Below are 60,948 nucleotides of genomic sequence, written 5' to 3' on the forward strand. Positions count from 1 at the left end.
TCGGCATCGACGTGTCTTCAACTCATCGACGCCTCTTTCTCGGCGTTTCCCATAGTCCGTTTTCCATTCTGTCCGCGTTTCAACCCCCGACCACATTTTCTGTGCAACGTGAACACACATCCAAATATGGGTTGACTGCGACACGGGAAAACTCAGCGTTAGAAACGAACGAAGAAACGCCTAACCATCGTGAAAGCGATGTGAACGCGGAAATCGGACGAGGCGAAGTTAATTTCGACTATCAGCCAGCTTTGGGCAATGAATCTCGACGATTTCCGCGAACATATTGGACTTATCTGCTCCAGCACGCCTTACAATCACGATAACACCTTCTGTTGCACGCACGTGAACACGCAACCCCCTCGTTACCCTCGAAACGAGCGGTCAGAGATCCGTGAACAAGATTGAAATTCGTTACGGTTACGGAAGCCGTTTACGAGCCTATGGATTACGAGGGTCGTTTCGAAGAATGTAGTGAGCGATCCCATGGAGCGTAATTCTTAGCCCATTAACGGGCAACGTTGCGTTAGCGAATTTCATCTGTCACCTTTTCCCCAATGAATTTGCGTTATCGAATTCTATTTGTTAACATTATCACCACGACAAGCAATTCCAAGGATGAGCTTTGCGTTTACCTTGTCTCTACTTTTTCTATCTGGATTCTACAATTTCATGAGTTTCAAAGGATGCGGATAAAACGGCATTATGAGAAACTGTTGGTTGATTCTTCATGGGTTAACGTAGTTTTGAAGAAATTCTTCCAGGAACCGGGAAGAATATTAAACATTGCAATCGGATACAGTACCAATTCTGAGAACTTTGAAAATGACACGGTACCACAATGTCGCTATAGAGACCAATATAATGTTACTCTAGAGGCTTTCACTGCTCGAATTGTCACAATCATTTTTTATACTTCCGATCCTTGATCATGCCAAAGCGTTATTTTTAAAAAATAAAATATATAATAGAAGTGTGTATAGAACTGTTGAAAGGGTCCGTGTAACAGACTTTCGGCGATGATCTATACAACTAAAATTCTTAATATTAAATTCAATTCGTAGAATATTCAAATCTATCTATAGTTTGATCGAATCATCGATTATAAATCGACGTAAAATTTTTGGATACTACAAGCGTAGCCATCGTTCAGTATCTCGTAAACGTCTGATGAAGAGGTACATGTTACAAGGCTTATATGTCAAATCTATAGAACACCTGAATATAACTGACTTCCCAATATTTCAATATTCCTGGTCCCATAGCTATATCGGATGTCGATTAATACGAAACATGAGAAGTCAATCAATCGATATGTTCAATGGCACGTAATCTTGATAAAAGCTGTACAAACTTGCAGTCCTTTCCTTGTTTATAACGGGAAATTGAATACTTTGTAATTAAATTGTAGAAACAGAAGCAATAAAATGTTGCGTGGCCTGTCGCAATAACGTAACGAATCGATATAATGGTTGCCACAGATTAATTAATTAATATCAATCCCGCGATCCTCCATCGCAGCTGTCTTTATTTCCGCGTAGTTTGTATCGAATTCGTCGCGTTTCATCGTGAGAAATCTTTAGCCGTTCCAAAAGTTTCGTAAAGATTAATCCTTCATAATTGAAGAGCGGAAGTAGATAAAGTTGCCAGTATCGAAACTAAAGTTTTCTGGGAAACGACTGTTTATGAGAAATTGTTTGTTTAAGGGAATGTTATTTATTAGAAAAATATAACGATACTTATTTATTACGCATATTATAATACTTTATATAATTTTACGATATCTCTATTCTATCGTTTCAAAGATCTGTTAATTAACGATAAAAAAAATATCTTCTTTATATCTTAAGAGAAGATATGTAAGTCCATTATGTAGTTTGCTTAAGAAGGTCAGTAGAGATTTTCTTATCTGATGGGATAATTGAGGCAGATTTATCTACGCACATGTTCAAGTACGATGGAGGGAGTTTGCTGGCACATGGTGCACACAGTCTAATTTAGGGAACTAATCGTACAACATACATCATACACAACCTATATCACGTATGAAACGTTAAAAACTGTACGAATTATTATGATTACACTTCCCTTCATATTTAGTGATATTAACCTTCATACAAACAACCTCTTCAAGGAAAAACAAAATTCTTTTTCGAAAATGGCACTTCCAATTCTTCTTATTCTCACTATTTAATTGCTAGCCGTATCAAGTAACAACGAAAAAAATAATAATATCTAAACGTTAAGCAGGTCCATATTTTTGGGGATACAATTAAAAAAGTAAATCGTCGGTGGAATATTGTTTCACCTATCAAGAATTTTGGAAGATATAATTAGAAAGGTACAACCTGGGTAGAAAATTGTACTCCTTATCGAGCATTTTTGAAAATATAATTGAGAAAGTGGAATCTGGATAGAAAATTGTTTTACCTACGAAGCATTATAAAAAGTAAGTTTAATAAAACTATACCTTGGATATTTCATATATTTTTTCATATTATACGCATTCGTTAAAATTTTACACTCCCAAACATCCTGCTATACTTGCACAAAAAAGCGCAGTCTAGTAATATCCCCCTCACTGCTCCTCGCATTTTCTTTCTAATCATCTCTCGTTCGCTTTTCCTGATATTATTCTCAGCGTAAGTTCAGAGTGGCGGTTTTTAAACTCAGGAACGCGCGGCTGTTCGTTAAATGAAATATCAAACGTAAGAATTGCCGCAGTCTTAACGCGAGATAATTCATTTCGTGGCACAGAGCGCACGTCGTTGAATATTAATTCATATCTCATATAAGTTGCGAATAAAAAAAGCAGATAAAAGAGGACAAAAATCCGATAATTACCGCGAATCTTTACGCAATTTCAAGAAATACAAAAGAAATTTGTTTGTAAGCATGCTACTAAGTATTATTAGAAGTACTGTACTTTCGATATTTTACATATTCTTGCATATTTTCTACATTTTTCTGTATTTTTGTATCCTTAAACTTTCCGTAAACGCGTAAACGTCTGCGCTCTGACAATGACAAGGAAGATTCTACTGATAAAAATAAAGCATCGAATTTCACCGAACTCTCAGAAATGTAATTCTCAGATCACATAAATTAAAAAGAAAGAACAAAAGAAAATACAAATATATATATATATACATACGTAGCCACAAATCAATTTGGATCACGACAGATAAAATAGGTAGCAATAATGTCTCCACGAACATTATCATAATTTATTGGAATTTACATAAAAGCCAAAGAATGCTATTGTTTCAATGACACGGCGTTTTGTCGAGTTAGATAAATATGAATTGTGTGTTTGAACAAGTGTTCGGTCGTGTTTCACGCGACGAAAAAGGAAATCACAAGACAAGGTGTCGCCTCGTTGGAAGCAACAAATCGCAATACGAGGGTGGAAATTGGGTGACACCGGGAGGATTACGAGGGATGAGAAATCTGTCGAGAGCGTGAAAGGCTCGCGGTCACCGGGTTTCTCCAGTTCTGTCGCTTTTAACGCCGAGTTCTTCCGCTTCGAGGATAGAAGCTGCGAAATATCGAGGCCATTGTCCAAAGATTTTCAAGAATATCCGATGCAACGTCTTGAAATTTACGAGAGCAAGTCTGATAAATTCTTATCTCTGGTCCATTCGTGGCCAATTTTTTAATACCCTCGTAACTTGTAACGACAAATAAAAATATTGGTACAGGCCAATTTTTTTTTTGGATAAAATCTTGTGTGAATTTACAAAAAATACAATTCTTCGTTTAATTTTTTTCCCTTATTGTCTTTACATATTTGGAGATTAAACGCGTTATAAGTACGTTTTTTTTAACATGATTACGTAGAATTCTTATTCTGAATAAATTATTTGTTTCCGCTTCATAACTGTTTCTAAATTACAGTGCATTTAATCTTGAAATGCACAGTAACATTTTATACTTTTTACGTTCTAAGGAATTTTCAGGATCGGTTAAAAATTAAATTACAGTAATGGTAATACTCAATATTAATGTCAGACGTGGATACTTCACTGTTTTGTATAATAATTTGTTATCTTGGCATCGATCAAGGTATTTAATATACAAAGCGTACAGATTAATAAGAATTTTAATTAATCCTTCTTCTATAGTATTCACCGTTCTTTTCGAGCTCGTACCATTTCAAATAGACTTTCGAATAGATTTCAAAGATTTGTCTGTTCAAATAAAACGCGATCCTTTTTATTTCCCTATCAGTCGTCCCGTTACTGTTCCGTTGTTTCCAACAGATTGCAGATTCGTTTAAAAAACATTTGTAGCGAAAAACAAACCCACTCGCAGAAATGTTATTCAATATCGCATTTATAACTTTCATAGACATCCTCCTCTCGTTGCTATCATTGTAAACAGATTGAAACTTCGTTTGCAAACACTCGCGATTAAAAAAAAAAAAAAAGAAGAATTAATCTTAAACAATTTTATCTTGTGTTCCATTTATAATTTTCATAATTGTCTTCCCGACGTTGTATCATTTTAAATGGCTTTTTTCTATCCATCTATGTTGCAGCGAGATCAACGGTCCTAATTACTAAATTGCACGATGTGTTCATACAAATCACTTTTTATGAACGCGATGAAACGAAATGAAACCTAAGTAGAGATTTGTTTTCTCATCAAGTATAACGAGTTTTATACTTTGGATAGATTGCCTCGTTGTGAGAAGGTCTTAATCGTTTATAATTGCGATTAAGTAATTGCAATAAGTCATATTTTTAAGAAACGTTCTCACATGCTGTCACATACTCTAATTAGAAAAGGATCATGAAACATTCGGTTTATGATATTATTTGTTTGTAAATCTTCCTGCTTCCGGAAACTTTTTTAAATATGAAAATATTTATATACAAAATTAAATATTTTTTTCAATATCAACACTTCTTGCGTTTATGTTGTCCTAGTCAGAATTATATTATTTCGTGTATCCTGTTGCTTTTTATATGATAGTCCTCCCGTTGGCCGCGAATTCGTTATCAAGCCTGAGGCCCTCGTCACTAGTGTCACTGTCGACAATAAAGGTACCCCACCCGCGACCGGACGATGGAGAACTCCAACACGGAATCGCAATCTCCCGCGAGCCCTGCCCGGGAGGGCGCCTCGAGCTCGGACTCGGAATGTGACTCGAGCTCGGATTCGGATTCAGACTCGACATCAGAAGTGGCATCCGAACACACGTTGTCGGCACGGGATCGTAAGAGTATCGTGCGCGCACTAAAGCGGTCGCTAGGGAAGAAGAAGAGGAAGAAGAAGAAGAAGAAGAAAGGACACCGGGCAACCTGGGTATCGCTACCGCGCTTCAACCCCGAAGCCGCGGACGCAGATCCAGCCGCCTGGTGCACAGCCGTCGGCCTGCTCATGAGGGACCACCGCCTGAAAAACAGCGCACTGTATTCTGCCCTAAACCGTGCCCTAGAGGGTCCGGCAGCGTATTGGCTTACGCAGATAATGAACGACGACGAGCTCACCTGGCCAGATTTTAAGGAACAATTCGCCGCGCACTTCGGTGGCCAAGAAGTAGCAGCCGCGTCGCTAATCAAGGTAGCCGAGGAACTACCGCGGGACGGCGAAACACCAGGAGCGTACGGAAATCGTATCATCACCCTCCTGGGGTCGAAGTGGCGAAATTCAACCAGGGAAGAGGTACTCGCCGCCACCGCCCTCCATCTGCTGGGCTCGCGCGATGAACGTTTTAAACGACTAGCGCTCACGAATGACATCACGTCGGTGAAACAATTCCAAAGAGAAATGAAGCCCTTCCTATACACGGAGTGGCCAACGCCCCCGTCGTGGAGGTCATTAGCGAGCTCCGGAAACAAACGAGGCAGGTCACCCGCCCCCTGGACCAGGTGTGGCCACTGCGGTATTTACGGACATCCGACATTCGAATGCCGCAAGAGGGCGAAGTGGGAACCGAAGAAGGACCCCCGACGGCCGGAGGAAAGCCGACCGGCTGCACCACCAAAAGCGTTGTGCTTTCACTGCCACATGCCGGGACACATCGCGTCTCGCTGTCCATCGCGGCGAGAAGAAAAACATTGCCCCGAGGACGAGCGCCGGGTCGATGCCTGCGTGGTGGAAGCCCCGACGGGTAGACTAAGCCAGCAGGCCACACACGAGGACGTGTAAGTGTCAGGATGGCCGAGTCGGAGACGAAAGGACGCCGGGGCCCCTCTGGAACTTCAGGAAAACACCCTAACCTTGCAACCTAGACCCTAATATAGCCATAACGAAACAATCGCAAGTCCAAACCGATAGCAATCGTACGTCGATCGGAGGATCGTGTGTACTGAGACACTCGACCGGAGTCTTGTTTCGGTGGCGTCGTTGGGATGACGAGCAGTCTTGCTAGAGAGCTGATCGGTGAAGGAAGTCGAGTGCCTTACGAGCAGGGAGTGGTGCACGTGTGAGTTAGAGCAAGGGAACCTGTCCTCCCGTTGGTCACGGATTCGTTATCAAGCCTGAGGCCCTCGTCACTCGTGTAACTATCGACAATAAAGGTACCCCACGCGCGACCGGACGATGGAGAACTTCAACGCAGAACCGCTACCTCCCGCGAGCCCTCCCCGGGAGGGCGCCTCGAACTCGGACTCAGAGATTCAGACTCGACATTTATATTATTATATATATTATATATACTATTATATCTATATAATATATGTATTTATATCTATAAATATACGTATAAATATGTCTATTTAAAAAAATAAAGTTGACCTTCATATATCGCCAATAATATCGCGTGCGTAAAAAGAAACTAATTACATTTAATTCTTTTTTTACATTTATTTATTTTTTATTATTATTTTTTTCACAACTAATTACATTTAATTATTACATTTACATACATTTAACTATTATTACATACATTTACATACATTTAATTATTATTTTTTTCATAATTATATCTCGTTTGAAATATTTTTCCACATAATTAATTGTTTCAAAAACACATATTCCAGCCTTCTAAATGATTTATTTTGCGTATTATACGAATTATTCCATCTATAAATAAATTGTTCTCTCTACACACAAACACGCACACAGTCTGTTAATTACACGAGTTAATTGTAACATTTTTCTCGATAAGTTGACAGAGCAAGGAAAATGAGCGACGAACCTACCTACAAACTAATCTACTTCAATGCCCGTGGTAGTGCCGAACATATACGGTACATATTTGCATATATTGGCATCGAGTATACCGACGAGAGGATCCCCCTACAACTCTGGCCTGAATACAAGGATTGTAAGCGTGAAGAATCGATTTTTACTTTCATCGTTCAACTCTCAGATATCTACCATTTACTCAAACTTTTCTGTATATAAAACTTTCGTTTCACGTGCAGGCTAAACTTACTTAAAGTAAAATTTCATACGGAATAAAGTCGAACTTTTCATTAAGTTTTGCTTCCGTAATATCGTGTTTATCGAATACCAACTTAATTCACTTACGATTCTCGAATTTTTGTGTTGCTATCTTTATTGTTTTCAATGAATCGAAGCATTTCGAATATTTTGAGAAAACCGTAAATAGGTGACTTAAAATAGGAATACAAAAATACTTCTACGTTTCTCGTTAAATTAAAAACTTTTTAGGACTTGTCGGAAAAAAAGGATAAAAAATTGAAATCAGTTCGGAAATGAACAAGAACATAGCTAAAAAGTCGAAAGAACAAAGCAGACATAAAATTCGATCTTCTGTTGCGACATTTCTATCGTAAATGGTATAATAAAAGTTTTACGCAGCATAGTCTTCGATATAATCTTATATGTCGCTTGCAAATGGAGAAACAAAAAATCAACGTAAGTCTGTAAATCAATCCTGTCGGTGTAAAACACAAAATTACGTTCGCAAGAGACATTCGATTTATATTCCTTGCATTTCAATTTTCATTACAAGAACCGTGTACATTTTCTAATATTTTTTCCGTGTTTGGTATTATCTTTTATCCTTGATTTTAAAAACTTTAGGTTCTTCCCAACAGTCAAAAACACGCGATACCCTGTCCATCGTAATCGTAAGAAAAGAAAAAAAGGAGAAAGAAGACATTTCTGTATTTCTTTACTAGGCCATGTTGATTAAAACCGAAATGATTTCGATTCATCTATTCACAAGAACGCAACGGCCTCGGAAGCTGTGTTGTGATTTCCTATCGATCGTTTCCCTCTACACAGTGTTCATATGAGCCATGTTTGTTCTTAGCAATGCCTTATAAAAAGCTGCCTGTGCTGGAGGTAGACGGGAAACCGGTAGCGCAGGCTGACGCTGTGGCGCGATACTTGGCGAGGAAGTACGATCTAATGGGAAGGAACGAAAGGGATGCGTTGATATGCGACGTGCTCGTCGATACTCTTGAAGATTTGGAGCAAGGTGAGTAACTGATGAGATGACTTTGCATTTGTCTCACCACAGAGACAGACGTTCAAGAATTCATTGTGAAAAGACGGGTACAAACAAGATACGTATGTCTTTCCGTTAAGCGAATGTTACAGTTTGTTTGCAAAAATCAGTTTTTAGATTATAGAATCGTAGATAGAATTTAGAGGATAGAAACTTTTAGTAGTCACTTTTAGTTTAGTAAAGTCTTATCGACAATAAGCAGACTACGTTATGATACAACGATTCCAAATGAAGATTTCTATCGACATCACGAATTCGATGGCTTCCAAATTTTCTTCTCTGCAATCTCAGACGCTCAACTGGAAAGAATCTTTTAGATCCCCCGACAAACACTCGACTCAGGTTATCTATTATCGTAATCTTCCTACGGGATTTTTTTTAACTGCGTTGCGTTAACGAATAACGGGATAACATCACGTTTCTCTCAACGCCTTTCAACGTTCTACAACTTTTATTCTTTGCAAATCCCTGTCTCTATATGATAAACGCTGGTTATCCGCGGGAGGAGCGAGGACAACGAAGTGTTACTCAATGATCAAAGACAGGAAGATCCTGGTACGCGATAACGTTACTAATTTCCAATTACGATATGTGTGATTACGTAACATCTGCTATCTGCATAATGCGTTAACGATCCGCGCGTTGATCGCATAAATATAAATCGAAGGGAATGGAATCGCTCGAAACTCATGCAACTATCCGCAGCTGTTTAAAATCGTGTTTTTACACCGCCAACGTAACGTCACGCCAGTCGAATCGAAAAATTATTACTAGACAGAGAAGGTGAACAAAAAACGAGGTAAATAGGCTACCGATTGAATAATATCATAACGATCGTATCTCTGGTTTTTGCTCGTCTTTTATATTTGTTTCAAATGTATAAAATATAATCGTATCGATATCGTCCACGATTAAAGCTATCCATCCGCCATCGACGAGGAACGAACGATTATATTTTATCATTTATGCGAATCCTTCTCTTCTCTTCTTTTTCTATTTACGCCCCTCGCCTTGCTTCGTACCGCCGATGATTCACAATTCGATGCACCTGAACAGCTGGAACGTCGCAGATTTTTCCGTACGATAACAAACGTGTTTTTGATGGCCTGCTTTAAACCGTGACGATCGCCATGACGTGCATCAATTGTCGAATGATGTAGTGCGACGATACTCCTACGCAACTTTTTTTTACGCTGTTTTTTCCTCTATTTTTTCTTCCTGTGTGTTATCACATGATCATGAGATACCTGTATAGAAGATGCAAAGAGTCTGTGAAGAATTTACAGATATTTAAGATTATCATAATGATTAAGCAAAAGCTAAGACGCAAAGTATTGCTCAAGATGTAATTATGTAATATTTACTCAATTTCTAGAAGACTGTTTATATCTTGTTGTTATTCTTGATATGGAGATAAATATAGTATACTTTATTAAGACCTAGATAAAAGACTTTTTTCTCGTTTCTCTTCTCTTACTTAATCACTAAGAGTTATATAACGTTTATTCGATAATTCTGCTTCTCCTGACCTTTCCACAAATGGTTGTTTATATCTCGACATTCTTGGTACTTTTAATCAAATTTTAATAACAGTACTTTACTCGTCAGAAGTAAATAAAAAAGCTCTAAGTAGAAGCAAGGATTTACTTACCTTTCCTTTCTCGAATCTCAGTTAGCAATGTTGTTCCTCTTGAAAGATTTTCCAAGTTTCCAAGACAATTTCCACGCTGGTAACATTGTATATATTTCAAGTATCGTGAACCACAGGAACTTGTTGAGGCAATATTGAAGAAAGCAAAGAGAATAAAGAAATTGTAGGAACTATGAGAGGCTACTCCTTCTTTCACAACTTATTTTCTCTTCGTTTGGGGGGAAAAACACAAATGAACGTAACGGTTGGTTTCATATACGTTTCAGCTATCTGCTACTGTCGCATGGAGGAGGATCCTGAAAGGAAGGAAGCGAGGATGAATCAACTTTTGAACGAAACAATACCATTGTACCTGACTAAATTCGACCAGATTATTGGCAAATATGAAGGATATATCATTCCTTCTACCGTAAGATTTTTTATCCAAATTTAATGTTAAAATTTTTAGTCTTTGTGCAAACTGGGCCATGTTGTCCATAAAAAATTATTGAAACTTTGTTGCGACAAGACAGCTTTAATTGTTGAGAGCAGAGTGTATCTTTAAAATTCACTCCTGTTAGTTTATGTACAAATGAATTTGCCAAGATCTTCAGCTTTTAGATAATTATTCATGTATCTTCCTCATCAAGTTTGATAGAAATTATTACTATCGTAATCAAAGCAAAGATTAAGATATGTAAAATCATTTCTCTGGATATGACACTCTTGTTTAATGATTGATAAATGATACCATTCGAAATATCATATTTATATAATATATAATGATACTTATAAGTGTAATCACTTAAGTACAGATATCTGAATTTTTCTCACTGTCACTGACATAGATACGTATTATCGTTCCTTAGATTACTTGACCAGTTTATTTCTTTCATCACTGTGTTATTATATAATAATAATAAATAGTCACATTAAATTAATTTAGTATGATTATGTTGTTTAATAATACGTGTTTCATTGCAAAATATTTAGCGATTGAAGAGCTCATAGGAAACATGAAAGTGAAAGAATACTAGAATCTAGAGTTTACGATTTCAATTTCTTTAACGAGATATTTATCATATCACACAATTCCTGTAAATGTATTTGTAATTATATCGCCGAAGAATTGTATTTAATTAAGCTATGAAGTTGTGGAATCGTGAGAAGGCTTATTTTTATAGAACTGTCTAATTTCCATTCGACATTGATTCAGGATACACATTACTCTTTTTTATATAATACCAGTTTTGTCATTTTTAATTAACAAATACCTCCAAAGGTTGAAGTTTCTAAAATTATCCATTAAATTCTGACAATAAAATAAAAATCCAAATTCTTCCTAAAAAGCTAGTGATCTTTAGTTAAGAGTTCGATTTTTCACATTTTTCAAGGTAAATTAAAAAAATTGTTTAACAGAGGAGGTACAAAATAAATGTATACAAACCTTTTTTCAGACGACATGGGCGGACTTCGTATTTGCAGAGACCCTTGAAAATTTCGAATATATGTTTGGGGCACCAGTTTTGGATAAATATCCAGCTCTTCAAGCATTGAAGAAAAGGATTCATACAATACCGGCCATTTCTGATTGGCTGATTAGGCGCCCATTCACAATCAGCTAAAAAGCTAAAAACGTGTGGAAAAAAGATGACCAGTACACCAGTATATATATATGTACGCTGGCATTGCTATGTTGGTAAATGTTCGATGTTATACGTGTCGTAAAATGTAACAGTTCTATTTAAAAAAAAATTTTCGTGTCTATGAGTACGTTAAAAGTTTAACTATAAAAAGTCTCATCTGAGCTGTGTTCCTTTATGTGAAGGTATTATTGTGTGTAATATTGTGAATTACGACTTTTCCTCTCCGATATTCGTGAATTGAATCACGGTCAACTCAGCTTGAACTAAAATCCTAACTAAAATCGTCACCAACAAATCCGATGGTCCCGTGCGCTAGACACACCCATCCTTAGCTTTCCTCCGAGACAGCATCGTCTCCCAAGACAGTTCTGATTTTACATCCTTCGAACGGTCAATATCCTTCCACCCGGTAGGACACACCCACAGATCAGTCACTTATTCATCTCGTACATACGCATCAGCGTAACTGCCTTCGTTATAAGTTGTTGGAATAAACGGTGAAGTATAACTTACTATACTGTGTCATATTCATTTAACCACCTCTTATCTTAACCGAAACAGGGGAACGATTACTTCGCGGCGTCGATTCACCGAATCGTAACGAGAATTTACGCCTCTCGCTACTGCGACTGCGTCTCTCCGCGAACGGTCGTAACACATTGATCGACAGAAGTACTAAACTCTAATAACATAAATTTATATATTTTCTATTTCCCAGCCACCAGTTTTATAGATTTTTCTATCTTCTGTACTACTTTTATCCCTTTTATTTTTTCTTACATGAGATTATTGTAAATTTAATATCATTTGTTCGCAATATTTGTTATTTATCTTTCCTTGAATTTGAAATTTCGCGCTTCAATGTTGTGTGTTGTTCGACGTTTTATCGAACGATGTTTATCGAACTAGTTTATGAATACATACATAATCATTAAAGAATCTATAAACCTTACTAGTTTGTTTTTACTAAGTTTTGTTACAGAAAACATGTTCTCATAAGTTTTAAACTTTAATTTATGAAAATTTATTAACCTTAAACTATAAAATCATTCAATGAGTCTTTCCGGATGTTTTTATGTAGTCATAATTTCACATATCAGCACAGCTCCACCAATAGGATAAGAGTTACATGGAAGCAACAGAGGGGAAGAAGAACATATAGAGATCTAAAGGTTATTTTTGTCTCATTCAAGTTTCTGTTAACCGGCTTGGAAATTTCCTGTGCTTGTTTCGACTTTGAAGTCTTAAAAAAAAAATTGTAAGTAAATAGTATATATATAGTATATATATCCTGAGTCAAAGTTTCTCTTTATAAATAATAAACCGTTTAAAAACTATATTTTGTATGTTTTTTCCTTATTCATAATTAAATAATAAATATGAAATACTTCTACAGAAAGCCGACATCCTTCAATTAACCGAACAGCAGATGATTTAAAAATTAGTAGTTGAAAGAAATAAATGTTATTACATGTTCATAATTGATCGATAAATTTAAATATACAATTAGAAAATGTTTCTTAAGTTTGGAAGAATATATAATCATGCTGAATGTTTTGTAGTTACGAAAGTTGTATACAAACATACATTGTACATACGACTAGTAATGGTACTAAATTACTGTTAGAGGGTCTTGGGTGTATAGAATCATATGGTTAAATTAATACTAGAGATAACGAATCGTGCGAATGTAATTAATATTTTGAAATGCGTTGTTTGCATTAATTGATAGTTTTCTTATAAACTTTTTTATAAACAATTTCATTGCTATAGAAAAAAGATAAATGCCGGTAATATGTCTATCCTACTTAAATAGAAAGTGCAATATTTTGTTATAATATTTGGCGCAAGTTTATACATTATTACATCCAAAAATAATATTCTTTTTATATCTAAGCTATATTAAAATATAAAGATACAAATAGCTATGCGAGTAGTTAGTAGTTGATACTTTTTACTTAAATTGTCTTATACTTCATAATTTGTAATAATATAATTCTTATCATCAATGATTCTTTGTTTTTACTTTGTATATATTATACTTCCAGGAAGATGCCGCTCTATAAATTGACTTACTTCCCAGTTACGGCATTGGCAGAACCAATCCGTTCTTCTTCAGCTATGCTAGTATTCCATTTGAAGATGAACGTATCAAAAAGGACGTCTGGCCAGAAATAAAGCCCTGTAAGCTTAAAATTTAAAGAAATTCTGTTTCTTAAATCTCATCTTTCCTAATTTAACTAAAGTAGCTAAATAAAGTAGAACACAATTATGCAGAGTATAACAGAGATTATTGTTTACTCTCCATTGCTCTATAAGATATATGGGAGAACAATAGGTATTGTTAAGGAGACAATGCCCTTATTGATGCCACTGTTGATACTATTCATGATATTCGTCATAGTGAGTATCCAGTGCTGTTTTGCATAAATCTTATGAGAATCTTGATAACAGATAGTACATATCTGTTCAGGTATTTATTAGTTGAAATCCGATTTAATATTTGATTTAATCGAACGATACACGTATGTCAACAATACAAGACAAAGGATTAAAAAGGATTGTAATTCTATCTTCAGTATCATTTAAATTTCGCACAACACTGTATTCAAATTAGTATAACATTAGCGAATAGTATTTAACTGAAAACAAATTTTCAGAAATTGCCGCCTTCCACTATGAGGAGGACGAGAAGGTCAAAGCTGCAAAACGCAAGGCTGCTGAAGAGACGCTGCCGTTCATTTTAGAACGTTTGGACCAGCAAGTGAAGGAAAATGACGGCTACTTCTACGATGGTACTCTCTCTTGGGCTGATTTAACATTCGTTGCTCTGCTCGATTATTTGAACTTTATGTACAAGTCTGATCTGATCGAGAATTACGAGAATCTGAAGCTGCTGGAGAAAAAGGTCCTCCTTCTGCCCAAGATCAAAAACTGGATTGAGAGACGCCCAGTTAGCGAATTCTAAACTTCACGATTGCTTATGGTTTTATAAGCGTTTAAAGATTGCGGTCTTAGTGTGTTGAGAGAATGAAGAACGAATCGTGTTGATGGAAGTTTGTATGGAATATACTGATTGCTTTTAACATTCATTAGTTCCAGTTATTACCGATATTTTTGTCATTTAGTCAGGGTTTTCCCTTTAGATTACGTTGTGATAGAGAACTATTATTTGTGTATTCCTACAGAAACATACGAACTATATAAACTGTTGACACGATGTTGTGCTTTTGTATTATAGAGATAATAATAAAACCATCAAACAATCATTAATTATGTTTTTTATTATATTCATTAAGAATTGAAGATTACCTCCTTGGTGATCTTGATAATATCGTATTTTACAAATGTTGAACAAAAAAAATGTATGATTATTTTATTTAATACATTATGAGGGTTGCTTTAAAAAAAATACGAGTTACATATTTCTTTGAAAAAAGCATGATTTTTATCGATACAATAATGTTCTTCTGTTATCGCTTTAAAGTTGAGTACTTCGTTGAATACACGAGAGAACTCGCCTACAGCAAACAAGATACGACCGTGTGTAAAGTAATTAATCTGTTTGCTCGTTGCTAGCTACACATAAGGCTTGCGTAAAAAAAAATATGCATTTCAGTTCAGGCGGAGAATTATGTAGGAAGTCATTTTGTCGATCAATAACTTAGTTAATAAAAGATCAAATTTTCATGTACATAAATGTAAGTAACGTTCAAGTATTGATCATTACATACAATTTTTGTATAATTCGATATCTTGGTCACTTACATCTTACAAATGATATATAGATAATATTTATGAGATACATTGGAGCTATCTTTTAGTTAACGCCATTTTTTCTTGTTTTCTCTGTACTTTTACTATTCTTCCAAAAATATCAAAGGATCGATGACTTCAAATTAAACTAGAATTGCTTCGGTATATTGTCAATCAATGGCTATTTGTATGCACATCTATATCAAAGGAAAACCGATTGCAAAATTAATTACCCTTGCAACTCCGCAATCTGAAACTATGTGTGATCGACCTTGAAGATGACAAATCTCAATGTTTGAAGTAGTACAAAAGGATGATAATTTAATTTCGCTTTATCAAACTGTACAAAATTTGTATACACATACAGAAAAAAAACGGAGTTCAAACATTAATCAACATGAATTATCGGTTATTATTGCTGAGTAATTATTAGGATTAGAGCTTTGGAGTATCGATCGTATCGAGTTTTAACTATCGGTTTCCGCAATTTATTGTTTTTCTAAATTATGTCTGAATGGTATCAGTTTTTGAATATTTTATAGTTTACACTCCAACATACTGACGTAAGCTATCGAAAATAATTGTAAATTATGCAATATCATTTTTTTTATATTTCATAATCTAAATTTCAATCTATTTTTTGTATTTAACATCCCTTTTTTATTGTTCGTGTTCCGTCTTGTACGTTCTTCAAAAAATCTTAATTTTTTTTTAGATAAAATCTTGTGTGAATTTACAAAAAATACGATTCTTCGTTTAATTCTTTTCCCTTATTGTCTTTACATATTTGGAGTTTAAACGCGTTATAAGTACGTTTTTTTTTTAACATGATTACGTAGAATTCTTATTCTGAATAAATTATTTGTTTCCGCTTCATAACTGTTTCTAAATTACAGTGCATTTAATCATGAAATGCACAGTAACATTTTATACTTTTTACGTTCTAAGGAATTTTCAGGATCGGTTAAAAATTAAATTACAGTAATGGTAATACTCAATATTAATGTCAGACGTGGATACTTCACTGTTTTGTATAATAATTTGTTATCTTGGCATCGATCAAGGTATTTAATATACAAAGCGTACAGATTAATAAGAATTTTAATTAATCCTTCTTCTATAGTATTCACCGTTCTTTTCGAGCTCGTACCATTTCAAATAGACTTTCGAATAGATTTCAAAGATTTGTCTGTTCAAATAAAACGCGATCTTTTTTATTTCCCTATCAGTCGTCCCGTTACTGTTCCGTTGTTTCCAACAGATTGCAGATTCGTTTAAAAAACATTTGTAACGAAAAACAAACCCACTCGCAGAAATGTTATTCAATATCGCATTTATAACTTTCATAGACATCCTCCTCTCGTTGCTATCATTGTAAACAGATTGAAACTTCGTTTGCAAACACTCGCGATTAAAAAAAAAAAAAAAGAATTAATCTTAAACAATTTTATCTTGTGTTCCATTTATAATTTTCATAATTGTCTTCCCGACGTTGTATCATTTTAAATGGCTTTTTTCTATCCATCTATGTTGCAGCGAGATCAACGGTCCTAATTACTAAATTGCACGATGTGTTCATACAAATTCACTTTTTATAAACGCGATGAAACGAAATGAAACCTAAGTAGAGATTTGTTTTCTCATCAAGTATAACGAGTTTTATACTTTGGATAGATTGCCTCGTTGTGAGAAGGTCTTAATCGTTTATAATTGCTATTAAGTAATTGCAATAAGTCATATTTTTAAGAAACGTTCTCACATGCTGTCACACACTCTAATTAGAAAAGGATCATGAAACATTCGGTTTATGATATTATTTGTTTGTAAATCTTCCTGCTTCCGGAAACATTTTTAAATATGAAAATATTTATATACAAAATTAAATATTTTTTTCAATATCAACACTTCTTGCGTTTATGTTGTCCTAGTCAGAATTATATTATTTCGTGTATCCTGTTGCTTTTTATATGATAGTCCTCCCGTTGGCCGCGAATTCGTTATCAAGCCTGAGGCCCTCGTCACTAGTGTCACTATCGACAATAAAGGTACCCCACCCGCGACCGGACGATGGAGAACTCCAACACGGAATCGCAATCTCCCGCGAGCCCTGCCCGGGAGGGCGCCTCGAGCTCGGACTCGGAATGTGACTCGAGCTCGGATTCGGATTCAGACTCGACATCAGAAGTGGCATCCGAACACACGTTGTCGGCACGGGATCGTAAGAGTATCGTGCGCGCACTAAAGCGGTCGCTAGGGAAGAAGAAGAGGAAGAAGAAGAAGAAGAAGAAGAAAGGACACCGGGCAACCTGGGTATCGCTACCGCGCTTCAACCCCGAAGCCGCGGACGCAGATCCAGCCGCCTGGTGCACAGCCGTCGGCCTGCTCATGAGGGACCACCGCCTGAAAAACAGCGCACTGTATTCTGCCCTAAACCGTGCCCTAGAGGGTCCGGCAGCGTATTGGCTTACGCAGATAATGAACGGCGACGAGCTCACCTGGCCAGATTTTAAGGAACAATTCGCCGCGCACTTCGGTGGCCAAGAAGTAGCAGCCGCGTCGCTAATCAAGGTAGCCGAGGAACTACCGCGGGACGGCGAAACACCAGGAGCGTACGGAAATCGTATCATCACCCTCCTGGGGTCGAAGTGGCGAAATTCAACCAGGGAAGAGGTACTCGCCGCCACCGCCCTCCATCTGCTGGGCTCGCGCGATGAACGTTTTAAACGACTAGCGCTCACGAATGACATCACGTCGGTGAAACAATTCCAAAGAGAAATGAAGCCCTTCCTATACACGGAGTGGCCAACGCCCCCGTCGTGGAGGTCATTAGCGAGCTCCGGAAACAAACGAGGCAGGTCACCCGCCCCCTGGACCAGGTGTGGCCACTGCGGTATTTACGGACATCCGACATTCGAATGCCGCAAGAGGGCGAAGTGGGAACCGAAGAAGGACCCCCGACGGCCGGAGGAAAGCCGACCGGCTGCACCACCAAAAGCGTTGTGCTTTCACTGCCACATGCCGGGACACATCGCGTCTCGCTGTCCATCGCGGCGAGAAGAAAAACATTGCCCCGAGGACGAGCGCCGGGTCGATGCCTGCGTGGTGGAAGCCCCGACGGGTAGACTAAGCCAGCAGGCCACACACGAGGACGTGTAAGTGTCAGTATGGCCGAGTCGGAGACGAAAGGACGCCGGGGCCCCTCTGGAACTTTAGGAGAACACCCTAACCTTGCAACCTAGAGCCTAATATAGCCATAACGAAACAATCGCAAGTATCCAAACCGATAGCAATCGTACGTCGATCGGAGGATCGTGTGTACTGAGACACTCGACCGGAGTCTTGTTTCGGTGGCGTCGTTGGGATGACGAGCAGTCTTGCTAGAGAGCTGATCGGTGAAGGAAGTCGAGTGCCTTACGAGCAGGGAGTAGTGCACGTGTGAGTTAGAGCAAGGGAACCTGTCCTCCCGTTGGTCACGGATTCGTTATCAAGCCTGAGGCCCTCGTCACTAGTACGCTCCCAATATTTTCTATTTGAGAAAACATACTTGTTGCTATTGCAGCTACAAATATTTTTACAGTCGACGGTTTTGCCGTGAATCATTGGCTAACATGTAAAATCGAGAAAAAACATGGTTTATTGTGATGGAAATGTGGAAAACCGCAAAACCGATATAGAAGGGAAAATAAAGGAAAGGAAGGTAGGGATAAGTAGAAGCTTGGGCCCAAGTTTAATTCACTGAAACCGAGCTGCTTGTATTATCACAAAACAAAATTGCCAGTACGTCATTTCCGTACTCTCGTCCTCGCGAAATGGTTTTGCTCGTTAAGAAAAAACGAAGAGGCAGGGAAGAGAGGAAAAAGCAAACGGAGAGCGCTTTTAAAAAGCTGGCGAACCGTGTGTTACCACAACGAGACACGCGGTGCTATTTGTCGCTTTAAATTGTGTCGCAACTCGTTTTTGAGATCTTTGCCAGGGACGCGTTAAAACACGCTGCAAATATATTTCTGGCTTTTCTGTGGTTTAACTGAAATATGATAAATAACGTTGTAAAACATATGTACTTATGACTTACAGAGTAATTGAGTGTACACAATATATAGTATACAAAATAGCCAGCGATTTAGGGCTTTAAAAGATCAAAAGAAAAGAAAAGAAAAGAAAAGAAAAGAAGAAAGATAATATGTTGTGGCAGTCTAAGTCGATCTAAGAAAATAGATAAAGGGAGGGAGGGGCAAAGCTAGTTAATCTGGAAAGAATCCAAGCGTCAATTTCAAGCATTTACAGAGAATCACTATTGAAAGTTCAAAGGCCGACTAGTGAGCTTCATCCTATCTCATTTTTTAATCAGGCGATGGATCGACGAATCGTATTGATTTCGAGGATTATTATAGTTCTGTGGGAATTTTAAAGCGTGGTTTGCCTAATCTTGTCTCGTTAGCTACAGACTCTTTGGCGAGCAGCCTGAAACTTGATCCAGTTTCGAGAAAATGAAAAATTCGTTTTTCCTCTTTGCTTCCCTGTTCCTTCTTTCCTCCTTTTTCCCTTTTTACATCGCGTTAAGACCCGTTAAATAATATTGACTGCCGTGGACGCTGGCTGAGAAGTGCACTTTATAACTAGCTTTAAAATCACTGACGTCGATGAGGACAAAGGTAAGTTAGAGGGTCATTTATCTGAGCTGGTGTTTCAAACTATTTCCGGCCAGTACCTTTTATGTACTTTCGCTTCCGCTAACAAGCAACGCGCCATGTCCATCACTGTTCTATTATACCTTTCCGCTGTCCCGTTTAATTCATGTACGTATGTTGGGCAATTATTTATTCTTATACCTTTATCCCTAGCAAATTTATAAATTCGATTATTTAAATATTCTTTACCATTATCGCATCTTAATATTTTTAACCTCTTGCCCGTTAAATTTTCGGCTTCATTTACGAACTGTACGAAAGAATCAAAGACCTCATCTTTTGATTTTATACAATAGATCCTAGCTATTTTACTATAATCATCGATAAATGAAATGAAATATTTTTCTCCATTGAATCCGGTAGTCTTAAAGGGACCACATACGTCCGTATGAATAATTTCCATTATTTCCCTAGCCTTAGTTCGATTATTTTTGAAAGGTAAGTTATGCATTTTGCTTTCTATACACACCCTACATTTCAAAAGTTCCTTTTCAAATTCATTCGGTATGCCAGTCACTAGCTGCTCTTTACCCAAAATCTCTAAATATTTAAAATTTACGTGTCCTAGCATCCTATGCCATCTTTCCTTTTTACTCATACCACTACGTTCGGCGCTGTTTACTAAGTGCTTCTTCCCTTTCAATATACTTTTTATTCTATATGTCCCATTCTCTTTGAACGCTACAGCTGTAAGTTTATTATCCTCATCTATTACTTTCGCAATATTTCCTTTGGAAATAACCGTATTCTTATTGTCTGTTAGTTTACCTAAACTAATCAAATTTGCGGACATTTCTTTCGCGTAAAATACTTTCCTCATATTTATTTCATTTTGTTTTCCGAATGCTTCAAAATAACTTATAACATTCCCAACTTTTGTCGCTTTTATCGGTCTATTATCGCCTAAATATATATTTACCGGTTCTTTTAGGTCGATAGATTTATCGAAATAATTTATATTATTAATTATGTGATCGGTACAACCGCTATCTAATAGCCACACTATTTCGTTCTTACTTCTTTCATTCGTCTCACTGCTGTTTGCTGCGTGCGCCGTTGCTGTCCATATGCCTGCTCTTGAGTTTCCATGCTCGCCCGTGCCGGTTGTTGATTGACGATGAAAGTTTCCACGTCCTCTGCTCGTATTGCCTTTGTTCCCTCTTCCTCTGTTTCGACCACGTGTTGGCCCATGCCAATAGCCGTTATTGCTTCCCGCTTGGACGCCATTTTTACACTCTCTCGCAAAGTGTCCTAATCTTCCACATCTGAAGCAGCCTTCCTTTTTTGCAGAAAAGGCGTTGGTTTGCCTTTCTCCTCGATTGGATTTATTTTTCTTCTCTGCTAACTCTATTTTATTTTTTACATACGCTACCGTTTGATCCTCTTCTTTCAATGCGTCTATTATGTCCGCTATGTAGCTGTATTCTTCGGGTAACGTATTCAGCATGTAATTCAGCTTTTCCCTCTCACTTACTTGTGCGCCCGCACTTTTTAATTCATTGATTAATTTTTCAAAGTCGTTAAAGAATGATGCTGAATCACTGTAGTTCTCCAGTCTTATGTTTTCCAATCTCCTTCTGCATACGATCTGCAGTGCCGTCGACTCTTTCAAGTACATTTCATCGAACCTTTTTATTATATCATACGCCGTTTTTCCTTCCCTAACATACTCCAATTGTCTGTTCGATATTGCACTATAAATTATATTTATCGCCTTCAAATCCTTTTTGTCCCAGTCTTCGTCGTCTCTTTCGTTCTTCATTCTAGTTGTAACAACCTCGCATTCCTTATATTTGAGAAACATCGTGATTCTTTGCTTCCACATTCCATAATCCTCACCATCGAATATAGGTATCATGATTTCCGTTCTCTCCATTTTAATTGATTCTTCTTTTTTTTTTTTCTTTTCTTACTCAAGCGTTCCTACGTGCTCGAAGTATATTTTGTTCCTCTGAAAGTTTTTTTTTCTTTACTGAAAACTCACTCGCAAGATCGTAACCACGCACTAAATATCTTGCAAAACTAGTAACCACGCTCTGCTACCATGTTAAGGAAATTCGAGGATTTGGGAATACAAATAATTGACTATATTTCCCACACAACAGTTATACATCTATATTACACTCTGAAGAACGTCTTGCACGCACGCTTGTCGCCAACCGACTATCCTAGATTCTTCTAACATCTGGCAACAGTCTTTTGTCTCCACTAAGACCTTGACGCCCTCTGGCCCTTACACACACACTCTCATGTACAGTGTAAATATATCACTTCCCTTAACACAATTATCCCACGTTAGATTCAATCAGGTTAGTCCCACGCGAAATTGATCCAACCATGCGAAAACGAGTGTATTCTGATTTCTGTCGCAGATACTTCTGGCTAGTGCACTTCTTTTACGCTTCTCATCGCGACTTTTGACGACTAACGAAGATGTACAGCAGTCTGACTGTCTACATGAAAATGATCATGATTGCGGTCTGTGTACCGCCCGCCCTTCTTTCTGTTCTTCCGTTAAAGACTGGTAAGTTGATACTGATGAATTATGCGATCGAAATCCTATATAATGGCTACAAAAAATATTTGCATCATTATTCTCGTTTCCTAATGAATCGCTGTTTTAATCAAATTTTATATTGCATCAAATTTCTGTAGTTACACGAAAGTACTAAATTATAGAAAACTTGATATACACGGATTTAATTAATTGATAAATTAGTCAATATATAGGCATTATTATTTCACGTGAAATTTTACAACGTCAAAAACCTAACATTCCTGTACGAGCAGTATTAATCACAAATTGTGAGAATGCCTACTGATAAGGAAGAAAGATAATATAGAAAACGCAGACTTATGGAAAGAGAATCCCTGACATTAGACACGAATACGCGATTTCACGAAATATTTTATGGTATATCTAAGATAGAGAATATATATAGAGTACATATAAGTATATGTAATATCGGAAAATAAGGATAGAAATTTTTTTTCGATTACTTACAATTTATTAATATTAAATTGAATATACAAATATAAATTGGACAGAGAACGATATTTAACGGAAACTAAATGCAATACTCGTATCTATATCAAATAACTTTACAGTTATTTGATCACTCTCGTCACAACGAATCTAACACACACACACTCTCTCTCTGACAACTCTATCAATTCTCACGACTCTACTCTTCGACGACTCAATTAGCTCTGATCTTCGCCACGCTTCGAACCCTTAGGAGTAGATCGACCAGGTTTGCACGCTCTGTTCAACCTGGCAACCAGCACAGATCTCGCACCGGATATAGGCAGATTCATCTGTGCGAGCTTACTCCTCAGCTCCTCCAGCGTCAAATCCTCTTCACCCGACAATCGTTCGTCGTTCTACGATATTACAGTATATATAGAGTAAGAATATATATAGAGTATATATAAGTACCAAAAATACATCCTAAGACGTGTATGCGATCTACGCTGTATGGGACGTGTTATAAATGGTTTCCGCCACTCAACCGCATTTGAATTTGTGAACACGATCGAACAATTGACACGAATTATTAATTCCCGTCTCTACTCTAGTAACGATTTGCTTTGGAACGAGGTCGAATCGTTCTGATTCCGCGCATGATTAACAAATAATTACAGAGGACATCAATTACTTGGATGGTGTTCGCCATTTCAACGTAGCATCGATGACATCCGGTAATTGGACTCAAAGTGATTTGCTTAAACCGATTAATTTGATCAAACCGATTGATTGATTACTCCGAGGTAGAATATGTTTTATAGAGAGACGTACAACGCCATGAAGGGGAGACAGATCAATAAATTGGGTTATCTTTAAATTACTGACAATCATTTCATCGACGCGGTTTCACCGACACCGAGTCCCCCGGCAACGTCTGTCAAAGCTTATTTACCGATACACTGAAATCAACCACAATCATTTTACCGACCTCTTCCTTTGCTGACAGTTATTATACTCGCTGTCATATGTTATCGTTGATTATACATCTTTATTTACAAATTCGTTTCCGTGTATAACGAAACAAAGGAAGAAACGAAAATGATACGTTTCATGACGCATTGTTAAATTATTAATTAACGAGAGTTACATATCTACATGAATGCTTTGAAATGTCAGTTATAATTCATGAAAATGGATACAAACCATTTTACTATACATAAATAGAATTATAAAGACATGTTACGTATTAATGCTTTTACGAAATATATTTCTGTATACGTTTGACGTTTCTGTATTATTCCTTATGTGCTTTCTGCTCTTGTGTTTAGCTCGTCGGAAGTAAAAATACGTTAAGCGAATCAGCTAATCTATTCGAGCGTTTCAACAGCTCAGTCTTCTCTTATGCAACTACCAAAAGAGAAGATAAGTCTTTGGTTATACAACATTTCATAACGTCCAAAGTAACGGGGCACTAATTAGTTGAAACTTTAAGACAGACCAGATATCAGTCATCGTCCGTAAATACATTTATTACGATCGTTTAAAGTTTAAAGAAACACCGTTATAAAGTCGTAATACGAGACAAAGCGATTCAGAACTCGAATTCATTTGTTGGAACGACGCCATGGGCAAAAGTAGATAATGAAAAACTTTCTTCCAAAGACCATTTGATAGCGCCGACGTAATCAAGAGTGTGACGATATTGCCAGAGACGTTTCTGCAAATAGAAGACTAACTTATTTACGAATTGCCGTAACACGATTGCCGCTGGTAGTATGGTTAGTAATCGCTTTATTGAATTTTCGCTTGATGTGACATCGTCGAGAGTTTCTAGCGAAATTCTTCTCCCTGTAAAACTATGTTTCTACAGCAATGGCTGTAATTTTCGAGTTACCGTTTGCGAAGAAATCTTTTTCTTTGTTACGTGTAATAGATTATTTTTAAGTTTTAAATTACATTGGTAACCTTCTATAATTTATTACTCGAAGGTGGTAATTTTTTCTTAAATAGTTTGTTTTTCCTATAATTATTTTACTACAGAATCCTCAAAAACATGATGTATGTATATATATCCTGAAATATTATCAGTCTATTGTCAAGTTATAGAACATTATGGAAATTGCCAATTAAAGTCATAAAAAACAAAAAATAAGGAAGTTCGTTAAAATATGTGATTTTCCAATCAAGATATAGAATTTATTCGAGTAATATAGATTACGGTAGAGATGGTGACGGTAACAATGAGTGGACTGATTCTTCGTGCGAAAACAAATTGGAAGCGCAGAGCGATGTATTGTTTCAGCGAATATCGATTTTAAAGCATGGTTTTAAAGCACGGTATAATCAATTTTTTTACATAAAATTATATTGTATAGGCTATTGTTATTTAAACATTTTAAATTGGATGGTTTTTACATATGCTAAAAAAATGGAAAATGATGATGATGAATCAATGACACGTAGAAAATTATAATCTATTGTATTGCTGTTATCTAATGGTGTTGTAGTTGACTGTATGGTGGATGTATCTAATGGTGTTGTAGTTGACTGTATGTTGTTCAATATTGCTATGAAACTCTTCTGATTCATTGTCACTTATACGAAGGATGGAAGTATACGAAATTGATAAAATTATTAATAATATTTACGAAGAGAAAGTAAACTGTTGGATATATGACAAAATAATTCTATTTTAAATAAGAGACTGGTCAGCGTGGTTATTTTGTTTACAAAATCAAACGAATTTAATGAATGTAATGGTAAGGAAATAACTATAAGTGGCTGTTAAACTATTTTTATGCTTGAAAAGTAATTCGCAAAGTAATGTAAAGCAGTACTACTGAGTTGTACATAACCTCTTTCAGAATTTGTTCTTAACCTCTTGCTTCATAACTTCCTTAATTATACTCTTCAAACTTATTGACTACTTCGATGTTGTTACGAACAGAAACTGATAAAATATTAATCTTAAATATAGATTGAAATGAAAGCTTGTCACGTAAATATATATATATATATGTACTACTTACTCAAACTATGGATCACATAACCTATAAAAAAAAAAAAAAAAAAAATTATTGTACACTATAAATCAAGAGGTTAAATCTTTAATCTGTTAAGAATTAAATTTTTTATTGTAACTGCGAAAATTATAAAAGTACCAAGCGAAGCAAGTACGGAATATATGCGGAATATGAATCGCTCAACGAACCAAAGAGCGGCTCAGTGACAAAATTAGTAAAGTAAAGACCACAAATATTACAACATTATATTCTACCACAAAATAATTCTCTATACAAAAAAGGTACACAACGAATCGATTTTTCACAACGATAAGAGTCAACAGAACCAATCAAGACCAGGCGAGACTCTCATAAGACAACGATATCAGAGGGATCAAATCAGCGACTTCAATCTATGTTACAGAGTATAGTTATCAAGAAAAATTGCTCTTTTCATGAAAAGTATGGTAATGATACTCTTATAATACATTGTATATCTGGCAGTCGGATGTGCCCGTGGCCATCGGAAATGTAAAGACGACGCTTTTAGAAAGTGATAGCGCCATCGCGTTTTAAAAACTTTTACTTTTTCATTTACCATTACGAAGATTGTGATGGAAGAACGTAATGGGGTAAAAGACGACAATTCCTTAGTAAAGAATGCTCAAAGAGATTCTATAGGGATCGATGCTCGTTCCGTTGGGTGGTTCATTCGAATTTTGATTGGGATTATCGGGATGGAAGGGTCGAGAGTGTCACGTAAAGTTGGTACTTGGGTGGTAGTAAGAAGGCTGAGTCGTAACCCAACTACTTATTTTCCTTTATAAAAGATTCTTTATCTAAAGATGTGTCACCTGCATATCTTGAATGATCTCCAATCTCAGTTGTATTCTCTGCTTGCTCTTCTTGAAATTTCTCATCTTTTTTTTTTTTTTTATATTGATCATCAATTTGTGGGTCCTTATTTATTATTTCTTGTTCTACTTCATTAATCGCAGCGTTCTTTATGCTGTCTGTCTCACTACTTTCCTTACTTTAAAATTTTTTTTTGTTTTTATTTAAATCTGTTACATCACATTTATTTACTACTAAACCATCTTGAATTGTATTATCTGTACATTCCTGTGACTTATTTTTTTTTTTTTTTTTTTGATTTTCTGGAATATCATGCACATTCTTTATAATATCAGTCGTTGATTCTGATATTAATGAAGAAGATACATCTACTTTTATCGATGATTCTACTTTATTAATGTCACTGTGCACTTCATCTAGTTGTTCCATAGTAAAACATCAAGATTGTTACAATTACTTAAGAAGTCATGGATTGTTATTTAAATATTTACTGCACTTTTCCATCAATGTAACCCTTTATGGCAGTTTGACATTCTACAGAACACCAATGCTGTATCAGTTTATATTTTTCTTCATCATGAAGTTTTATTATATCACCTAATTCTTCCTGATGTTTTTTTTTCTTTTTTTTCAATTTTCAAATAAGAGTGTGTTTTCTATGTGAATCTTTTAATTCTTGGTTCGCCTCGAGTAAGCGATTATTAACATCTTTGGAAAGTTTTTGGACGCTTTCCAGTTCTTTTCTAAGAAAATTATTTTGTTCGTTCATATCTTTTACTTTACCTTCAATTTCTACCCTACGCAATATTTCAAATTTATTTTCATTGACAAGGATCATTTTTCTTATTTTTCAAAATCCAGTTTCAATTTATTAGTTTCTTCTTCATATTTATATCCAAAATCACCCACTTTTTCATATTCACCCTTTAGTTCGTCTAGTTCACATTGAAGGGCAGATTATTTGTCCTTGTGGTTCAAGAACTACATTTTATCTCTTTTGCATCTTTAGCTCCAGCTTCACGTTCCTCCATTGAATTACTAACACATGAATTAATTTTGGCCTTTTTTTTTTGTTCCAGCAAGTCAACTTCATATTTGTGACTTATGTTATTTCTTCTAATTTTATTGTTAGTTCTTCAATTTGTATTCCAAAAGATTGAACTCTTTTTACGTGCGTGTGTTTTTTTTTTTTTTTTTTTTGTAACTCGTCGAGTTGCAATTCTAATTTTTGCACTTCCTCCTTCATGTCCTCTATGTGCTTCTCGAACTCTTGTGTCGTCCTGTCTTTGTCGGAACATTCTACTTGAGGATCAGCGAGTTGATGCTCGGGATCGTAATTCAATTTTTGGTCGTTAGCAGTAATAAGCTCGCGTAACTTCACTTTTGAACTTGATCTTGTTTGGTCTTGATTGTGTTTTCGTGGTGCTTGTGGTGTTCTAAAAGTAATCGTCACGTTGCTTGCATTTTTAGTGCACATTGATACACTGCACTCTGCACAGGCAATGCTTTTGTTGTCATGAAATCTCTCTAACTTTTCAGTAACAAAACCTTTTATTTTATTATTTAATTTTGGATCATGCGCCCCTGGTGAAGATACATTATGTGTTCTCTTTACCTTTATTATGCACACGTTTTCCTTTTGCTCTCAATTTTTCGATCATCTTGTGCTGTTCTATATATTGTGTTCTTATGTTCTTCGCATATAAATCCTGTCGATTGATTTTATCTTTCAGTTGAGGTACATGTTTAATTCTTTACCTTTTTTTTTTTTTTTTATGGATTTCTTGATAATCTTTTAGAAGTTGCTCGTTATATTTGGAAAGCTTTCTCACTTCGTCTTCAGCTGTTTCCTAACGGGATTTTTCTTCTTCAAGTTTTTCTGTAATCATTTTTTCTAAACTTCTCCATTTATTCTGTTCTTCTTCGAGTAATTCATTACGTTTCGGTATCTGACTATCTTTTCCTTTAAAACATTTTATTTTATCAGAGAGTTCTCCTATTTTCAAACTTGCTTCATTTAAGGTAACTTTATGAATTTCCGATTGATGCTTTAACATTTGATGTAAGTCTTCTATTGCCGTTTCACGTTCTTTCAACTCTTCATTAAATTCGTTGTTTAGCATATCCACTCGAGAAATTTCGAGTTCTTGAGCATCGTTTCTTCTTTTAGAAATTTGGCTTATTTTCTCTCGCCTGCTGCTACATGTTGCTGTCATTTTATCAACTTCTTTCTTCTTTTTTTTCTTTTTTTTTTTTTTTTTTTAACTTAAAATCTTGATTTAAGGTTTGTGTTTCCCTATATGATTTATTATTATTAACTAGTTCAACATTATTTTCAGTAGATTTTTTTTCGCGTGATTTTTATACTTATTTAAATAGTTTAACATGAGCAAATGCATCGTACGTCAGATATACCATTTTTAATAAATTGTCGCCTTTACAACTCGAGTTACCTCTGAACGAGTCGCATGATTGATCAATAAGCCATGAGTAATTATGCAAATTCAATTTTTTTTTCATCTATTTATTTGAATATTATAATATTATAGTCTTATAATATTATAAGACTTTACATTGAATATTTTATTAAAATTGTAAGTTTTTCATAAACGCTTCAAAATCCACAGTCTATTGATCAACTCCTCTATCCTTTCTCTTTCTCTTCACTAAAATAGATAAATTCCTAATGTAGTTTGTGGATAATATTTTTTTTTTTCTAAAGCAAATCACATTTATCATCTGATATATTTTTTGAAATAATTTCTGTCTGTACATTTTCTTCTTTTTCCTTACTCCTCTTTCTCTTTCTAATGAATTCTTTTTATTCCGTAAAATAGTTTTTGTATATTCAATTTTGTTAAGTGCAATCCTTATTTCTGATAACTTACTTTTATTAGATAATTCTTGTGAATCTTCTACTACATCTTCCATATCATTTTGAGTGCGGCTTCTACCTTCAGTAAATTTAATATCTTGAACCGTATCATTAATTTCAATAGCTCTTTCGGTATCAAGTAAATCGCACTTATTATTTAATATACCTTTTGAATTGACTTCTGTCTCTGCAGTTTCTTCTTTTGTATCTTCTTCGAGTTTTCTTTGTTCTTCTAATCCACCCTTCTCATTTTGTAGGATCTTCCTTGTATTTTCATCTTCTTTAACTTTGACTTTATCCGATCTCCTAGGTCTGCCTCTATGTTTCGCTTCATCAGTTGCTATTACACCCGTTACTGCATTATCATTTTCTACAGATTTATACCTATCGCTATCACTAGCTGTGTTCGTTAAAAGACCTTCCCTTCGTTGACGAACTTATCAGTTGTTTCGTTTTCACTATCTGAAATTGATTTTTGTTTAACACCTCTTTTTTCTTCTTTGGCAAATTTATTTTCTACATTTTCCGATGCCTTTTGTTTATTAATTATTTCAGACTTGTCTTCGATTAATTTCGTCTTTAAAGCGCTTCGCAAAATTTTATTTGTGTTTGATTGTCTGGTTTGATTATAAACAATTTCTTCAAATTTTGGCGAAGTAGCAGGCTTTGCAGCAACATTATAACGACTGCTCCGTTTACTACTATCTAACATAGATGGAGATGGATTCTTGTCATCTTTATTCTCTAAAGACTTCTCTTGTGTATTAGCATCTAAATTTCTCGACATAAGATCTGCTGAAGTTTTTGATTCTGTAGTGTCACACGCATTTTTCGCTGTCATCATTTGGTCTTCTTCTATAAGCAAATGTTCATTATTGTAAGCATTATCTCTTGCTGTTTGTATGGATTCTAATGATATATTTTGTTCAACGTTGTCTATTGATTTTGTATCATTTTCAGCAGTTGATTTACTAACTGCTTCTAATTCCTTCGTTTCAATTTGGTTTTCTTTATTTGTATCGCCGTCCAAAATATTTCTCATTGAAATATTATCCTTCTTATTATGATCTTTTTCTGCTTCTCCTAAACTTTTACTTTTTTGTCAAACCATTCTTGTAAATTTTGAGTATCTTGTGACGAAGATGGTGACAAATCATTATACAATACTGCAATATCTTCTTTCCTTCGTTTCACAGACTCTTTCTGGTATTCTGTTGAGCTATTGACATCAAACATTAAGTCTGTTTTAATGAAAATATAATCCTGTGAAGCGGTGTCAATTGATACTTTCTTTTCATAAGAATTTTCTACATTAGACTGCAATTCTTTTGAAAATTCTTTCAAAACCATTTCTTCATTTCCCACAGTAACGTCTGTTTTCTCCAAGCTTTTGTTCAAATTATTAGAAACTAAACTACCCTGATAACTCCGACTAGTCGCTGCTTTAATAGTCTCCTTTAACAGTTTTCTTAACTTGATTTCGTTCTGCTTCTGCATAGCGTCTAGTATGGCCCGAATACTTGGATCCACACCAGTAGCCATAGGGCTAACAGAAGATGTGTCTTCTGATTTTTTGCTCATAGTGGTTATTGTACTGTTGTTGGAGTCTGTACTAGCGAAGCTATTGCGACGAGTACGATAATATTTAAAAGAATCCAGTTCTTTACCTGAATATTCTTCTTTTCGTGACCAGTTTCAATTTTGGTGATGACGGTAGTCCGCTTTCCGTAGAAGTCGTTTTCACGCAAAGTGAGCTGATCTGCAGAGGTCCGCTGATCCCTCAATCTTCAATGATGCACGTATGCCGAAATGCGTAATTTCGTTTTCTTGAAGTTGATGGATCCTGGCACGGATCGCCAAAATGTCACGTAAAGTTGGTACTTGGGTGGTAGTAAGAAGGCTGAGTCGTAACCCAACTACTTATTTTCCTTTATAAAACTTTATTATAAACACAAAATAACACCGAACCGGAGAATAGGGGTTGTATAAGTACAGCAACTGGAAGAGGAACAAGAACTGTCCAAGCTGGGTGAAGTCTCGGTTTATATACGTTTTGGTTTTAGGATGTTGAGGAGCTAGGTGTAGGTTATGATGTAGAAAAGTGTCCGAAGGTCGGGGGCCCATATTCTATCTCTGATGTGGACTGAGGTGCGTCACAGCTTTGGTGTATGCTATGATGATAAGGTGGTGATGTGTCCAAAAGTGTCCGAAGGTCGGGTGTCGATGTATTATCACTGATGTAGGTTGAGATGTGATTGATGTCACAAGAGCTTGGTCGAATATTAACTTTCAACAACTCTTTTCAAGCTCACCAGTCACAAGCCACGGTTTACTGAATACATCTTTTTGGAAAATCCTTTTTAGATTTTCGTACAAGGAACATGGTTTGTTTGACAAGGGATTTTCTTTTGAAGCAATTTGGGGTGACAAAAAGGTCTTTTTCTTAGATAGCTTATCAATAAAAATGTTTTATTAATGACGTAACTGGAACGAATACTAACGAATTTAAATAAAATCGACGACCAAATGGAATATATCTTCTTTTCAATTTTCATAAATCGAAAGCCCTATGGATACGTATAAATGTTTCTTTTACTCGTAGTAAATTATTATTATTCTATTATACGTGTGTATACTACAGAAGGACCATACTAATAGGCACCAACAGCTTTCATCTAACATAATATTTTCATGGAATCTTATAATCATCTTCGCCTCATTGTCTCCGAATAAGTCGTATTTAACAACATTTCGAATTTCGATTTGTTGAAAAAGCCGCTCAAATTGATGCACAAATTTGACTTCGCAAATCGCCTTTTTGCACTCCCCGTACTGGCGAGAACGAAGATAAATGTTCGGCACTGAGCTACTGCTCAGTTGCTACGAGTTAATCCTCGTTTTGCTTCAAGTAAATGAAACGCTCTAATCTGTAAGACGTCCATAAGATTCGGTTGACGGTGGCTGTTTCGTGTTAATCGGTGTCTCAATTTTCTAATTTAATTATTGTGCTCGATTTAATGACATGGCGATCTGGTCCAAAAAAAAAAAAAAAAAAGTGACTTCTTTTTTTGCTTTGATATAAGATTTTTATTTTTACGTATGAAATATGGCGAAGAAGTAGTGACCTCTCTTTTATCGATGTAATCATATTAGGGGAACGCAGTAAATGGCTTCTGCAATATCATGGAACTATTCGTATCCCTCGATTAATCAAGTTCCCCTAGGTCAGTGGTTCTCAATTCTTGAAGCGTTTATCGATTAAAAAGTAGTTCTAAATCTTCTTCGATTTTCTCCAAAGAATTTTCAAATTAAATATTTAAGACAACATTTAATGAATTCAAATTGAAACGCCTTATTTTATCACGTAAACGATAATTAGGAAAGAGAAAGAATTCGTATTCTATATAGAATACATATTCCATGCAAAGTGTTCCAACAATTTTTAAACCTTTACAAATTTTCCATAACATACTAAAGGAATGTCAGTAATTTGTCATCTCAGTATGCCAATTTCCTTAAATTATGCCAATTGCCAATGTATGCCAATTTGTATAAAATTTAAATCCACCTTTTATTGGTAATCTAAAAATCATTACTTTCTTCAATAATATAGGAAATAATACCTTAAAAATTGCTCAAGAAATACGCAAAATGCGTCGAAGGTAACCGAGCCAAAAAGATAATAAATAAATAAATAAAAAAGAAATAAATGAATTTAATAGTAAACACGTGGGTACTTGTTGAAATTTGCACCATTTGACGCGAGCAAACCGTTCGAAAGGAAAACACGTTCAGCCGCCAAAGCTGTGGAATTGAGATCACTTAATTCCGTTTGAATCCATCCATTCTCGTTTAATGGCCTATTTGTTTTCAATATCATATCATTTCCAAACATATCGTTCCCGAAAGGCGAAACAAAATGGCAAAACAAATGTGAATACATATCACGAGCGAAGCAGAAGTGCGAAGGTTCTTCGGAACGATAATAATAAAATTGCATGGGAACTATGGATGGAATACAAGGCAAAGGTGTAAATGGTATTATAAGCTTTGAAACGACCGTATGGAACGAGAAAAAATTGATCAAAAAATTGAGTTAAGCCCTTTGAAGCTAGGAACAACACGCTTTGATGTTTTGTTTAAAAGAGAGAGTTACGCAAAAATTGTATAGGTATTCCCTGAAGGTAAATCAGATTTTGTTGCCGAGTAAATAAACGAGATTTCAAGTTTCTTTCGAATATTACAAATTTAAAGGTTTTGGTGGCATTTTATCATTAGTTCTATGATAATACAACTTTTTCATGAATTCTTTTATTATAAAAATATTACTTCTAAAATCCCCGCTTTAAGGGACCAAATCACATGGATAAAATTTTTAATCTTTTTGATAGATAGTCGCTGTTGATACTTGACCGAGTATGGTCATATAGTCGGTTAAATAAAATTTCCATCCTTTCAAATATATATTATATTCGTCAGTGGTAAATGTTATCTGTGTTGGCATAGTGAATAAATATATTGACGTTCCGTGTTTTAATCAGCAGAATCGTAATCAATACGTGTTTTCTATGTGTATAGAGTGTTAAAAACTTACTTGTTATAGCCGTGGGAGATGGTGATCTGTTAGAAAAAATGGATCACAAAATTGATCTGGAGTATAATTTTCAAGGACAACAGTTTTTATTGCGTCATAAAGTTCTCATGACGAGGAAACAGAAATGTTATAGTCCTTACACGGATATAACATGTTCTTTTAGAAAAAGCTGTTTAAAATTTCATTAACCTTTACTCTGTATTTATTATGTTGTTGAAAGTATGTTTCAAATAACAGTTAATATAAGCATCAAAATAAATAAACAACAATTAATTAGATAATATCGTAATAATATAATATAATGGGTGTAATAATAAATAATAAAGCTTAGAAAATGTGCTCTTGATGAAACCGGTGAAAATTATCCTTTGTTCCATGGTATATATAGGGTAAAACGAATGGTAGACCGCAGCATAGTGGTTTCCAACGATCCACACTTGTTCTAATTCCTCACTCAACGTCTTTCGTGTCCATTGACGTAGAAAAAAGTAAGTTATTGTAATATCGGAATATATTAAAGGTGTAATTTTGTCCGATTAATTATAATTTATTAATAATGGATTGAAAATACAGACATTAGTTAGACAGAGAAACGATGTTTGATTAACAGGAAAACTAAATGCAACGCTCGTATTTACAACAAATAACTTGACAACTATTTGGTAACTCTCTCTCTCTCTCTCACTAGCAACTCTAACACTCGACAACACTCGCAACTCAATTCTAAAGACTCTATGCTTCGACGTCTCGATCAACTCTGATTCTCGCAACACGCACACTTTTCGATTCGCCTTGGATAGCGAAACCGTCCTTCTTCTAACGCGTTTTTAAAACGCGATGGCGCTATCACTTTCTAAAAGCGTCGTCTTTACATTTCCGATGGCCACGGGCACATCCGACTGCCAGATATACAATGTATTATAAAAGTATCATTACCATACTTTTCATGAAAAGAGCAATTTTTCTTGATAACTATACTCTGTAACATAGATTGAAGTCGCTGATTTGATCCCTCTGATATCGTTGTCTTATGAGAGTCTCGCCTGGTCTTAATTGGTTCTGTTGACTCTTATCGTTGTGAAAAATCGATTCGTTGTGTACCTTTTTTGTATAGAGAATTATTTTGTGGTAGAATATAATGTTGTAATATTTGTGGTCTTTACTTTACTAATTTTGTCACTGAGCCGCTCTTTGGTTCGTTGAGCGATTCATATTCCGCATATATTCCGTACTTGCTTCGCTTGGTACTTTTATAATTTTCGCAGTTACAATAAAAAATTTAATTCTTAACAGATTAAAGATTTAACCTCTTGCTTTATAGTGTACAATAATTTTTTTTTTTTTTTTATAGGTTATGTGATAAGCGTCATAGCGAAGCAAACGCAATTAGGGATACGTAATTATTGACTCTTGATAGTTAATCGTTAATCGTTAATTGTTGTTCATCGTTAATCATTAATTGTTTTTGATCGTTCATCGTTAATCGTTAATTGTTGTTGACAGTTAATCGTTAGTCGTTAATTGTTGATCATAAATTGTTGACTGTTGATTGTTAATAATTTAATTAACTTTTTTGTTGAACATCAAGAGTATTTCTTTCTTCACCCACTATCCACCTCACATCGTTATTCTACATACGGAAGGCAAGATTGATATCAAGTTCGAATGACAGACCGCAGATGTCTGGTCTCTGCTATTACCACGAGACCTTTCGAGACCGCGCAAGGAAGTGCCGGGCCCCTTGAAACTGGACCCAGTGAAACGAGACCAGCCGTCCGTAAACGCGGCATGTGGCGATGGCTTTAGTATCCCGTCGCATTTTCGTGACGGACAGGGCACCAAGGATCTCTTTCCTCGTGAACACCGGTGTCAATATAAACGTATACCCGTGCAACAAACTACGCGGATCCGCGAACAAAGATACGTACGAGCTGTTCGCGGCGAATCGAGTGGTCGAAGCAAACCGAAAACGCCTTTCGCGAGTCAAAACGCGTCGTCTCTGACGCCACAATGTTAGTGTCACGACCGGCATACTTCAAATCCGATGGACTGACGATGGAGATAAAGATGTGGCGGCACTCGGCGACAATCGGCGGCAATATCGCTGAAGTGTCTAATGAACCATCAACATCCCAACGGTCCTTCCGCCGAAGGTTCTAGAAAAAAGAGCACGTGGCAACGATCGCGGACGCCTAGCAAATGCAAATGCATGGTGGGGATGTTGAGGGATGACAAAAGAAAGTAATCGGATTCGATCGAAAGTCAAATCATAAGAGCTTCAGTCTTGGAAAGTCACGCCTAGAGTTTGGAAGTGGATTGTAAAGTGAATTGTTGTTAGAAAAAAAATAAAGTTTCTTTTTTTTATTTTTCACTTCAAATTTCTTTTTTTATTTTGTTATTTTACGTGACATTAGCGCATCCGGTATCGGCAACAGCGCGTGAACGACAAATGGCAGCCGCTAGGATTCGTTACAAAATCTTTGTCTCCCGTGCGATTAATTCTGTATTTGGAATAATTTTAAATATATTTGACAATATCAAGTATCAACTCGTCACGTCATTATTTAAATCATCTACCACAAATCCAAAAACAGAATAAGGAAAACAGAGAAAAGAACAAATAGAAAATTAAGTTGCTAACATGTTTTTCTATAATAATATTTTAACATCAATATTGTAATACGCAATGTGAAAATGAAAAAATTGGAAGCAACCGAACTACGGATGAAACTAAATCACTTCGCTGCTTGTAAAGATAACTTTTAGTGTTATAAACATAAGTCAAGTAGCAAAGAGCATAAATTGAATTTACCCAAACTCTTCTTGAAATCTGACAAAATGATTCTTTATTTTGTCAAAAAAATCTTTACGTATTTTCCATTCCCATTCGTCGCTTTTTTCAGTGACGTGTTTATCGCTACGTCGAAACTCCGTCGGGTAGCAGTTAATTTCATTTAAAGTAGAAAACTATTCAGAAACGTGTATACGTTACACAGCAACAAACCAGTCACCCTGTTATTACCTCGTTCTCAACAGTTCAAATTTCAGGGACAACCGACTACTTAGTATCGACCCAGTACGTCATATTTACTCGCCAAAAGTATTGTAAACGAAAATTGTAACCAGACGTGCCGTTAGTAACTACCATTTTTCGCGAAACTTCTTTTTCATTTGGCGGAAATTTAAACAAACCCCGAAACACCGTGGCGTTTTGCAACTGTCTTTAATCCTTTAAGATAAAAAAGATTGACGCAAAATTTTGACGGGATGAAATTTCACGATATATTCAGGTGAAACGATGCGAAATTAGAGCGAAGCTTATAATGGGAATATAGTTTGCTTGTCTGTTGTCATAAAATGAGATATGCAGAATATATTAAAAAATAGAGTATATGTAATACGAAACTTTATATTATTCATGTTATTATGGACAAAATATCACAATATGTTCATATATTTAAATCTCCTCCGAAAAAGATTATTGTATGTAGAACACAGTTTAACTGTATTTTGAATTCTTGTTTATCAGATCACAATTGATAAGTTGATATTAGGATGATTATCCTCATTTGAAACAATTTTGTGACTGTTACTTGTCAATATACTTTATATCTTATGTACATTTTAAATATAGTACGCAAACTCGAAGTTGCAAGGAACATTAATAAAAATTCAATATTTCAATAACGCCTTTCATGATTATAATTAAATATTTTTTCAAAATGTCGCATCAGTGTTACATCTAGCACCCCCTCCCCCACACACAAAAGTTTACCAATTTATAATATATGTACTAGTAGATTGACAAGTTACGATTTACAGGTTATATAGAATTCTATTTTATGATTTTATAATTTTTCGTTAAATAGAATAATCAAATAACTTGCAATTAGTAAAATTTAATTTGTTTTATCGTCAAACTTGTACAAGGGAACATATTAATGCTGGTAACTTTAGTGACTTGCAAAATTTCAATAGTGCAAGACAGGCCAGATATTCAATTGCAATTGGTTGCTATCCATATTTTCATCGGTCTTACAATAACCTTATGTTATCAATTATGAATTAAAAAGTTAATGAAATCACAACTCACCCAAGGCCAATGGGTATGACTTCTTTTCGAAGATCGATTGAAATCTCGAGTTTGTTGTTTGAGATATTCAGTTACCACAAGACAAAAACACCACTCCATTACAGCCGACGTAAACAAAACATGACAGATTCTTCCAATTCTCGGACAACAAACATAGGCTTACATACTTACTGTTTTAAAGTCACAGTCTGTCGTTGAACTTTCGCCAAGTAACTTGATACGTACATATACACGTCCCTCGAAATCAGTTTTCGACGAAAATACATACGTGACATGTTATGTTGCAACCGAACGTGAATTTCTCGCGGGAAATAGCCTGATATCGTTTATTTATGCGTCTCTCAAATACGAATTTTACTATACACTTCGTTTAAGGCACGCCATTTTGCAAAACGATTATCGAAAGATTACTGCTTACATCGAGATCAAGAATAGATTCGCAGGAAGCTGGATGCCGCGATTTCTTCCCGCGCTTTACTTTCTTTCGAAGTTGTGTGTTACGCCGGGCGACCCTCTGCCTGGCCCAGGTCACACACCGCGGGCCAGACGGACACCAGATGTCCGCTCTTCCGTACGGCGTACCCTCAATAGCCTTAAGTATCTTCCATAAATCTCAGGAATTTCCTAGTAGAGGCCCTTCAAACCAAACAAACGTCTGTTTCCGAAGAATTTCTAAAGACTCTTGTCTACCACGGCGTGACAAGGGAAAGTTAGTTTTTCTCACGTATGCTGCAACTTTCCTCCCACTAACCACTTTCTCTCGAGGGCGGTTAAGACCCTTCGTTTAACCAATTAAACACGAAGACTATTTCCCTCACTCTTCTAACTAAAATCGTCACCAACAGATCCGATGGTCCCGTGCGCTAGACACACCCACCCTTAGCTTTCCTCCGACACAACATCGTCACTCAACTTCACTTCTTCTACATCGTTGGAAAAGTCAACTACTAAGTCTACCGCTAATGCCCATCGTGCAGTCTAAGCATAACGCGAGAGTCGGTCTCGGTATTGTCGAGCCTACATTTCCTCTCCTAAATATCTTATAGTGCTACGTCCACTAATACATTGAATCCAATTACAAGAGCCCTGCTCTAACGTACATATCTATCTTATCTTCGTGCGATAAGTGATTATCTCTCTATCTATGCTCATCAGTGTAATCTAAGTGTTGGAAATATATAATTTATAATTCAGTGAATCACAGTGTTATACAAACTCAATCACCCCTATTATCTCACCGGAAATCAGGGGATCGATCAAGTCGTGGTGTCGATTGTTATAATCGTAACGGGAATTTACGACTCCCGTTGACGTCTCTCCTAGCGACTACGTCTCCCCGCGATTGGTCGAATAAACATTGTGATTGGTTGATTTCCTGCTGCCATATTCGGTTTCGCCGAGAATCGTGAACACGTACGCTGGAAGCAATGCGGGGTAATTATTTAATTTATTTCATAATATTATTTAACATATATCGTGAAAAGTTCTGAATATTCGGATTCTTCTGTTATCGTTTCATCGTATGTTAGCATTATCAGCTCTCGATATCGAATTGACAAACAGAATTTTTCTCATGCAAAGTAAGTCACATTAAGTATATGTATATGTATAGTCGAAGCAATGCAATTAAAAATTTTTCCATTTTAATTGGAATTATTTATCACAGACATTTTACCGAGCATTCATTTTATAAATCTTATACATATATATATGTCGGAGATGAAAGAACACCGGAGTCTGTAATTGAACAATTGTAGTTATTCAATCCGATTGTAATTGTTCGAGAGTTGTGATAATGAGCTTGGGCTCGAGGAGGCAGTCAGTCGCCGAACGTAGCCGCGGTCACGGGATGAACGCTTTGTCTAACAAAGGTATGGAGTAATTCTATAGCTCTCCTTAAAAGAAATATTCGTGGCGACACGCGACAGTAAACATTCCAACGGTTTCTGTCCCGTGGCTCGCCACACGCAGACCCTATTCTTCGAGTAAGATGATTGCCAGATGTCGATGCGTCTCCGCAGTACATGTTCGGCTAGCTCGAGGGCCCGTTATAAATCTTAAGATTTAGTCAACTAAAGTCCTTCAAACAGACAAACAGTCTTTGTCCCAACTACGGGAAAATAGGGGAGACTTATTTTTCAACGAGCGGCGTCTCCCACTAGTAACTTTCCCTCGAGGGCGGCTAGCATCTTTTTCTAACCACCGATATGGAGATTGACCAATTAGCAGCAACGTCAATTTCCCTTACTTTCTGAACGAAGGCTTTTCTCGACGAATCCGATGATCTCGTATCCTTAGACACACCCCATTATAGTTTTCCTCTGTGGCATCATCGGGACGGGAAAGGCATTCTCGTTCGCGATCTCATTGATGAAAGGAGTAACTCTTTACGATCAGTGAATATTACGCGTCCGACTTAGATTTTGTGAGTACGTTCATCTATCATCCCGTCGACCGCGGATTCGTTATTGAACCTAGGATCATTGTCATTAGTTTCTCGAGTGCCTAACTACCACGGTTACTTGTCCGGCTCTATAATAGTCGTATTTGCACTAGTCAATGTCTTCTCTATTGCATAACGACAACGTGTAACCCAAACGAAGATTCGTTTCACGCCCCTAACCCTAATTCTAATGTCCGCTCCGACATATATATATATATATATATATATATATATATATATATATATATATATATATATATATATATATACACATCGTACATAAAGCAAAATACATCTAAAAAATAATAATAATAAGGAACCTCTGATGGAAATGCCTCCGCAAACATTGTCCGAACGACGATCACCGAAGCCTAGGGAAACAACAAAAAAGGAAAAAACATTAAAATCGCAAAAACAACCATAATATGCGAATATCCAAACTTACGAAAAATAACTCGAAGAAGGAGGTCCTTGTTGTGGGAGAGCAGCGGAATTGCGCGTGTTGCCCGAGCAAACATCGAGGTGATAATGATGCTGCAGCCGCCGGCCCTTGCACGCGCCGAAGAAACACGGGTAATTCCCACGGTACAAAACATAGAAGTTTCTCGCGGAAAAGACTAGATCAGCATGGAATGCTTCAAGCCTCCTAGACGCTAGCTCAGCAGAAGCACAGGACCGATAAAAACTAAGTCGAAATACGGAATTTACATTTTGTCACGTACGATTCCAAGAAACCCAAACTGCAACATCCCGATTCCCACGGAAGCGTACCCCCAGTGGACCACCACCCCGTGGGGGATGGCATTATAAATAAGCGAAGCAACATAGAGCAGCGCTCATTATTATTCTGGTGAACATTCTTATTACGCTCATTATATTTTGTGTTCATTGTTATTACGGATCATTCGTATTACGTTCATTATTCTTGCGTTCATTATTATAGTGATCATTGTTATTACCGTTCATTATTCTTGTGCTCATTATATTTTGTGTTCATTGTTACTACGTTCGTTATTGCGCTCATCATTGCATTTAGAAATTTTGTATAGTATTTTGCGTTTCGGGGTCTTTAGTTTTTCGGTCAAGGAAAGAGAACCGCGACTAAGTAAAAGAAAGATTTTATCTTTGAAGTCCTCATTTCATCGCTTAGACAGAAACGCGCATTGTAATTGCGGTATTAATCCAGTTAGTAAATTGTTCAGTCTGTATCGAAATAGATAAATAAAGTAAAAGTTGATAGTAAACTATATTCGAGTTCAAGTAATAAACCCAACAAAAACTTCGACGACCACCGGAGCAGCTAAGGTAATGGCACCAGACAGCACCTACTCCTCAAGGTAAGAAAATTAATTTTGAAAATTTCCTTCTTCTCTGATAATCTCGTTGCCCTCGAGAATCGAATTAGAACTTCCTATCATCGATCTCGTTTTATTTTCGTGAACGGTTTTGAAGATAGAATCATTGTTTAAACTTTAAACAAAGGAGTTGTCCGCTGTGTCGGCTTGTGCGAACGGTATTTTCAGCTACTGAAACACTCACTGATCTTCGCATTCCTCCTCCCATTGTTGGCAAAATATTGTCCGTCTTTGGGCAAGGCTTGCGAAATCACACAAGTCCCGCACAGAGAGGACCATTAAATACATCGTCGGGGTCAATCGAAAATTAAGAGCAATACCGGCATTGCTATTAACCGATATTCGTGCCATCATTGCATGCGATTGTAAGAGAGAAATAGCAGAACAATTTCCCTTCGAAAATTTAACCAAAGGATCGTTCGCTGTGTTGGCTTGTGCAAACGGTGTTTTCGATTATCGAAAACACCCATCGATCTTCGCATTCCTCCTCCCACTGTTGGTAAAATATTACCCGTCTTTGGGCAAGGCTTGCGAAATCACACGAGTCCCACACAGAGAGGATCGTTAGAATCATCCTCGATTATTAAACTCAAAAGGCAAGAAAATCATGGTAACAGAATCCATCGTAGTAAATGAATTGAGTTTCGGTTCTAACGGCAAACTACTACAGCGAAATTAAAAGAGAAGAAGAAGTCAAAAGTAAAAATAAATTTATATAAAACAACGAAAAATCTCACATTCCTATCCAATCCAGCAACGCTAAAATATATATATCCGGCTAATAAAATATATATAAAGGTAATAATCTAAGCAATTCTACATTCAAATAAAAATCCGTTTAACGAGGACAAATATTTATTGTTCCCAGCTTTAATCCTCTCCCGTGCCAATATCCCTGCACATAGTAGGTTAGCCGAAAAGTGGAAATCGTTTACCAGTTGCATTAAGCGTCAGTTAACGCTACCCATTAAACAAAAAAAAATAATAAAAAATAAAATATTTTGAAATAGTCCTTAGACTATTTCTGGTGGCAGCAACTATCGTATTAATTAGAAATCTAAATCAGTATTACATACACAATAATATCAATTCAGTTTATTTCCCTTCAGATTAAATTCAAACTCAAACGAAAAAAAAAATTTTTCAGTAAAATTTAAACTTAAGATTTGATCGATTTAAACAAACAAATTGATACGTAACATTAGAGATTTAAATTTTTGGTGGCAGCGGTGGGATCCGCTTCACGGAGGATTAAAGTTGGTTTAAACGGTTCGATTCGCTCCACAAAGAATTAAAGTTGTTACGATTATCGATAAAATATATACCTAAGAAATAATATCGACTAAATTAGAATCGTTGGACAAAGACATGATCTTGATGTTGTCGGAAAAACTTAAAGCATGGGATGCGAATTTTCGCGACATGAGTACAACAATGAATAAATTACAAGACGATGTGCGTTCACTGAAAATAAAAAAAGAAATCAAGACACCCGTATCATTGCCGATAATTTCCCAAGCGACAATACCGATAGAAGTTAATCCCCAACCAATTAAGTTAAAAGATGCAATAGAGACAGTACCAATGTTCGACGGACATCGACCCTCGGTATTTCGATTTTTAAGAGCATGCGAGCGCGCACGAAACATGGTTCCTAGGCATCAAGAATCTCAGTTAATAAAATTATTAACGAATAAGCTTCGCGGACACGCATTTCTCGCCATAGAAGACACAGAAGTAATAAGTTTAAACGATTTCGGGAATAAATTAAAAGATATGTTCGGTCCGGGAAAAACGGTTAACGAATATAAAGGGGAATTAGCTACAATATTTCAACGACCAGGAGAAGATATTTTGGACTACATAGGACGCGTCAAAGATCTCAGACTGGCGATAATGAACGGGGAAAGGTACGAGTACGGCACCGTATTTTAAGATAGGATAGATCGAGACACGAGGGAAGCTTTCGTTAAGGGGCTTCCAAACGAGGTGTATTTACGAGTAAAGATAGCAGGATACCAATCCTTGGACGATGCGTACCGCCAAGCCGTGAAAGCAACACGAGAACTAAAACAAGTGAACAATAGAATTCGATACCAACATTCGACACCTTCGAATAATTATAACCGAAACAACCGCCAGAACTGGAGATTTGTACCGCCGTCGCGGAAACATCTAAACAACCCGGGAATAGAAGAAAATGTTAGAAAAGAAGCAAGAGCAATAATTTGGGAAGAAAAATGCATAAATAAACACCTCGATAGAGATCTAAATCAAAAGAGAGATGCTGATCATTTCAACCAATCAACTTTTCAATGCAAACACCATTCCGTTGCTGTGATAAGGGATAATGTCACGTTAAATAATAAGAGGACGCACGGTGCCATAGACAGGATCATGAGTGAGAAATTTCCTGAGTTACCAAACAAGATAAATAATATTAGTGCCAAAGAACTTTCAGACGAAGCAGAAACTAGGAAATTGAACGACGAGACGACAGGCAATGCTTATCCACTGCATAATATCACAGAGATATTGGACCCGCTGGGAAGTGCGAATTGCCTCTCCACGTTCAACTTGGCAAAGATACAAAAGCAAGACTCCACGAATTTCGTGAATGTCTCAACCATAATAGGAAAAGAGATAGCGAGTGTATCTCACTCAAAAACTTCTATAAAACCATCAGAAGGAAACTTTATCGAACTCAAAGCCAAATCATTAAATTGCAAAGAAGATCACACTATAGAAAATAAAAATATAGCTATCCCTAAATCCAAAACAGAATCTATAAGCAAAAAGGTTTGTAATAAAAATTCAAAGAATAATTCCAAATCTACCAAAAATATTCCTAAACGTTCCATACAAATAAATAATAATTTAATTATAATAAACACTTCCAGTGAAACTATTCATCCTGAAAAGGTAGAGAAAAATAAAGGTTCAATTCAACGAGCCCAAAGAAATCAAAAGGGAGAAAATAGGGAATCACCAGTTGAAGATATATATAAAAACTTGAATACGCTAGCCATTGGATTATAATTGGATTAAAAATACTTTATTGGTTACTACATCTAATATTTGACGTAGGTAACATAGTAGGTAGTGCTGATCTTATGATTCCCCCAGGAAAATATAGATAGTATCACACTATACTATATACAAAATATTTTTGGGTTAATATGGCTGCGGCACTTTCAAAAATTTGTATTTTGAATGCTATTAGCAAGCAATTGGATAATTGGATCGATGTCAGTAAACTTGCGTCTTGGCGCAAAATAAAAACTAAAATGAAGGAAAGGAACGAAATTCTCCCCGCACGAATTAGTTTTGGACATCTAGCCAGAGAACCTACTGGTGAAGTAATAATCGAAGAGAACATGGAACCAACATACTCAGAATATCTCGAAGATCTGTTCAATAAAATTTACACCGTACAACGAATGGCAAGAGAAAATTTGATAAAATCCAAACTAAGATCAAATATTACGATCGACGAATCAACCTCAAGATTTTAAAATAGGAGATTCGATATATTTACTAAAAGAACCTAGTAAAGGAAAATTCTCCGATCGATATACTGGACCACACAAAGTGCTAGAAATCTTGCAGAACCAAAACGTCAAGATTGAAGTAAAAAAGGGATTCCGCGAACGGTGCACTTAAACAAGTTAAAACTAGCGCATAATCGAAATAAACAATGAATAAAGTGATTTCAGTGGGCAACGTAGTGCAGTAGTGTATGTTGTAGTGCTGTTCGTCGAATGACACAGATAGCGAAAACATAAAAGAAAAAAAAAGGAAAATTATTATATGTGCTTCAATTATTGTTTAAATATAAAACGTGTTAACTCAATGAATAATTAACTAGTGAAAGTGAAAGTTACCTTGTGAACAAGTGATCAACATACAAGAAAGTGTACGTGCAAGTATAGGTTATGGATCGTTGTTCGTGGTACATAATGTACGACAGCTACCTAAAATAAGTGAATAAATTAGTTTCAATCGTCTCAGTGCAAAATACAAGGTTACTAAATGTTATAACTATATTGTGGATAAATCAAAAGGAGGTGTGACACTGTACGTCGAATAATACAGATAGTGAACACCTAAAAAGAAAAAAAAGAAAATTATCATGTGTACTCCAATCATTGTTTGAATATAAAACGTGTTGATTCAATAAATAATTAAAAGAGTGAAAGTGAAAGTTACCTTGTGAACAAGTAATCATCATACGAGAAGGTTTACGTGCAAAATAGGTTATGGCTCCCTGTTTGCGGAACACCATGTACAACAGCCAGCTGAAAAATAAATGAACAAATTAACTTCAATTGCCTTAATGCAAAATACAACAGTACTAAATGTTATAACAATACTGTGGAAGCATGGCACTTTTCGTTGAATAACACAGATAGCGGAAACTTGAAAAGAAAAGGTTTATTACGAGTGCTCCAATTACTGTTTGAACGTAAAACGTGTTAGTTCAACGAATAACTAAAACAGTGAAAGTGCAACCTACCTCGTGAACAATTAATCACTATACAAGGAAGTGTACATGCATGAATTTCGCAGGTTAATAAGAAGAAATAAAATAGCTGATAAAGTATAGAAAGCGGTTAGAAAATAATCAAGATAGATTAATTGAGAGTTAGTAATAAATATAACCGGAGTAAAAGGATATTTTGTTATGCATTAATCTACGTAGTATTGTTATGTTATTTTGTAATGCCTAATAGCGGTCGCGCATACAATGCATTATACACATATTGAATTAAATAAATTAAACACCACCTTTATGACCACAGATATAAGACGATTGAAGGCAGCCGTAGTAAGTATCCAAGGCATATCAAAGAATCGGATGATGTTGTGGGAACGATCCAGGTAAGTGACGCAGCATCGAAAGAGCAGAATCTGAAGAATTACAGACAATGTTAATCTAACAAATAAATTTTAATCATTAATAAGGGAACTAATTCATATCATGCATAAAATAATAACAAATAGCAAGTACAAGCAATAATAAATTAATAGGGAAAATAAGAAAGGTTAATAAACACAGAAATGGGTTAGAAATTACAATGTCAATCTAACAAATAAAATTTAATCACTAATAAGGAAACTAATTCATATCATACACAAAATAATAACAAATAGCAAGTACATGCAATAATAAATTAATAGGGAAAATAAGAAAAGTCAATAAACACAGAAATAGGTTAGAAATTGATAGACTAACTAAATATTAACAACAAGACATGACTGAACTCGGTGCAGAGGAATAAAGTTATGCTACACGAAAATAACTGGTAACACAATACACAAAACATTAACTAAATTAAACAAGACTTACATAAATGCAAGTCACGTATAATCAAAACAATGACTATTGAAATTCGGTGACAATACAATCCATGCTATCACATTAAAGTAGCACACGGTATTGACACAGACAATATCATGAAATACAAAACAATATTACAAAAAAACTACTAAATAAAATTATAATGATTAACAATTAATTAGTTATTTCAACAACACGTTACTGTTGACATTAAACCAACGCCATACCAAAGAGACACGCGAGCGGCCATGTTGAAAAATTCGTCGCACATACAAATAATAGCCAATGCAATGTAATACAGCATCATAATAGCAATGTTAGGTACTAATAAAAAAAAAACAAACAAAAAAGAGAGAGATAAGGAAAATATATATATAATAAATAACAACTAACATAATCATAACATATTATATATATTATATTATATACAGGGATACAGTCTTCGTACAAAGGAACAGGTCCGAACGAAACTTATAAAAAAAAAAATAAAAAATAAAAATAAATAATATATATATACATTAACTATTTTTGTATGTGCGTGCAGAACGGATGGCGAATTCATCAACCATTCTCTGAACGACGGATGGAAGTACATGTAGGCGTTGTCCAGACGTTTCACGAGGAATCCAGAGAGCATTTGGAATCTCTGCAGAAAATCCTCCCATGCATGATCGTTACAATAATCTGACTCATCTCGAAAGAAATTTTTTTAGTCCAAGGAATAGCAATCCGCACCGTAGAACTGTAAGGCACCTGTACGCCACCCACGAAACCAAATACTTTTGCTATCCACCTGTAAACAAACAACATTTATAACTATACATATAATTCTCACTTATATCTACCAATATATATATACACGCATGTTGTAAAGTAGGCGATATTTATAACACTCACTTCCATTGATAATGCAAGTGACTCATAAAAATAAGCCGTCATATTTACCATTACACGCACATATATATATATTCAAAGACAAGCTATATTTGTAATATCTATTCCTATTGATAATATATACTTATATATTCATAACAATAAAACAAATCTCATCTATACTACTTACCAATACGTATGCATATATGTATATAATTATAACCCAAGTAGCATTCATAATATTTATTTTCACTGATAACATGTACGTAAAACCTAAAATAAAACAAAGGTTTTAACAATAAGAAAAAAAAAGAGAAAAAAATACATATAAATATAAAAATTTTCTTTTTCTATATATATATATATTAATAATAATAAAAGGTTATTCTTATTTCTAATAAACTCGAAAGTAAAATGACAAATGACAACATTATACCATGATATACCGACACAAAGACGCACCACACAGAAGAAACTAATAGAGAACGCTTTAAGCTTGGCAAACTTACCGCCCGACGAATTTGCATACACCATAACCAAAACCCAGGACACATGGCTCTGATCACAGGAGAAGCGGTCCATATAGTCGAATGCATTCCGGTACAAGTAAAGGTACGACATACAACAGAATGCTACTCGGAGCTACCCGTTTGGCAAGGGAATCACACCACAGGAACTCCGCCCGGACGTGCGCCAAACGTGGCGATATTCAGCACCATCGTCGTTGGCCACGAGCGGAATATATACCCAAAAAGACCTCGACGCACTACGGGACCACGTCATGTTCCCGGCAGAAAAATCTGCAGTCTTGAACACATTGGCCAGAGGAGCGACAGGAAAAACAATCGTCCCTGGAACAGTAAACATCCTGGGAATGATGGACGAAAACACATTAACGACAATAGCGAAAAATATCGTATCAAGCTTATGGACTGGTTTCATGGAATTTGGAACTGTCAGTGCAGCAATATTTGGAATACTCGTAATGTTTAAATTAATCAAGACGATAATAGATATAGCCATATATGGATACCAGTTAAGTGAAACTTACGGATGTGGAATCGCCCTATTAGGAGCAATATGCGGCTCAGTCACCCACCTGCTACTATACCTCAAAGGAAGACGAAATATCGATGATCAAACAGCACAACCTCAAGGGATATCGATAACACCGGTAGTCACTCAACAACCAACGACATCTACGTCCGCCTTGAGCGAACTCAGAGACACCACCAGTCAAATTTCCTTTGGAAATTTGAACTCCAAGGGCGGGGGTGTCACGTCCCGCGCTCCGCACGCGCCGTAACAAGAACAAGAAAACCATTCTATACAAAACGCGCGAATAAGGATTTGAATGCACAAACGAACACACGGCGCTACGAAACTAAAGGAAGGATTAACAAAACGAGGGCGACTAATAGATCCAACCAATAAACAAAACACATATACACACAACTCTAAATAAACCTACCAATAACCGACTTGCAATTTGAAAACTTGTGGTTCAATATAATATAAATCCAACCAGTATAAAATAAAATAAATAGAACCAGCTAATGGATTGAACGAGTTATGAACCAAGCAAATAAACCAGGAAATAAGAATAACTACAAAAGGGGAAATAATTGAAACGCCAGGAATACATGTATATATAAATATATTTTAATCAATCAACTTGGAGAGTTACATATAAGTATAAACATATATGCCAGACATGTAATAAACTAGTAAATATTAGAGACAGTACTTCCAATACTATGCAACAAATACAATATTATCAATTTATGAAATATAAGTATATATGAAGTCAAAAACTAATAGTCTAACGAATACATAAAACATACAATATTGTATTATTAAAGAAATAAAAGTTACATTGTCAGAAACATATATATATGTGTGCGCATTCTATCAAACAGTAATCTAAGATACATACTTAACTAGCCTACATTCCGGTAAAGAGTTATAAAATAAGAACTACATTACGAAACATCCATGTCTATATATAAATATATATAATCTATATTCTAAACTAAATTACTACTAATGTGTGCGCATTCTACATTATTAAATCAAATTAGTAATCTAAGATACATACTTAAAACTAGCCTACATTCCGGTAAAGAGTTATAAAATAAGAACTACATTACGAAACATGCATGTCTCTACATAAATATATAAATAATCTATATTCTAAACTAAACCACTACTAATAATCTACAAAAGAAATAGAACACACAACGCAACACTTGGGACTAAGCGACAACCTATCGATAGGCCAAACGCTCAAAATAATTAACACCGCAACGACTTGAGGAATTCTATCATCAAACACAAGTATGTAAACACACATTAAACACACAATAATCTAGAAACAAAACCTTCAATACTATGTTGCCACAATACAAGATATATATGTATATATGAAATCAAATGATTGACACATAACCTCAAATACACATTATATCGCTAAGGAATCTAAATGAAAATCACATTGCCAGAAATATATACATATATACGTGTGCGTATGCGTGTTCTATCTTGTTAAATGAAGTTAATATAAAATAAATAATTGACATTTCATTTCGTATGAATACTACACTGCCAGAAGAAATATGCATATGAATACGTATATATATGTGTGTGTGTGTGTGTGTGTGTGTGTGTGCGTATGTTTTATATTATCGAACACTCTATAAAATAAACTACTCAAAACAATAAATAACGCTATCGAAGAATTACAAAACATTAGTCATATTAAAATGACACACAACATAAATATATATATATATATATATATATATATTCACACGAACAATACTATTGTCACTTTAAACAATATTAATAAATAAATGTTCTAATTGCGGTAGAATAAGGAAAAACGAGCGACAGACGGAAAATTACTTCGATAACAAAACTAAAGACCCGCCACTATAACTTTACTAATGACATTTATGAGCAGCCATGTTAGATTTACACGTGCGCATCGGAACAACTAACGCGCGTCATGGCGACAGGAATATTAGGGATTAATGGAAATCAGGCGCGAGAAACAAATCATGAAAACACATTGTTAACATTTTTCTTTAATAAATTCTATGCGCAACTACACTGTCAAATACAAATGTAAAAAAAAAATATATATATAGATATATTATTGTAATATCGGAAAATAAGGATAGAAATTTTTTTTTTTTCGATTACTTACAATTTATTAATATTAAATTGAATATACAAATATAAATTGGACAGAGAACGATATTTATTTAACGGAACTAAATGCAATACTCGTATCTATATCAAATAACTTTACAGTTATTTGATCATTCTCGTCACAACGAATCTAACACACACACTCTCTCTCTCTAACAACTCTATCAATTCTCACGACTCTACTCTTCGACAACTCGAAACCTCTAACGACTCTACTCTTCAACGACTCAATTAGCTCTGACTCTCGCAACACACTTGCTTTTCGACTCGCATACTCTGATCTCTCGGTCATCGCTCCTCGAACCCGAAACCGTCCTTCTGCTCTAGCGTTCTTTATTGTTTTTCTCATATCTCTGTAAGAACTAGGTGACTTTAGTCACATAGGCGCTCTTAAATGTAAACGAACCACAGAAGGACGACGTACACGGTTTTTTCTATTTTCAACCGATCTCTAATTCAAATTTATTCTACGATATTACATTATTAATTAAAAAAAAGGGGGAAATATAAAATTAAATATATTTAACAAACATAAAATAGATAACCTTAACATTTAAAATGTATATATATATGTCGGAGAGATAAGAACACCGGAACACCTAGAACTTGGGATAGTCCAGCAACAGTGTACTCCAGGGTCTACTATAGTTGTAGTCAAACGATGACAGTTAGCTAATCCGATTGTAATCGTTCGAGACTGGTGATGGTGAGCTTTGGCTCGGGGCGACGGCCCGTCGCCCAACGTAACCGCGGTCGACGGGACGGGCGCTTTGTCTAGCAAAGGTATAGAGCGATAGTATGACCTCCAGTACAGGAAGTACGGGGCAGTAAAACATTCCAACGGGCCCCTCAGACAATGAATACCCAAAGTTGAGGCACTTGCGCGACACGAGTACCGCTAGCCCGAGGACCCGCCATAAAACCTAGGTCACTTCCGGCAATTAAGAGTTTCCTAATGGACAGGCAGGTTGGTCCCAAAAGCGACCGATGGAGACACGGGGGTCGGGCATCCTCGGGACGGGCACTGGGGCATTCTTGCTAGAGATCTGAGCGAGGAAGCACGGAGCGTCTTACGATCAGGAGCAGTGCACGTTTGAGTTCTACTAAGCATATCTATCACCCCGTCGGCCGCGTATTCGTAACCGAACCGGAGACCATCGTCACCAGTACCGCGAGCATCTAATCCCCAGGTTGATCGCCGGTTCTGTACTCTCGATATTTGTGTTAATAAACGGTGTTTGCGTGATACCGCAACGATGGCTGCCCCTCAGGGCAACTCGCCGAACGCCCCCAACCTGATCCTCAATGCAACCCCGACATATATATATATATATATATATATATATATATATATATATATATATATATATATATATATATATATATATATATATATGTCGGAGATAAGAGGACACCGGTGCCTTCCCTCTGAAACCTCGGGAAAATCCATAAAAACATTGTAATTAAAATCTACAGTTGTAACTAAACGATTTGCCGTCATTCTAACCAATTGTATTTGTTTGAGACTTGTGACAATGAGCTTGGGCTCAAGGCGACAATTAGTCGCCGAACGTAGCCGCGGTCAACGGGACGAACTCCCCATCTAACAAACGCATTAAGTAATCCTATAGCTATCCTTAAAAGAAAGATTTGTAGCGGCACATGGCAGTAAACATTCCAACGGTTTCTGTCCCGTAGCTCGCCACACGCAGATCCTATTCTCCGGGCAGGATGTTTACCAGATGTCGACGCGTCTCCACAGTACGTGATCGGCTAGCCCGAGGACCGTCATAAACACTAATATCTAGTTACCTAAAATCCTTCAACAGATACACAGTCTTTGTCCCAGTTACGGGAAGACAGGAGAGACCTATTTTTCCACGAACGACGTCTCCCACTAGCAACCCTCCCTCAAGGGCGGCTAGCATACTTTTCTAACTACCGATATGGAGATTGGCCAATTAGCAGCAACGTCAATTTCCCTTACTTTCCGAACGTAGGATGTCCCCGACGAATCCAATGATCTCGTGTCCTTAGACACACCCCGTCATAGTTTTCCTCTGGGGTATCACCGGGACGGAAAGTCATTCTCTCTTGCGACCTCACCGACAAAAAGAGATTAACGCCTTACGGTCAGTGAATATCAACACAGAATCCGACTTAGATTTTTGCGAGTGCGTACGACTACCGTCCCGTTGTCCGCGGACTCGTTATCGAACCTAAGACCATTGTCACTAGCGTCGCGAGTATGTGGTCATTGTGAGTTTGTGTCAACTCTGTAACAATTTCGTGTGTGTCAATAAAAATAACTTCAGTGTAAAAGAAAACATGGATAGCTTCAGTGAGGAATCTTTACCGGTCCCAAGCCCCCGCCACGAGGACGACTCGGGCCCAGACTCGGAACTTGACTCGACATATATATATGTCGGAGATGAAAGAACACCGGAGTCTGTAATTGAACAATTGTAGTTATTCAATCCGATTGTAATTGTTCGAGAGTTGTGATAATGAGCTTGGGGTCGAGGCGACAGTCAGTCGCCGAACGTAGCCGCGGTTACGGGATGAACGCTTTGTTGTTTCTGTCCCGTGGCTCGCCACACGCAGACCCTATTCTTCGAGTAAGATGATTGCCAGATGTCGATGCGTCTCCGCAGTACATGTTCGGCTAGCTCGAGGGCCCGTTATAAATCTTAAGATTTAGTTAACTAAAGTCCTTCAAACAGACAAACAGTCTTTGTCCCAACTACGGGAAAATAGGGGAGACCTATTTTTCAACGAGCGGCGTCTCCCACTAGCAACTTTTCCTCGAGGGCGGCTAGCATCTTTTTCTAACCACCGATATGGAGATTGACCAATTAGCAGCAACGCCAATTTCCCTTACTTTCTGGACGAAGGCTTTTCTCGACGAATCCGATGATCTCGTGTCCTTAGACACACCCCATTATAGTTTTCCTCTGTGGCATCATCGGGACGGGAAAGGCATTCTCGCTCGCGATCTCACTGATGAAAGGAGTAACCCTTTACGACCAGTGAATATTACGCGTCCGACTTAGATTTTGTGAGCCCGTACATCCACTATTCCGTTGACCGCGGATTCGTTATTGCACTTAGGATCATTGTCATTAGTTTCTCGAGTATCTAATTACCACGGTTACTTGTCCGATTCTATAATAATCGCAGTTGCACTAGTCAATGTCTTCCCTATTGCACAACGACAATGTGTAATCCAAATGAAGATTCGTTTCACGCCCCTAACCCTAATTCTAATGTAAACCCGACATTTATAATGTAAAAAATGTATATGTAATACAAAAAGAATGTAGAATATAGGTACTAATGTTTAATCTGATTTTCTGTAATTTTGACAGTTTTGTAATCTTTTGTTTTTATATTTTTATATTTTCTATATCTTTGTGCTCTTGTATTTTTTATATAATTCTATATTCAAGTAACAGTATAAAAAGGATACGAAAAGTATGGAATGGCAATGCATGTAACGGTACGTGAATGTTACGCGTGCGCAAGATAACCAGGAGAGGTTGTATAGGAATCAAGAGGTCGTTGGACAAAGAGAACGTTTTTTAGCATTACGTTATGTTTAAGACATTCATATATTCTGCAGATATTAGTTCCTATCAGTATACCCACGTCGTTATTAACAAGATGTTTATGTATTTCCATTATCTTTGTTCTAAAATTCACTGTTATTTTGGGAATTTGTTAAAAAATCTCTTAATCCTTTTAGGAGATGTATCACTCTAAACTGAGATCTAAACTCAGATCACAGGTTTTTTTTTATTTTATAGATTAGATTCACAATTTGTCCAGTTTGGACATTTGGTAGAATTTTTTAGCTGTTAGATTATTATGTGGGTAGCTACCCCCAGTGGGATACCATCTTCGTGTTTGTTTGGTTGTGTCCTTTGTGAGGTCTGCTGGGTATTTCCCTTTCAGCCTTCTATCCATGTTTGAGGTGTTGATCGTTTCCGCAGCTAGCCAGTTTGGCTGTGTTCCTATTCTTTCTTTGTATTTTTCTGCGTGTCTGCTAATTTTCTCTTTGACCATTGGTATTCTCAGGTCCTTCCGTATGCCTTCGTTTCTAACGTACCATGGGGCGTTTACTATTGTTCTAAGAATTTTAGCTTGTACTGTCTCTATTTTGTTTATATGGCTCATTGCCGCTGCCCCCCATAGTGGTATTCCGTACGTCCAGATTGGATTTATGATCGTTTTGTATATTTTTAATTTATTTTCTATGCTTAATTTGGATTTTCGACTTGTTAGCCAATGCATTTGTCTCCTTGTTGTCTGTATTTTGTCTATTATTGATTTAGTATGCTGTTTCCATGTGAGTTGTGTTTCTAGGTGGTCTAGTCCTAGATATTTGACTTGCCTTGTTTGCGGTATGTGCGTGCCGTTCAGTAGGATGTTTGATGGTGTCTGTTTTCGCAGTGTGAGTGTAATATGGTTGCATTTATCGGGGTTTGCTTTTATTTGTTTATCTTGCAGCCACTTTTCTATTTTTGTGATATGTTCTTGTAGTAATTTGACTGCTATTTCTGGGTTAGTGTGCCTGACTAGTGCAGCTGTGTCGTCCGTGAGTGTCAGTATTTTGCTATTGGTAGTTGTTGGTATGTTTTGTGTATAGTATTGATCCTAAGACGCTTCCTCGCGGAACCCCTGCCTTGACGTCTTTAACTTCAGAGTATGTGTCCTTGATTTTTATTACGAAGGTTCTGCTGCTTAAGTAAGATTTTATTAATTGGTATATTTGCTCCGGAAATTGTTTCCTGATTGTTTGTAGTAGGCTTTCGTGGTTTATTTTGTCAAATGCTTTATCTATGTCCATAGAGAGGGCTGTACAGTATTGTTTGTTTTCTAATGCTAGTATTATTTCTTTAATGAGCCTGTGCATGTGCTCTATAGTGGAGTGTATGTTTCTGAATCGAAATTGGTGATCTGGTATTAATTTTTCCTTCTATATTATTGGTTTTATGCGGTTGCATATTATTTCCTCTAGTATTTTGGAAAACACAGGAAGTAGTGATATTGGTCTGTAAGATGCAGTTTGGTGTGGTTCTTTGCCTGGTTTAGGTAACATTATGTCCTGTGCTAGTTTCCACAGTTTAGGAAAGTATTGGATTCTTAGTATTGCATTGAATATTATTGTCATTAGTGTTATCGCTTTTGGCGGAAGGTTTTTCAAGATTTTACCATTGATTAGGTCGATTCGTGGTGTTTTATTGTTTTTTGTTTTCTCGATTATGTTTCTAATTTCTTGTGCTGTTGTTTTAGGTATGGTATAGTGGTTGTCAGTTGAGGTACTAGTGGTAAACGCATCCTCGTCCGTATGACATTTGGGGTTGCTGTTGTTGATATTATGTGGTATAAATATTTTTCAAAGGTGGTTGGAAAATTCTTCAGCTTGCTCTTCGTTGCTTCTTGGCCATGTGTTGTCTGCCGTCCTGATTGCTGTGACTAGTTTTATTGGTTTCTTCTTTTTTCGTGGCTTTCCATAGGGAGTAGTTGGAGTTCTCGTGAGCAGAGAGTGACTCTATGAATTTTGTGAATTCGTTATTGTTGTGCACTTTTATTTTGTTTTTTATTTCCTTTGCAAGTTTGTTTAGGTGTTTTTTGTTTTCTCATGTTCTATGTTTTTGCCATTTTGCTTTCGCTTTTCCTTTTTCTCTAATTTTTTCAAGTATGTCTGATGGAATTATTTTTGTTTGTCTGTTGGTTGGTTCAGGTATAGTGGTTGTCCATGATGCTTCTTGGATAGTTTCTGTCAATGGTGTTACTGCCTGTTCGACGTGTTCGGGTGTTTCCAATAGGATGCTGCAACTGGTTTTGCTCTCGATTATTTCTTTAAAAATTTGCCATTTGGTTGTTCTGTTGCATAGTGTCCCTGGATTGCTATAAAGTATTAATTTGTTTCTGTAAGCAATTGGGCTGTATGCAATGAGGCTGGGTGTTATTTTTAGTTTATTTGCGTTTAGTCCCTTTGTAACTGCAAAATCGAGTAGGCCAGGTATTTTGCTCAGGTCTGTCGGCCAGTATGTCTTCCTGTGGATAATATATTGAGGTTGTTGTTAATGTATTTTTCCAGGATTCTACCTCGAGGTGTGGTAATTCTTGATCCCCATAGCGTGTGGTTTGCATTGTAGTCTCCCGTTGCGATATACTTGTCACCTAAGTGTTGAAAGTACTCTTCCCACGTTTGTGATGTCATTTTGTGTCGCGGTGGTACATATACTGCTGACAACTGTAAATGGTTGCTGCTAGTTTGTACAGTAACAGTGGTTGCTTGTATATATTCCTTACTAGCTTGGCTGTGTTAGTGGTGTTTAATGTCGTTTCTTATTATTACTGCGGTCCCTCCGTGTGATTTTCCTGAGGGATGCTTGGTATCATATATTGTGTAGTACGGTATTTTTATCTAACTTTTTATAGTGAAGTGTGTTTCCGATACGAGTAGTATGTCGATATTATTATTATACAGGAATGTTTTAGTTTCTAGGGCCCTTTGTTATAGTCCGTTAGAGTTCCATGCTGCTATTTCAAGCATGTCCATTTTTATTTTTTACTTAGCAAGTTTGTGAGTAGTAACATGACTGTTGTTTGTTGTACTTGTTGCCTTAGTATTGTGTTTCTCTCACTTACCATTTTTCTTAATATCTCTGTACCTTTAATGGATTGTTTGAGCATTTCTTTGATTTCTGTATCGTCTTCGGTGTTGTTGCTTTGATTCTGTTTGTTTGTGGGCGTTGTTTGTCTAATGTTTTGGGTTACTTGCGCGTAGCTGCGGTTTCCTTGGGGATCGGTGTTTCCGTTTATAGCTTTTGGTTCATTTTGTGCTTTCAATGTTGCTTAATTATCCGTTATACTTTGTTGTGGTTGGTAGTTATTGATTGATCTATTGCCAAGTGGTGGAAACTGTTTACGTTGTGATTGTTTTCTGATTTCGCATCCTTTATAGCTGGCTGGGTGGTTTCCATTACAGTTGTAACATTTTACTGTTAGGGAAGTGATACATTTACACTGTACATGAGAGTGTGTGTGTAAGGGCCAGAGGGCGTCAAGGTCTTAGTGGAGACAAAAGACTGTTGCCAGATGTTAGAAGAATCTAGGATAGTCGGTTGGCGACAAGCGTGCGTGCAAGACGTTCTTCAGAGTGTAATATAGATGTATAACTGTTGCGTGGGAAATATAGTCAATTATTTGTATTCCCAAATCCTCGAATTTCCTTAACATGGTAGCAGAGCGTGGTTACTAGTTTTGCAAGATATTTAGTGCGTGGTTACGATCTTGCGAGTGAATTTTCAGTAAAGAAAAAAAAACTTTCAGAGGAACAAAATATACTTCGAGCACGTAGGAACGCTTGAGTAAGAAAAGAAAAAAAAAAGAAGAATCAATTAAAATGGAGAGATCGGAAATCATGATACCTATATTCGATGGTGAGGATTATGGAATGTGGAAGCAAAGAATCACGATGTTTCTCAAATATAAGGAATGCGAGGTTGTTACAACTAGAATGAAGAACGAAAGAGACGACGAAGACTGGGACAAAAAGGATTTGAAGGCGATAAATATAATTTATAGTGCAATATCGAACAGACAATTGGAGTATGTTAGGGAAGGAAAAACGGCGTATGATATAATAAAAAGGTTCGATGAAATGTACTTGAAAGAGTCGACGGCACTGCAGATCGTATGCAGAAGGAGATTGGAAAACATAAGACTGGAGAACTACACTGATTCAGCATCATTCTTTAACGATTTCGAAAAATTAATAAATGAATTAAAAAGTGCGGGCGCACAAGTAAGTGAGAGGGAAAAGCTGAATTACATGCTGAATACGTTACCCGAAGAATACAGCTACATAGCGGACATAATAGACGCATTGAAAGAAGAGAATCAAACGGTAGCGTATGTGAAAAATAAAATAGAAATAGCAGAGAAGAAAAATAAATCCAATCGAGGAGAAAGGCAAACCAACGCCTTTTCTGCAAAAAAGGAAGGATGCTTCAGATGTGGAAGATTAGGACACTTTGCGAGAGAGTGTCAAAATGGCGTCCAAGCGGGAAGCAGTAACGGCTATTGGCATGGGCCAACACGTGGTCGAAACAGAGGAAGAGAGAACAAAGGCAATACGAGCAGAGGACGTGGAAACTTTCATCGTCAATCAAGAACCGGCACGGGCGAGCATGGAAACTCAAGAGCAGGCATATGGACAGCAACGGCGCACGCAGCAAACAGCAGTGAGACGAATGAAATAAGTAAGAACGAAATAGTGTGGCTATTAGATAGCGGTTGTACCGATCACATAATTAATAATATAAATTATTTCGATAAATCTATCGACCTAAAAGAACCGGTAAATATATATTTAGGCGATAATAGACCGATAAAAGCGACAAAAGTTGGGAATGTTATAAGTTATTTTGAAGCATTCGGAAAACAAAATAAAATAAATATGAGGAAAGTATTTTACGCGAAAGAAATGTCCGCAAATTTGATTAGTTTAGGTAAACTAACAGACAATAAGAATACGGTTATTTCCAAACGAAATATTGCGAAAGTAATAGATGAGGATAATATACTTACAGCTGTAGCGTTCAAAGAGAATGGGACATATAGAATAAAAAGTATATTGAAAGGGAAGAAGCACTTAGTAAACAGCGCCGAACGTAGTGGTATGAGTAAAAAGGAAAGATGGCATAGGATGCTAGGACACGTAAATTTTAAATATTTAGAGATTTTGGGTAAAGAGCAGCTAGTGACTGGCATACCGAATGAATTTGAAAAGGAACTTTTGAAATGTAGGGTGTGTATAGAAAGCAAAATGCATAACTTACCTTTCAAAAATAATCGAACTAAGGCTAGGGAAATAATGGAAATTATTCATACGGACGTATGTGGTCCCTTTAAGACTACCGGATTCAATGGAGAAAAATATTTCATTTCATTTATCGATGATTATAGTAAAATAGCTAGGATCTATTGTATAAAATCAAAAGATGAGGTCTTTGATTCTTTCGTACAGTTCGTAAATGAAGCCGAAAATTTAACGGGCAAGAGGTTAAAAATATTAAGATGCGATAATGGTAAAGAATATTTAAATAATCGAATTTATAAATTTGCTAGGGATAAAGGTATAAGAATAAATAATTGCCCAACATACGTAC

At 36.3% G+C, this 60,948-nt stretch overlaps 1 protein-coding gene and 5 long non-coding RNA genes across 10 annotated transcripts; 3 read left to right on the top strand and 3 right to left on the bottom strand.

Moving 5' to 3' along the window:
• Positions 1–6,942: 6,942 nt before the first annotated feature.
• Positions 6,943–14,980, top strand: LOC126876643 (uncharacterized). The gene is made up of 7 exons (XM_050639544.1): positions 6,943–7,350; positions 8,125–8,401; positions 10,349–10,491; positions 11,519–11,664; positions 13,791–13,891; positions 14,060–14,110; positions 14,368–14,980. Exons 1-7 carry the CDS (start codon positions 7,135–7,137, stop codon positions 14,673–14,675), a joined length of 1,242 nt encoding a protein of 413 aa, XP_050495501.1. The 5' UTR covers positions 6,943–7,134; the 3' UTR covers positions 14,676–14,980.
• On the bottom strand, positions 9,273–12,313 carry LOC126876662 (uncharacterized). Of its 4 annotated transcripts, none has more exons than XR_007694410.1 (6): positions 12,221–12,313; positions 11,640–12,106; positions 11,509–11,551; positions 10,083–10,378; positions 9,796–10,000; positions 9,273–9,700 (listed from the first exon to the last, which is right to left on the bottom strand). It is a non-coding gene; the product is annotated as an uncharacterized LOC126876662 (long non-coding RNA). The 4 variants fall into 4 exon arrangements; XR_007694409.1 differs by having other exon boundaries at positions 9,273–9,678; positions 12,221–12,311; XR_007694408.1 differs by lacking the exon at positions 9,796–10,000 and having other exon boundaries at positions 9,273–9,678; positions 12,221–12,308.
• Positions 14,981–39,962: 24,982 nt separating the features above from the next.
• On the top strand, positions 39,963–41,208 carry LOC126876666 (uncharacterized). The gene is made up of 2 exons (XR_007694417.1): positions 39,963–40,699; positions 40,959–41,208. It is a non-coding gene; the product is annotated as an uncharacterized LOC126876666 (long non-coding RNA).
• A 4,161-nt stretch (positions 41,209–45,369) lies between these two features.
• On the bottom strand, positions 45,370–47,873 carry LOC126876663 (uncharacterized). 2 transcript variants are annotated; one of them, XR_007694413.1, is made up of 4 exons: positions 47,687–47,873; positions 47,125–47,247; positions 46,546–46,634; positions 45,370–46,442 (listed from the first exon to the last, which is right to left on the bottom strand). It is a non-coding gene; the product is annotated as an uncharacterized LOC126876663 (long non-coding RNA). The 2 variants fall into 2 exon arrangements; XR_007694414.1 differs by having other exon boundaries at positions 47,573–47,701.
• Positions 47,874–48,476: 603 nt separating this feature from the next.
• LOC126876667 (uncharacterized) lies at positions 48,477–51,659 on the top strand. The gene is made up of 2 exons (XR_007694418.1): positions 48,477–48,839; positions 49,777–51,659. It is a non-coding gene; the product is annotated as an uncharacterized LOC126876667 (long non-coding RNA).
• Positions 51,660–53,112: 1,453 nt separating this feature from the next.
• On the bottom strand, positions 53,113–54,331 carry LOC126876664 (uncharacterized). Its single transcript, XR_007694415.1, has 2 exons — positions 54,120–54,331; positions 53,113–54,039 (listed from the first exon to the last, which is right to left on the bottom strand). It is a non-coding gene; the product is annotated as an uncharacterized LOC126876664 (long non-coding RNA).
• Positions 54,332–60,948: the final 6,617 nt, after the last annotated feature.

Source organism: Bombus huntii, unplaced genomic scaffold (assembly GCF_024542735.1).
Source record: "Bombus huntii isolate Logan2020A unplaced genomic scaffold, iyBomHunt1.1 ctg00000089.1, whole genome shotgun sequence".
In the NCBI taxonomy this organism is placed as follows: domain Eukaryota; kingdom Metazoa; phylum Arthropoda; class Insecta; order Hymenoptera; family Apidae; genus Bombus; species Bombus huntii.

Excerpts from the sequence above, each read along its gene's own strand:
- LOC126876643 (XM_050639544.1), top strand. The coding sequence starts at position 7,135 with ATGAGCGACGAACCTACCTACAAACTAATCTACTTCAATGCCCGTGGT. Across the intron at positions 8,402-10,348 it reads TCTTGAAGATTTGGAGCAAG|CTATCTGCTACTGTCGCATG; the intron begins GTGAGTAACTGA and ends TATACGTTTCAG. Across the intron at positions 14,111-14,367 it reads TATTCATGATATTCGTCATA|AAATTGCCGCCTTCCACTAT; the intron begins GTGAGTATCCAG and ends ACAAATTTTCAG.